General features: G+C 29.9%; 5 protein-coding genes across 19 annotated transcripts in view; 1 reads left to right on the top strand and 4 right to left on the bottom strand.

Moving 5' to 3' along the window:
• Window positions 1-14093: 14093 nt before the first annotated feature.
• LOC102664546 (polygalacturonate 4-alpha-galacturonosyltransferase) lies at window positions 14094-21839 on the bottom strand. The gene is made up of 11 exons (XM_006576328.4): window positions 21429-21839; window positions 21187-21333; window positions 17451-17485; window positions 17288-17347; window positions 17072-17191; window positions 16881-16944; window positions 16756-16802; window positions 16102-16436; window positions 15644-16001; window positions 14867-15454; window positions 14094-14759 (listed from the first exon to the last, which is right to left on the bottom strand). The coding sequence occupies exons 2-11, from the start codon at window positions 21302-21304 to the stop codon at window positions 14484-14486; spliced, it is 2001 nt and encodes a 666-aa protein (XP_006576391.1). The 5' UTR covers window positions 21305-21333; window positions 21429-21839; the 3' UTR covers window positions 14094-14483.
• A 1006-nt stretch (window positions 21840-22845) lies between these two features.
• Window positions 22846-24858, bottom strand: LOC100526922 (uncharacterized). The gene is given in 5 exon segments (NM_001249104.1): window positions 22846-23100; window positions 23186-23257; window positions 24226-24321; window positions 24426-24569; window positions 24725-24858. Coding segments are annotated over 5 exon segments (456 nt in total). The 5' UTR covers window positions 24836-24858; the 3' UTR covers window positions 22846-23067.
• A 1461-nt stretch (window positions 24859-26319) lies between these two features.
• Window positions 26320-32537, bottom strand: LOC100813775 (uncharacterized). 2 transcript variants are annotated; one of them, XM_006576327.4, is made up of 7 exons: window positions 31482-32532; window positions 28425-28480; window positions 28104-28334; window positions 27552-27843; window positions 27037-27233; window positions 26805-26942; window positions 26320-26564 (listed from the first exon to the last, which is right to left on the bottom strand). In XM_006576327.4, coding segments are annotated over exons 1-7 (1875 nt in total). In that variant the 5' UTR covers window positions 32442-32532; the 3' UTR covers window positions 26320-26563. The 2 variants fall into 2 exon arrangements, with proteins under 2 accessions (XP_006576390.1, XP_003521443.1); XM_003521395.4 differs by having other exon boundaries at window positions 26320-26942; window positions 31482-32537.
• Window positions 32538-47521: 14984 nt separating this feature from the next.
• On the top strand, window positions 47522-54849 carry LOC100810549 (agamous-like MADS-box protein MADS3). Its single transcript, XM_003521389.4, has 8 exons — window positions 47522-47943; window positions 51158-51233; window positions 51708-51769; window positions 51977-52076; window positions 53594-53635; window positions 53811-53852; window positions 53989-54134; window positions 54547-54849. The coding sequence occupies exons 1-8, from the start codon at window positions 47762-47764 to the stop codon at window positions 54632-54634; spliced, it is 738 nt and encodes a 245-aa protein (XP_003521437.1). The 5' UTR covers window positions 47522-47761; the 3' UTR covers window positions 54635-54849.
• A 2538-nt stretch (window positions 54850-57387) lies between these two features.
• LOC100816440 (MADS-box protein SOC1) overlaps window positions 57388-67196 on the bottom strand; it is a 22483-nt gene continuing 12674 nt past the window's right edge. For 6 of the 14 annotated variants that reach the window (XM_014773440.3, XM_014773436.3, XM_041014332.1 and 3 more), the window contains 5 exons: window positions 64771-64832; window positions 64556-64655; window positions 64202-64243; window positions 62833-62973; window positions 57394-58215 (listed from right to left, as the gene is read on the bottom strand). In XM_014773440.3, the coding sequence (XP_014628926.2) occupies window positions 58114-58215; window positions 62833-62973; window positions 64202-64243; window positions 64556-64655; window positions 64771-64832 (447 nt within the window). In that variant the 3' untranslated portion in view covers window positions 57394-58113. Of the gene's footprint in view, window positions 58216-62419; window positions 62974-63509; window positions 63569-64194; window positions 64244-64555; window positions 64656-64770; window positions 64833-67196 lie in introns of those variants that run through there. The other 8 variants (XM_014773442.3, XM_014773435.3, XM_041014334.1 and 5 more) reach the window with 7 other exon arrangements.

The raw sequence follows: 67196 nt of genomic DNA, 5'->3' as shown, positions 1-67196 counted from the left end.
AGAACTGATACAGAAAGTAATTTCTACATTGATTTTTAGTATAATTAATTGATTTAGAAATATGATCATAAATTAAATCTTAATAACATGCTTATATTTTTGTCCTCACTCCAATTTTCAAACTCTAGTTCTCTAGTTTCAAAATGCCTAGAGAAATGAATAATAACGGATCTCGATCTTCCTCTTATATAAATATGACTTTAGTCTATATTTTCTCTATATACATATCTCATTTTTGTAATAGGAAAAACGTAGACACATTTTCAATTTAGTCATAATAGGAAAGAAAAATACGCTTTTAGTTTGACATACCAAATGATTCATATAACAATAAGGAAATAAAAAAAAAAAAAACTTGTCTTGTTTGGTTCTTGGTTATTGAAATATTTTTATCAAGAATGCAAGGGAGTTGTAATGTTTAAAAAATATATATATATTCCATAACCAATATAGAAAGTAATTCTTCTACATTAGCTTTGAAACCAATCTAGAAAGTATCAATTTTTCTATATCGGTTGGTTTTACACTTGCTTGCAAAACCAATATAAATTTATTTTTAATTAACATTTAAATATAAAAAATAATAAAATATAGAAGTGTGGAATAAATCATTGGGTTGAAACATTTTAAAAATAATTGAGTTGAAATGAAATTAAATTAACCATTTTTTTTTTAAAGCCGAAATAATAAGAATATTGTAACATTATATTACCAGGAAAATTATATAAAATTACTTTAAATTGCCCTAACGCCCACAGAACTTCCTTGCTAGGTCGCTAGAATACCAAGATATATAGCCAGTGCTTCATCACTTCCCTCTTCGAGTTATATTAGGGTTTTTAGGTATGCAGCTCCACGCCTCACTAATATAGAATATGTTTAGTTCAGTTTATGCAAGGAAAATGATTTTCGATTTTTTTTTAGTTTTTTACTGGACCCTTATAAAAATGTAAGTATTTATTTTTTCTGAAAAATCAAGTACCAAACATGAGTCATAATCACCAAGGTGCCTAACTACCCTTTATATATTGTGGTACAAGTACAACCCATCCCCCCTATAAATATTCGAACTCTCTAGAAGCCTCAATTATGCTTAGCTTAACTCTGTTGCCATTACAGCATTATTAGTTAATAATCTAGGAATTTTTGTTCAATTTTTTTTTCATGCTTTGTTCTTATCTTATACATGTGTATTCATCAATAATTTTAAATGATTATTCTATTGGACTTCTAGATAAATAGTCTATAATATGTTAGATTATTTATATAAATCACAATTGAGAGACCACTACTGTCATCTAAGGTGACTTTCTTGTTGTTACATTAAATAATTAGATAAGAAATTGTTTATATGCATAAGGTAGATGTATAAAAATAAATCACATCATCGTGTGTGTCAATTATTAAGTTACAACTTGTATATATATATATATATATATATATATATATATATATATATATATATATGTTTTTTTTTTTTACTGAAGCTTATATATACCTGTTAAATAATACTATTACTTAACATTAATTAGTTTTAAGATAAAATTTAAAATTATATCCTAAACTTATAATTTTCTTTTTACAATAACAATAATAAGATAATTTGAACTTAGAATTTTGTTCAAGCTACCCTTTCCACTTAGGCCGACCCTAGTGAATTTCAAAACTTATAGCTCATTTCTATATACTGTCTATTATAATAGACATTCCTGTTTTACCACACAACATTTAATCCTAATTCTCTTATTCCATGAACGAGCACACTATAATTAATACATGACTTTGAGAAAGAGATTATGAGTTTAAATTTTCTTTACTAACAAGAATTAATCATTAATATTTATCAATCAAAAGAAGAAATAAAAAAAATTGAACCTCAAAATCTTCATTGTAAAAAAAAATATATTTACATCAATTATAAGAATCCTAATTTTGGACACAAATCCTATGTATTAACTGTAATACTAGTTTGAGCAATAATTATATAATTGGATTAAAAAAAATTAGACTTTTACTTTATGTATGTTCTTGCATCAAGGTATATCCTTCCAACGCCGCACAATGCATTGCTGGCATGGCTTTCAAAAGCCTTTGCATGATTTTTTTTTTTGGGTGTGAAAAGCCTTTGCATGATTACCATTGCCTTTCGCAATTATTTTGATTGAACATGTCATGGATCAATTCCACCACTATTGAATTCATAATTCTCTAATACCAAAGTAAAATTCTTCACGAGTTGGAATTGGTCATGTCAATGGGCACTTTGGTTTAGGTACTATGTCCTTTTTACGGAAACAATAAATAAAAACATTAAAAAGACATTGGATGTACGTGAATTTGCAAGAGACCTCTGGCATTGAATTATTTAAATTTGGATTTTAGTTCTGGAGAATTAAACATATCAATTATTGATTTCCATTCTTAATTTTGATCGAAAAAAATTATGATAAAATATTATATGATTCAATTAAAAATTATATTATAAAAAGTTTTGTCAATCATTACAATTGTTTAATTAAGTTCAGAAAACAAATATGTGGGTTGATTGAAGTGAAATTGATCTTGATCTTATTAAATAAGATCTTAAACTCCATCCTAAAAAAATATAATTGAGATAAAAGAAAATATTATTAAAGATAATTAGTTAATTTTTTATAAAAATTAATTATTAATAAGATTAATAAATATTCTACAACAATATTATGATGAGAAAAAAATACGTTGAGCAACTGTGATTTATATAAACATTACTTAATTGATTTTAAATGATAAAAAATATATTTTCTAAACCCGTAATCATTTAATGGAACGATTACGTGGGACTCTTTTAAGCAATTCATTTAGTGTTTACCATTATTAGAGAAAAATAATAATAAAAACTCTCAAGTCTGTTAGATATTTCGGTACTCCAAAAATATTGACTCATTGGTTTTAGTTCTCTAAAAACAATTTCATTGCATATATGGAATTTTCAAATTTTGAAGTTCTTTATTTAACTCCATTAATTTTTCTATTAGATATTGGTTACTCCCATCTGTTGTAGACAATGTGGTTTAGACTCAAACTCTTGTTGTCAATGCACTTGTTGATATTTGTTCCAGAGGCAAATTTCACCACCAACAAATGTAATAGATATAAGATAAATTAGATTAAAAAAACGGGAAAAAAAAAGTTATGAGTTACTTCTGCTAACAAAAACTAAACATTCTATCAAATAAGCATTTGCCTTTAAAAAAAACCACCAACAAAGATAAAATTTGAGTTTAATTGTATTACTTTTGGGAATAGCAGAGTTGTAATCTGACTTTTTTCCCCCTATTGCTGGCCACATTAAATGTTAATGCTGAAAATGTTAATGTTGTAAACTTTTAGTAGTAAAACTTAGCAAAATTAAATACAGAACTTAAAAGAATTTTTTTGAAAATCTAAAGGGATCAAATCCAATGAAATTATTTTTGGAGGACTAAAATTATAACTTTCACACTCATATTTTTAATAATTATTAAAAATATAAGTTAATTATTTAATAGTTAAAATATGTTTTTGGTTCTTTTAAATCACTAAAAATATATTTTATCCAAATAATTAGCTTATATTTTTAATGATTATTCAATGAAATATGAGTGTGAAACATATTTAAATTATTAAAAACATATTTTAACTATTAAATAATTAGCTTGCATTTTTAATAATTAAATTGCATTGATATCCAAATAATTAACTTACACAATTATTAAAAATGTAAGTTAATTATTTAATAGTTAAAATATGTTTTAATAATTTAAATAATAATAATAAAATTGAATAAAATATGTTTTTGATCATTGAGAATTTGGTCAAACTTAGTATTTGTCCTGCATTTTTAAAAAAACATGGTTCAATCCTTGATTTTTTTTATAAATAAAATAAAAGATGAAATCAGTCCCATGTGGCATTCGTTAGCCACCTCAATAAATTAAAATGTTAACGAAGTTAGGATGAGAAACTAATTTCAACTTTTTTCAAAAATGTGAAGACTTAAACCGTTAAAAAAACCAAATTTGATATAAACAAAAAGGACAAAACCATATTAAACCCTAAAAATGTCAGTTTTACTATGCCTGATCATTATCAAATTACCATCCATGTAGAATATTCAGAATAAAGAATAATTTGAAAATTTATAGACTGCATATCAAATAATGAACTTAATATTGTGTGTCATGTTATTCTTTTTTTCTCTCATGCATTTTTATAGAAATAATATTCTACCAGAGACTCTGAAATATTAAATATAGACACAACTTTGAATTAGGATTCAAAACTTTGGTTCCTCACTTTTTGTGCTGTTATTCCTATTAATCGAAGAAGTAATAATAATACAGTTGTTTACTTTCATTCTAAACAGTATTTTTATTTCTTTTGATTCGTTAAGCTTCTTTTAATTAGATGTGATTAAAGAGGGAATAATTAATTATATGTGCATGGCGCGAGTGGATTACCTCGCTCATCTTATTCTCTTGAGGTCGATCAAACAATTGCTCACTAATTGAATGAGGATTTAACTTTTGAAAAGCAGAAATGCTTTATGTACTCTCTCTTTTTTCTCATTTTCGAAAATTATTTTCTATTTTTACAAATAAAAAACATGTTTGATTAAAAAAGTTTTTAAAATAAAAAAATAGGCTATTTTAATTTCTTGTGTCATTCAATTTTCTATTATCCATGTTCTTTTTTAACTACTTTAACTTCTCTCACTTATTTTCTTCCACTCCTTTTTTGAAAATTACCTTTTATAATTTATTTTATAAAAAAATTAAAAACAAAAACACAAAAAAATATCGATACTTCAAATGCTCAAATTTTAATTTTAATCACTCTTAAAAAAATTCTCATATAAATCTCAAATTTTAGTGACACCAAATCTCTTAGGGTTCTCATTCAATTAAGAGAAGAATTTATTTTCTCTGCTTTTGACTAATTAAAGAGAATTTACTTCTAACCATTGGTTTAAAATTATTCTTCTTTAATGGAAAAAAGAACAACAAGCCGCACCAAAAGTCACCGTCTGTGTTGTTACTGTTTGTCTTTATATAGTGGTTTGGTTTATGTTTTGACTCCATGTTTGGCACTTCGATTATCTACGTCCAAAAACTTTAATTGTTACGTTAACATAAATAAAATAAAATCATATTTAAAATGAAAAGCTTGTAGGGGGTGAATTTAACAACAACAAAAAAAGTCCTCGTGTACGTATATATGTTGAACAAGTAGATTAAATGCCAATTCTCTGAATAAAAAAAGTGGCAATTCTATTAATTAAATTATCTTTCATTTTCCTTCTACCATCTTCTGTTTCATACGTTGGGAGTGAAAAGTAACTCTCTCAAAATGATTTTGTTTATTTTTCACTAGAAGAAAATTCTTAGTTAGCCTCGGCTAAAAATCAATGTTAACTTATAACAAAAATCAATGCAAAATGCAACTTTAACATTAGCGTTGGGAATTTGGTTAAAGTTAATTATAATTTATAGGTATCAGTTTCTCGGCAACCAACCCTAAGTAGTGTCGATTTGGCCAATACAAATATAGAAGCAAAGGAAAAAAAAAAAAGGTTGACGATGAAATTAGCATCCAGTGGCAGATTTAGGTACTTAAGTCGGGCATAATTTATTTAAAAGATATAAATTAATAATTATCATTATGAAAGGAGAAGAAAATTAGGGATAGGAGGTTTAAATATGTAAAATTAGGGAGATAATTAAATTATACACATTTAAGATATTTATGTGTTATTTTTTAAAAGTAAAAATGCATGTGTACTCCTCAAGTAAGTAAGTGTGGATTCGCCACTGTTAGCATTCACATGGTTGCTGCAAAAATTAATTGACAAAACAAACACTATAAGAAGATGCAAAACCGCCACTAAAGCTTCGATATGGAGGTGTTGGTGATGGGCATCAAAAGGTTGTAAGACCACTTCTATGTCTATTTTTTATTCTTTCTCTAGAATGGTTGTAAGACCCTTTGATTTACGTCTTTAAAAGGCTTGGCAGGGTAATCCTTTCCCCTTATTTATTTGTTCAAAAGGTTAATTAAAGAGAATTATATCTGTGGAGGTTAATGAACAAACATGATTGCCTATTCAAATATCTAGAATTGGATTGTACATCTCTCACCACTTCTTTATGGATGATGTGTTACTCTTTGCCTAAGCAAAATCTTCCCAAGTTTGTCTCATTTCTTGAGTTCTGTCTAATTTCAGTTCTTTGTCAAGATTGAAAAATAATGTTCAAAAGTCCAAGGTGTTTGGCTCTATAGGGTTCTCCACAGAAAGGTTAATTAATCTTAAGGGCATCTCTAATATTATATTTTTACTTCAAGCTTAGTAAACTATTTTATGGTTTAAAAAAATTCATGGTTAGCCTTCAAGGGAGGATTACTTCGATGTTCTAAATCATGTATCCTCCAAACTTGCCTTATGAAATTAAAATTAAAATTAATAAATTCTTATGGAGAATTAACAATATTTTAAGAAAGATTAGTTTTATTGACTTTATTATTGATTAACAATATTAAATTAAATTGAATTGATTATGATAGTTTTTTTATATAATGAGGACAATTGAGAATCAAATTTAAGTTCTTGTGTATACTATCCAAATTCCTTACCGACCAATCTTAATGGACTTCAATATTACAATACTTTAATAAGGTAGCTAGTTTATGTACCTACCTGGATACTCAAAATTAATTAAATTTCAAATAAAATCATCATTAGTTTAATAAATTTTTTGTATTAACTTAAAAATGTCTAATATTAAAAAAGTTGTTTAAATTTATATGAAAGTCAGACTTATACTACATAGAAATGATTAGTGGATCCATTGGTAAAAGACTATATAACTTATAGTTTAATTTGTCACAAATAGTTGCCGATTATATATATATATATATATATATATATATATATATATATATATATATAAAGAACGGAGCCAAATGCCCAAAAGGAGAACATTAGCAGATGATTGTAGGGTGGGAAACACGTCAAGTCCTGCCTGAGAAGTTGAATAAGGGAAAGAGGCTCGATACAAATGATGAATATTAAAAGAGCTAGTGTACCAAAATTGGCCAAATTAAATGATTAGCACATTTATATGTCTCATGATACGAGTGCAAAAGGATAATGATCCAATCCCGTCAAAAAAAGATAACAATGGCAATTACTACGTTTGGCCCTATATCTAATTCAAAAATTATTTCATAATTAAGAAAATAGGGAAAAATAAATTTGATAAGTTAACTGATAAAATTAAGTATTGGGTATCAATTGAATCATACATATAAAATTATATGTTTATGTATGAATTTTTATACAAGAAATAATTTAAAATTAAATATATTTATATATAAAATATTACTATTATTATTACTAAGTAATGTACATTTCATAAAAAAATTAAAATGACTAAAAACACCCAATAATCTATTGTAAATAAGAGCATTAATTAGGAAAAGGTAATGCTTTTATTTTGGAAATTAATGGTAACAAAATGGGAGAAAAAATTCATGCATCTCATAACTCATAAGCAAGGGTGTCTAGGATTGAATTGATTTTGAAGGAAAAAATTATATAATTGATTAAATTTTGTTTATTTATTATCTAATTGATTTAATTTTAAATTTTAATCTGATCTAATTTTAAGTGATTTGGATTGTATAACTAATAATAGTATATATATCCATTTTAATTCAAATAAGTAGTTAAAAAAATCTTTAACTAAATGTATTTTTCATAAGTAGGTATAAGTTATATGATAATTTTAGGAAATAAAAATAAAAAAATGAGTGATATTAAAAATTTATAAATAAAAATACATACATGTGTATATGTTTGATTTGGATTGAATTGAATCAGTTTTTAAATTCAAATCCAAAATTTGATCCAATCCAATAAAAAAAAGATTTAGTTTTTCAAATTTTTTATCCTTCGATTTTTGGTTTTTTTGTTTATTGATTTTTTTGATCGATTTTTTAAGTCTACGTTGGATTTGATGGATTTACGAATCCCCCTACTCATAAGTTATAAAGTGTTGTTGGCAAGCAATTAAGGTAGTTTTAAAAATATTGGACAAACTTAAAAGCTTAAGTTTTTATAAATAAATTTATTTTATTAACTTATAATTTTCTTATAAATTATAAAATGAATTGTAAGATAAATAATAAATATAATAAAATATAAAAATCATTTCATCTATAAGTCATCATATAACTAATAATAGTATAACTCTTTAAATATATTAATAAAAATAAATTTACATAACTTTATAATTATATTTATATATTTTTTTCTAAATAAGTTTGTCTACTTTTACAACAACTACCTTGAAATTATATAAACGATAATTTGTGATTAAATGACAATATAAACCTATATTCATGAGTTTATAAGTAGTTTTGTGTAGTGAAGATATAATGATGATAGTGTTAGTAGTAACTACGGTTAGAGATGTCAATGATGATGATATCAATGATATGACATAAGTGATGGTGATGATGATAGAGATTGTGACATTAATGAATAGTGATGATGGTGTTTAAGATCGTAGAAATTAAAAAATAACATTATCAAATATAAGAAGGGTATGTATTTTTAAACATGTATTAGAAAATAATAGTATAAAAAATTACGATACCAATATACATGTATTACAATTAAACTCTTCTATTACATTAAACAAATCCGGAATAACTTTTAGTTTAAAAGGTAATCATCTATTATCAATCTTTTCAAAGAGACGCTTTTAATATGTGGTCTACAAAAAGAAGATTCTAGTATCACCACGTGAAGCGGTTGTTTGTTTTAAAATTGCACTAAAATTAATTTTAAACAATAATAAACATACTCAAATCAATAATATGATTTATAAATTTTAGTAAAAAAAAAAAAAAGAAAGAAGAAGAAGAAATATAATTGTTGTAATTTGTTGTACGGACAGAAATTCCCCGTTGACGTTGAGATGGTAGCAAAACATTATTATTTGCTACGAACTCATTTGAGATTTTCTTTCCTCAGTCTCTCATTCAACCGACCAACTGCAGATTTTTTTTCTGACTACGAAGGACAAATCATTGAACTCTTTTGTATCAATTAAGAATGCATGTGCCTCTCTTCCTAGTTCCTACAATTATTATGTCCGTACAATCATTGTACTACTTTTTTTTCTTCTTTTATACAATAATGCTTTTCGTACCTGTTACGTTTTGAAATGGCGTATCACCTCACTCTTTCTTTTCTGTTTCATCATATATTTTTATGAGGTTATAATCTGATTTTTTTGGCATAAAATAACTGTTTTACTATTTGAATTTTACAAATCTCATTTTGTTTCAAAAGTTTGTTTGCAACAATCAAACAAACATACACTCGGTTTTTTTGCTTTAGAAAGTGTAATTTTTTAGTTGAACATGGATGCTTTTTTTTTTTTAGGAAGAATCTTAGGTTCTAGACTATATTAAAAAATGTTGTTGAGAATAGATATCTAATTATAGGATTAAATAGGTTTTCTAACAAAGAATAAGTTTTACTAAAATTGATAGATATTTTGCATTTAGATTAGTGTTGACAACATATTATTTTACACATTTTTTTATTTGTTGAAATTTTTTGAATAAAAAAAATGTATATCTCATAACTTATTTAATTATTCTCTTTTATGAATTTGTAATTTCAAATATATTTCAACTAAGGATAAAATTTATTGAAAACAGTGTGTCAAAAAATGTATTATTAACATTTGTTTTTTACCACTATAACATGATTATTATTCTGGTACACCAAAAAAGTTTCACACCATGTAGAAAACAAGGTAAAAAAAAAAAATACTGAATAGCACTCCCCTTCCTGAATTCATTGGGGGCACCGATGCGAGTCAAATTGCAACGGACAATACATTTGAGGTCAGAATATCTTCTTTGTGGTTGAGAAAGAAAAAAAAAGACTTAAAACATACTAATTATAAAATCACTAACAAACACATAATATAGTAATAAAACTATAGTAGATTAATATTGACACAAATTTTTACTATAAAAATGTTATTTATTGACGAAAAGATATTAAACGTTAAGGTTATTTATATTATTATAACTTTTATTAACAAAAATTAAATTTAGTACAAATATTATGGATTTAAATTAATAGAACCATGTATTACACTAATATTTCATAAATTGAAAGTATACATTAATCTTTTATAACAACAAAATTGTCTGTTAACACGGTATATCTTAGTATTAATATAGATTCACAATATTTATACTAATAACTCATTTTTAAAAATAAAAGACATACCAAAAAATTTTAATTTAACATCTAATCATTAGTAACATATTTTGTAATATATAGAAGATTCAAAATTTTAGGTTAAAAATATAATTTGGTTTGCTTCAAAAAAAAATATCATTTGTTCCTTTAATTAAAAATTACTATATGTTATATATTAGTAAAAACTAATTTAGAATAATAATAATAATAATGTTCTTATTTTTTTCTATATATTTTACTATTAAAAAATTATTTATACTTACATCACTAATACAGGGCTAGCTTGTTAAAAGTTTCCGGAGATCTTGAATAATTTTATTACAAGTTATTTATGTTATATGCAGATAATTTTACTTAAAATTTAACTTGAAAGTATAATGACGATTGAGTTATAGAAATATATTTTTATTGCATTGGGTGCTCTAGTCCACGATATAGAGGGGGACAAACGATTCTTATTTGATATTGAATTGCAAAGAGATATAAAGTTACTCAACATCAACAAACAAAAAAAGAATGAAATAAAAAATTTAGTCAATTCAAGCACAATGGGATAAGAATCAATCCCAAAACTCATCGTATCATTGGTTATTATAGTTAAGAAAAAAATTTACAAAGAGGGGAATCATAACATGTATATTATACTTTATTTTATATAAAAAGAAGGTGTATTATTTTTATTTAATTAAAAGTGTGATTAAGTTTAGCTTATTAATTTGAAAATAATTCCTTTCCTTTTTTGAGGAAATAAATAAATAAATCATTTCCTACGTAGTCACTTTAAAACATACTTGCTTTAAAAGAATTTTTATCACTAATTAAGTTACTGATGATTAGGTGACCTCCTCCGCGTTGTCGACAACCTATCCTCATTCATAAAATGTTTTTAAAAAATATTGCTAGAGAACTAAATTAAAATGTAAAGATAGTGTAATATTTTTTACACATCATCCAATTATAGTCATAATATTAAAAATGATTGAATTTTGTTTTAAATATTTTAAAAATTATTTCTAACTTATATTTTTTAAATTAGTTGATTGTATATATTTTTAGGGGTTGTGTTGTTTGGTGTGATTTTAACTTAAAATTAATCCAAATCAAATGAGAAAATTAGGTGTGATTCAATTTAGTTTGATTCAAATTATTTATAAAATATGAACCAAATTAAATAAATCTTTTATGGTGTTTGCCGTTTAAAAATTCTGTTAGTAAGTGTTAAAAAAATATATAAAAAGTTTTTTATTAATTGGACAAAATATGAATAATAATTCAACAATCAACATTTAAATGAAAAACAATTGAATTTAAAGTAAAATAGTAATTGTTTTCAAGTTAAATAATATTTGAATAATAATTATTCAACTTAAATAATAAATCATTCAATTTAAAAGTAAAAAAAATATAATACTTGCTTCTAAGTTCCAACAAATAAACTTAAAATAAAAAAGTAAAACAACATTCATAATGCATGTTTTCAACCATGAAAATTTAAAAAGTAGATATCCAACAAAGCACAAAACACTAATTGTAACAATAGTTTATAGGGATGTTTATGGTGTAATTTAGTTTAGTTTAATTTTCAAGTGTTAAACCGCGAATCAAACTGAATTGCACGGTTTGAGAAATACAAAAACTCATGATCATTGATTTTTATGTGATTTTCAATTATTTAGATCATTTTTTAATTTTAGATTTGATTTGATTTTGAACACTCTTACATTTTTTACATCAACCACTTACCAAGAAAACATCAATGATGTATCAAAATTGAACTCATTTATAAAATAATTCTAAAATTTAAATTTTTTCATATTTCTCAAGTTACAACTATTGAAAATTTAATAATATTTATACTTTTAAATTACGAATTACTTTATTTTTAAAAATATTGAAAAGTATAATTTTTTTAAGATTATTGTAATGACAACTAACTTAATATGCCATTTTATAAAAAAAGATTTAATTTAATTGGTTGAAAAATGTGTAAATTGTTATAAACTCTTTCATATTTAAATTCATTTTGAAAGGAACATAGAAAATGCAAAGTTTAATCATTAAGAAACCATTTGTTTGTAGAGAAATAGAATAGAAAATGAAAAAAAAAAGTAAAATAAATAATAAAATATAATGAAACTCACATTTTTATACTTTATTTTAATTTAAAATTTTGATTTCAATCCATTCTAATTTCATTTATTTTCACTCAACGGAATGAGCCCTAATAGAATCAAAGATCAGGAAAATAAGTTTAGGGGGAAAACAAATCTACTAATGGAATCTAATAATAGCTCGCATTCGAACGGCGGAGAATTCAGAAACAAAAAGAATAACGGTGGAGAATTCCGCTAAAAATGAAATTCTTGGTTTCAAGTCATAATACCAAAAATACCTTCTCTAAAAAAATACCAAAGGCATATTTTCTCTCTCTTGAAAAGTTATAGATTATTTAATGAAGTGACTCAAAACACTACACACAAAGTAATATAGCTTTCTCCTGTTCAATGACTCATAAAATTTACTTATATTAAAAATAAGAATATTTTTTAAAAATTTTTAATTTGGCATTTTCATGTTCTCTCTGTATTCTTTTATGTGCATTTTACACACTACCTCTATAACTAACCCAAAAAAACTTCTCTCTTAACTATTTAAATTTCTCAAACTATCCTCTAATTTTCATTTATAAGCTGGATCTTTTATCTCTTTCAATCTATCCCTTTTTTATTTCAATCTTTAAACTAAATTTTAATAGTTTCTTAAAAAAATATTTGCATTTAAAAAAATTTTACATCACAATTTAAATCATTGATTATAAATTTAAAATATAATTTATATATTTAAAGATAGAGGATTTACAAATTATTGAAACTGATGGTTGTAAACTATCCATCTTGAGTAATGAGATATGTGACGAGAAAGGGGAAAACAAATAAAAATTTAAGGAATCAAATTGTAAAAGCTATTATTAATATATATTTTGTATGTTTTTCTATTAGAGGAGATATTATATATAAATATTTGTGTGCTCATTCTTATTGAATATGAAAAACAATTGAGAAAAAGAATGAATAATAATTTTGAAAAATTAATATAAATTATTGACAAATTTGACATGATTAGTTAAATTATTTTTTTTAAAAGAATGTGAATTTATTGAAAGGTCTTACATATAAGAACGTAAATAATATTTATTATTAAGGCAAAAAAGAAATTTGCATAAAATAAATGGGGCAAAATTAAGTGTTTGACATCCATAGCCAGTACTCATTCCATTTTATTACAACGAAATTCTATTAAATGTGTACTAAGTTTCAATAAATAATAAATACACGAAACAATGATGATTTTACTCAACTAAAAACCACCATTAACTTCCATGAATCACAATACAATTTTCAAAAAAAAGAAGAAGGAAGAAATAGAAAATAACTGGATATTCTTAAAAAGTTCATGTTTTGAGAGATAAACATATAATTTTTTCCCTCTAATTTATTATTTTAATTGGATATGATCCTTTATTTTTTTAAGTTCAATTTAATCTTTTAATTTTTAAAAAGAATTCAATCTGTGTTCACGTGACAAAGGGTTAATGAGGTGACTCTCTTATACAATGATCACATGAACTCTAAACTTAACAACGGCAAATACCAAATTGAATCCTTTTATTTTAAAAAATTAGAAAATCAAATTGAACAAAAAAAAAATTAAAGAATCAAATCAAACCTCTAATAAATTAGAGAAAAAAAAACACTAATTTAACCAAACATCAACGCATGCAAATAACGCATAAGCTCTCAGAAAGTGAATAAATAACTTATCAAAGAATACAGAAATATGATATTTAATTTCTAGTTCTGTCCGAGTATCAGATCAGAGTATTGTACAATGAGGAGATTTTATGGTACTAAACAAGGTACACTACTTTTGTACCTTGTTTCAAATGGGTGAGTGGTGTAGTGAACAAATTAAATGAATTGAAAGCAAAAATCGAGGTGGGAAAGAGATGATGTTGGAGACAAATATAGAACACGCCCTTACCCTATCCCTTCTAAGCTTTAAGACAATGATCATCATTCTAGCAAAGACGCTGTGGTTGAAATAACCAAAAGCCAGAAAGGTGATAGAAAATATCAGAGAATTCTTCTCTGTACTTGGGACCAAATTATCGGTACTATTCATTTAGCTTACAGTTTTGAAGATAGGGATGATTGTACTTGACATACTTGGTCCAGTAAGACCGATACTTTGTCATGGCAATTTCTAACCATGGCTTCATATTACCATTGTAGTGTACAACTGCTGCATTCTCAATCTCTGATCGATCCAAACTTGGATTATAACCCAAACCAAGTACATGCCATGATTTATCTAGTGGATGTGTCAACCCATAGAACGTTATTAGCCCCGGAGGTAACGTCCCCAGCTTCCACAGCACCCTGTCTTCATTCTAGAATCAAACATAACAAACAAGTCAGTGAAAAATCTCCATACCTGCATTCTATTTGTGTGAGAATAGACAATTGATGTAAACCAATGCTTCGTTCCTTTGCTTACCATATTCTGCCACTTGTGATATATGCCGGTGATATCCTTCTTTTTCCACACCTTCAGATCAAACATGTTCATCCCGTATGCCCAACCACAAGCATTTGGATCAAAATTTCTTGCGATGTGAGGATTTGAAAAGTTAAGGTACTTGTCAAATCGGTGAAAGCTTTGACCACAAGTTTCAACAGCACCATTTACTTTCCCATTAAGATCCACAGCCCATAATCCAGTCAAATCCTTCTGAACAACAATGTCATCATCAAGAAATAAGATTTTATCCAATTTTGGATAAACCTGTGGAAGATAGAATCTCAGATGGTTGAGCATTGAGAGATATTTCGGATTTCTATACTTCAGATTGGAAGCCCCGGAAGAAAGTGAGTTTGGATGGCCTGCCTTGAAATAAAACTCTTTCAATGTAGCAGATTCAAGCTGCCGCAAGACAGGGCAGTAGGATGAGTTCAACCACTTATAATCATCAACGTTTTCAACATGGATTGTAGCTTTTCCAGGAGGGTTTAAAAGAAACCACATGCTCATGGCTCCAAAATTTAGTTTATCAGTAACAAGGTGAAAAACATTCTTCGATGGATCCTGCAACATTGAAGACAGAAACTAAGTTATGAGGCCTGGTTTTAATAATATAATTTACTAAATCATAGATACACTTTCACATGCACGATATGTTGACCATGGTCAAGGCACCCTTATTTGCAATCTATAAAAGGAAACAATGAACTTGCACACAAATACTGGTATGGTTAAAAAGACAGCCCAAGTCACCTTAGCATTCATAATAGTTGAGTTGACAACAACAGATGCAGCCAAGACATTATCTGAGAACAGTGCGTAGTGATAAAGACTGGGATTCTCCAAATTCTCACTCCCAGGGAACTTTCTCTTTTCAGGAGGAAGGAGATAGTAATCTATGGTAAGGCGCATAGATAAACAATGAATTCCATTTGGTATGGTCTTGGCAGCCAACTGACTGAGGAATGTGCTCTGTTTCTTCAAACTCCTAACTTGATCATCAGCTGTCTGTAGCATTGCTCTTAGTTTTCCAGTGACCAATTTGCAGTCATACAATTGCTCTCTTGCTTTTGATAGAACTTGACCCATAGCCTTTATTTTCCCATGTGTACTAGAGATAATTAGACACTCAACCAATTAAGTCAGCAAATTCAAAGGGATTAAAGTGAAGATAAATATACTCCATAAAAAAATTACACATGGCTTCAGACCTGTGATGTAGATCCGCATCAGAAACTGCATCACCTAAAGCACGTTGACTCTCTTTGAGCCGGGAAATTAGTTCTTCATGCAGTTCAACCTTGTTCTTCAACTTTGCAATGCTTATATATACCCTAGCCATAATGATCTGGTCTCGCATCAACCGAACAGTAGAATCGCCATTTTCATTCTCAAATTCTTTCCTCCAAATGTTGTATTTACCTATAATGGCTGACTCAACAGATTTTGAGCGTTCAATAGCTGTATTTTCGACTCTTACAGCTACTTCATTATCCTTTTTTACCAACTCAGCAGCACGCTTTTCCCGCCTTTTCTCTATTAAATGCTGCAAAAATTAATTATAAAGAACATGAAACAAGTTTTATGTCATCTTTTATCCCAAAATATTTATAATGTGAGTACAAAATTATAAAATTCCAAGTTCCAACATTTGTTATTGTGATCTTAATAAATTGTTATTTCTTGCTAAACAAATTTTAAGCCATTCAAGCTGGAAAAATCACATTTTCCTTGCAAATAAATAAAAACAAGGGGAAAATCAGGTAGAGTACATATCCACTGTGCAAACTAACATTAACCTAAGGTGTATCCAAGTAAAGTGCACGTGAGTTCAAAGAAGAAAAATATCAAAGAATGATGCTCACCCTTCGGGTTTGCTGTGCGGAACTATCAGTCCACTGAGAAGGATTATCTGCATAAAGAAAAAAAATAATTAGAGATTAAATTAAGTACCAGCATAGGCATATTAAATGATAGGGTATGATACCACCTGAAGATCTACCTTCCTTCACCTCTGGCTTTTCTTGTCTAACATGTGTTGTTTGTTGGTTTAGCTTTAACAAAAAAAATTAAAACATTGATAACATTTAGCATCTACATAACAAAATATGTCTTCAATTTTTTAAAATTACCAATTAAAAGTTCCATGCAGAATTGCAGAAGCACATAATTCTTCCAAACCTCATGTTCAGCGTTTGAATTTCCTAATCCAACTCTCCATGAAGCAGACAAATTTTTTCTGAAATTGTCAAGACTGAAAGGCCCCAAATCATTTGTGCTGGATACAATAACATCAAGAACCTAGAGTATAATATTTATCAGAAAACCAATAAGTGACACTGAAATAGAAGTGATAAACATGGAAGAAAAGACCAAACTTTATAAGCATTTGCTTGCCTCTTCTGAAAAAAGTGATTTAAGGTCCTGCAAAGCCTGCCACTCTCTCCATTTGCGAACCTGTAGCAGCCAAACAATTTATTTTAAGGCAGACAAGAAAAAGCTAGAAGCTTTATCAAGTATTTGTCATATAACAGTAACAATAATGCAAAAAACAGGCTACCTGTTTACTTGGAACAGCTGAAATATAATCTTGATCTGCACAACCCATTGAAAGTAGTAAGACTAACTTGAACTGATGAAGATGACCATTTAAAGAAATTCGTAGAGATGTTATTAAGAACTTAATCTCTTCCTATCATTCTATGTATTAAAGTGAATCAGCAAAATGAAGCTAAAAAAATTTGCATTTCTTATCCACAAACAATCAATATAGATACAAGTATAATATATGATCAGATACAGCCATATGGGACAAGACAATTTTTGAAAGTCTAAGAAATGAGTAGGACCAAGTAATAAAAATCAGATATTACATAATAATCATATATTTATGAATTGTTAAAGTTAAAAAGATTGAGTGTTGAATTTCACACAAACCCAATGTGAGGAGTGAAGACTTAGTATGGGAGTATAGTCAAAAAAGGTCCATACATTTTTGACACAACAACCCAACTTATATACCCTTTTCTTTTCTTCATCCCATTCAATATGGGACTTTATCTTCCAACAGAGAGAAAGGAGAGAAGATAAACCAGTATAAATTTACAAGAACCTGTATTATTCAGGCCATGTTTGCTAGGGAGGAGAGAAATAGAGAAGAGATGAGGAGAGAGAAAGAGAGACAAGTGGAAATAGGTGAGAAATAGTACAGTGGGTCCCAACATTTTAAAAGTTATTTCCACCTTATTTCTCCTCCTCCAAACATCACAAATTAATTCTATCTTCTCCTCCTCCAAACATCACAAATTAATTCTATCTTCTCCTCCTATTTCCCTCCAACCAAACAAGGGGTCAGTGTTTTGGGTTACAACATGTTTACCCACTATCCATTATATAAGCTATCTAAATCTTATCTAAAAGATAAAAACAAACTAATATTATCTAAAAAATAAACAACATATCTAATAAAAACCAACACACATATCCAGCTTGTTACACATGTAAGTTATCCTAGGAAGTATTACTCCTTTCTTGGTTTTCAGGGACAACTCCTTAAAGTTTTCTTTAGCATTTCCTAAATTTTCCAACCACTCCATCCCCAACACCACATCTTCACCTTCTAAGGGAAACACAAAATTCCTCTTCAATCAGTTGTTGAAACTGCAACTCCAGTCTAGTCTCCCTACAAACTCCACTTGATTTTATCCTCTGCCCTCCTCCTACCTTAACCTAAAAGGATATAGTAGACTCTGTTTGCAGCCATAACAGTTTCCTAGAAATTAAATTATGGGAAGCTACACTGTCAATTAGTACCAAAACCATCCTCTTTGCCATTTCACCCCTCACCGTGAAGGACTTTTTGAGGTCAAAGCTGCCATACTAAGCAAAGTTAACTTCTTCAGTTGTCCTTCCCAAATAATTTCCTCTTCCTCATCTACCGACTACCATTTCCCATGGCTTCACAGGCTCAACTTCCTCCAACATCAAGATCTTTGAGGTTCTTGTTTTTAAACACATAGGAGACAACTTTTCATCATATGCAAAACACAATCCTTTCATCCTTTTCTTCTGAATCTCTTCTAGTGAGTAGTGACTATTGTTTGAAACAGGTATTTTGTTGCTTGGCCTGGTCCTTGATGTTGCCATCTCTATTGGATCCCACATTTCCTTCCATGGTGCCCCAATACCCTTCTTCAAGCATCCAACTTTGAAAACCTCCTATGCCCTGATTATTGGGAAGAGCCCTATTTTTATTTTCCCCCATCCTTCTTGATAGAAATCTTGATTCTTTCATCTATCAGGCATTCAGGCATAAGCAAAGAAAAATCCATTATGTCTTTCAATGTCCTTAATCAAAGACCCTCACGTCTGCCCATAATTTCAACCCTCAACACACTGAAGAAAATTCCACCTAGGTATTTCAACTCTCCCCATGTCAAATTTTCAATGTAAGACTCCCACCACTGCAACCAGGATAGAGCTTTTCTCTCCACTACCCTTAACATTGCTTCCAACTTCTTGTCTTCATCCATGCCTTTCACCTTAAAATAGTGTTTCATTGTTCCCACCCAAACAAGGTGTGTCCTCCCCAAATAAAATCAGTAGCTTCACCCTTTATTGTCTCTCATCGTCAACCAAGACTAGGCCTTTACATGAAGGTTCCACTACTTTTGCCATTGGGGTTGTCTTCATAACAGCCCAATAACTCAACCATTAGTAAACTACTTGCAGTGATTCATTGGTGTGCTGCAAGCCATTTTCAGCCACCTCAATTCATGACTCCGTTCTCTTAAACCATGAAATCTTGCCTTGGATCAGAACGTGCTTTAATGCCAATTGATATACTCAACTACCTCAATTCATGACTCCATTCTCTTAACCATGAAATCTTGCCTTGGATCAGAACGTGCAATGATGCCAATTGATATACTCAACTGGGATTTGGAGAAGAAACAAGAAAAAGTTGCAAGAAGGACAAAAACAAGACACAACTTCAAAGAACCTTCCAACCAGAGTCTAAACACTGACATTGACACCGTACGCACTAGTAAAGTTCACTACTCCGAGAAAACTAGGTGCCTTCCACTGCCATATGAAACAAAAATCTAGAAACCCAAAAGCAACAAAAACGGAAACCCATTCAAAACATGTTTGGTAATACATTTAATTGCATGTTTGGTGTGGTTTTCTGCATCTAGACAAATTTTTAACAAACTTAGCATGGTTTCCTGCATTACAGATGTGTGTCCAATCACACACTACACTTTCAGAAATCCCATTCAAACGCATGTCCAACCAATAACATTCACAACATATCTGTATTTAATTGCATGTTCGGCATGATTTCCCGCATCCAGACAAAAGCTTTCAGTTGTAGCTTCCATATTTTAACAAATTTAGCGCAGTTTTCTGCGTTACAGACGTGTATCCAACAAATTCCATTCTCAGCATGTCTGGTTAAGCATTTAATTGCATGTTTGACGTGGCTTTCTGCGTCTAGACAAAAGCTATCAGTTGTAGCATCCATACATTTTAAAATTTAACTAAATTTTCTGCATTACTGACGTGTGTCCATCAAATTTGATTCACAACATATCTTGTTAAGCATTTGACTGCATGTTTGACGCAGCTTTCTACATCTAGACAAAAGCTATCAGCTGTAGCATCTACACATTTAACAAATTTAACTAAATTTTCTGTGTTTCAGATGCGAGTCAAAACACATGCTAACACTCTACCCTACAAGGTTACAACTATGGGAAACACTTCACACTCTCACAAATCCCTCACCGGCTACACTTTCAGATATCAAATTCAAACGTGTGTCCAACCAATTCCATTCACAGCACGTCTGGTTAAGCAATTAATAGCACGTTCGGCAAGGTTTTCTGAATCTAGACAAAAAGCTATATCAGTTGTAGCATCTACACATTTCACAAATTCAACGTAATTTTCTGCGTTGTTACAGATATGCGTGTCCAAACACACTCACACTCACATTCTCACAAATCCCTCTCCCTCTCCCTTTCACCTTGCCCCTTCCAATTTAAGTTAACACTTCACCTCCACTACAACTACGGAAAACAAACACTTCACATCCCAACTAAAACCCGAATTAAACCAAAAACATAATAATAAATGAATAAACAGACTCTTAACAACCAAAAACCGTTCACGAACACTAAACTAACCACCGATACTCTATCACCAGCGAGATCTTCAAATTCAAAATGCACGAAGCGAAAATCAACAACAACAACAAAAAAAAAGCAGAAACAGTGCGAGAGAAAACTAACCCGGGGCGGCGTAGAGCCTCCGGGAGAGGAAGAAAAAAAACGGCGCGAGAACGCAGAGGAGGACGAAACCGAGAAGAGGAAAACACGAAGCCTTGCCTCTGTTCTTCCTCTGCGTCATTGCGGATCGGAGAATCAACACAAACAAACCTGCAAAAATAAATAATAAAAAAAAAAAAACCGAAGTAAGAAAGAGTGAAAAATAAACATTCGGAGAGAGAGAGAGAGAGAGAGTGAAATCGAACTTGGATCTGATTGGAGAGTGAGCTAGCGAGGGTTCACGGCGCAATGCATCAGCACAAGCAACAGACTGAGTGGTGAAGTTCGTTCGGACGCTACTGAACCGACACAAAAAGCAATGTGTGTGTGAGAGTGAGAGAGAGAAAATCAACGTGTGATATCGAGGAGAGTGAATGCTGGTGAATTGGTGATGGTAACTTTCTTCTCTTTCTCTTTCTCTTTCTCTTTATTTTCTTTTTCTTCTTTCTGTTTTTTCTATCGCTTTCTTTCGTGTTTTCTTGGCTATGGGACCATTATTTATAATATATAATTTTTTGAATTTCTTTTTCTTTTTTCTCTGTTGTTGGGGGTTAGCGTTCAGATAACGGCGCCGATGGTGGAAACGACGTCGTTGTCGGTGCCAGGTAATAAAACAGATTATAAAATTCAGATCAAATCACTTCAATTTAGTTTATTTGACGAGGTGGAAGGGTTGTTGATGTTCAAAACAGATATTTAAAAATTCTGATAAGCTATCATCTAACATTCAACAATAACATCTTTAAAAAAAAAAGTTAACATTTTCCCTCTCAATTTATCATTTTTAATATTTTGATATTTTTTTAAAGAAAATTATTAATAATAAAAAATAACATTATATCAAAATATAAATCATTTATTATAAATTTAAGACATTATTTATATATTCAAAATACTTAGTTGACAAATTTTAATTATAATATAATTCATTACTTATGAATTTTAGTTGCGTAAAACGAATATTTATTTTGTGCAATTCACAAGGTAAAATACTAATTTTAACATATAAATTATATTTATGTTACATAACTTATATTATTGTTTTTTTTAATTATCATCCAAACCAAATAAAAAATAACAATTAATCATTTATTTTAAAAGATATTAAAATTTAATTTAAAACTAAAGATATTGAAAACGGTGGATTGAAAAAGATAAGTGGTTGAGAAAAAGATTCTAAAATTACTTTAGTTGAAGAGAAATGTCTAATGATGAGATTGATACGTGTGAATTGTGATAAATTTAGTTAAAGTTGAAACAAGTAAGGCTTATTTTTCAGTTTTTGAAAGTAATGTTTGTTTAATATCTATAAAAAATTTAGATGATATAACCTTATCAAGTTAAGATTTTAAAAGTGAAAGATAATAAGGAGAAAAAAGATAATGAAAGAGATTCCAAGTCCTTTTCACAGTCACCGTAAACGAAAGAAAACTATGCTCAATAGTGTGCATCTAACCCTCGCTAATTAGTCAAATTAGGGGGTAGATGGAAAAACCTACATTTCATCTAGTTTAGGTAATTATGCTAAATATACTAAAAACTCGATACCACTTTGCTTATTAGATTTATTACCATTGAATCACGAAACCAATGATTCTCACCCATAAACATCATCCTTTCCTTTTATCTTGAGGTGAACAAAAGAACCAGGAAGGGACCGTGATAAAAAATATAGGCATTACAATCTTCAATCTATCATTTTTGCAACCAGAGAAACTGGACCTCTTTTTAGTTCATGTAAACATTAACAGCTAAACATTTCCACGATTACAGTCTTCTTAACTCTAAAATAAGTGTTTCAAGGCCTTCAAACATAACCAGCCACATGCAAGTATCCATAATAAACTACAGAATAGCCACATCCAAGTAGTCACCGATCTGCACATTTACGAACTGGGTCAGCAACAGAATTTGTGAAAAGATCAAGCATAAATTCGAGAAAAGAAGAAAAAAAATCTTTTACTTCAAAACCAAGTTCGGCTAAAGCCTTGCCATCATCTAATCTTCCATTTCCATAAGATAATGTCTTGCCCACCTTCATGAACAAAAGTAGAAAATACAAAATATGAGATTGATAATTGATTCAATATGAAGGCCATTACTCATAATAACAACAGTCAGTTAAAACTTAAAACTATTAGTGCTTGTTTGGCAACGGGGATTGAGCAAGGAATTGACCCAATTATATTCATACATCCACAACAAGCTCAAAGAATTATAAGGTAGCTAAAGTAATTTCCAATTAACACCACCCTAAAAAGAGAATGCCTTAAGATTTGGAAAAGAAAACAGTAAAACATTTTAAATTTTGCATAGTTATTCTTTTAACATTCTAACTATTTTATCCCTTCAACATTCATAGTTAGCAAGTTGGATAGCTGCTGGACATTTAGAGAATTTTTCACATCACATGTGCAAAAGCCATGGGTTGCCTGAACCACAATGGCATTCCTACAGCACCTTTGAAAACACACAAACAAGCAACAAGTCCTAAGACAATTGAGTCTACACATATATTACAATTTGCTTGCATTGAAATACTAATATATTAACCTAGACACCACATTTGACCTGTGCCCTATTCCACTGGGAGGATAAAAAAAAGACTAGTCAAGTTCAGAATTCCACTTCATAACATATCAGGAATTCAGGTTTCATCAAGGTTTTAAAAAACAGTCCACAACTGCAATTGCAGCCACGATTATCAGGGTTTTTTGGTCTCTCCACAACTACACTGCAATATCAAAGATTGCAACAAAACTGCAACAGCGACCGTGAATGCAATTTAAAAAACTTGAGCTTTATGTGTCCACACTCATGGGTAGCAACTGTAGTAGTTACTTCACAATCAAAGCAATAGGCATCATCCTCAAACTTGGATACATAATCATAGTATATTATTATTGTTATTATTATTATTATTATTATGCATACAAAGCCAGGGAAAAAAAAACAAAAAAAGTGATGGCAACAAACCCTAAGCAGAGAGAGAAGATCGATTACCTCTTGAACTTTGAAACGGCCGTTTTTGTCGGGGAATACAAAGGCGAAGGAGAGTTTGGCGTTTCTTCTCCTTGCAGCCGGAGCAACTTCTTTGACCTTCGCAAAACACAGTGAGTGAGTGAACCATAAGCATAAAGGGCAATAAAGGAAGGAAAAAAATGGAGTGAAGAACGAAACATTAGGTCAAATTGAGAAATTACAAGATCGGTGAGTTCTCGGAGAGTAGCGTCCTTCCAGGTGTAAATCTGAACCTCGTCTTTGGGCTCTTTGCCTCTGACGGCAAAGTCTTCCATGGAATGGTGACTCCCAATCTTAGTGAACACTCGCAGCAGTAACGGACATGTCTGAAAGAAACAAAAGGAAGGAAGACTTTTTATTTATTTTTATCCAAAAATATTAGTTTGTTAGGTTTTCTTAGCAGAAAAATCGAACCTTTTTCCTCTTCGCATCTCTCTCCTGAAGAAGAAGAAGAAGAAGAAGAAGAAGGAAGAGTGAGTACCTTTTCGCGATCGACGGGTTCGAGGCGAGGGCGAGAGGGGGGAGGAGGCGGAGGGCCTCTTGGCGGCGGCGGCAACGCTCTTCCACCTTGTCGTTTTCCTCCGTCGCTCATCTTTTTTCTCTTCTTCTTTTTCCGACACAGTGAATGGTTTGTGCCGCAACTCAAATACTCTCAAATGAAATCATATTACTATCTTTCTTTCTTCCCTTTTGGGCCTCCTCTCTCTCTCTAGCCCCTATTGTGGGTTGCTATTGGCACCCCCCATGGCATTCGTGTTATTTTGTTTGACACAAATGTCTATCACCGGAAATTTACTTATTTTCGTTGTGTAGTAGGGTGTACATATACTATGAAAACATGTTTCGGTTATGTATTATGATTTCACACCTCTTTTTTACATTATGAAAACTTATTTTCACTGTATAATTGGACAAAATTTGAATTGTGAAATTTTGTATTTACTTTGTTTTAGGCTAAATTGAAATTTTAATTCCCTTCAACTCTTAGGCTTCCATTTTATTTTCTAAATTTTGAAAAATTCATAATTTTGATCTAGTTCTTAATTTTGTGTATCCTTAATTTGTACAAATCTTTGTAAACAAGTTTGTAATTAAAAATTGAAATAAAAAAATAAAAAAGAAAAGTAAGCATTTCCTTAATTTGTCCCCACAAAAGAAAATTAAATTTAGTAACTCAACGGATCCAACCCATTTTACCACCCAAAATTATATTCACTAATTAGATAAATTGTAACACTTTTGTGAGTATTATTACTCATCTTCTTTTACAATTTCAATTCTATATTGTGTTTTAAATATTGTATATATTTTAATTTTAAATTAATTTTACATATCGTATTATAATCAGGTTATATTCTACCAACAAATCTTAGTCTAAGTGAATCTTAGTTTGATCTCCTTAAGCAAAATTTTAAATTCATGGGTAAAACTAATGCAGCTGGGGAGAGAAAATCTCACCTAAGATTACTAATTAGGATTTTTTAAGGAAGATTAATCATCAACATAATTAGTAGATATTTCACACTTTTGCAACAATGTCCTAATAACAAAAAAATAATCATGTTATATTCTATAATTTTAGAATTTGTCATTTTTCTATGAATGTCAATGGTATCATATCACATCAATATATCAACATTGATTGACATCACTAGTAATGACTTACGTTTCTTAGTCAAATGATCCAAAATTTGAATCCTAATACGGAATCAATAATGCTGGAAGAGAAATACTCATTTTGTATACCCTAACAATCTCCAACAAATATTAGTTACTATTTCCAACGTTGAATACTTTATTCTATTTGTACTAATATCATGATCAATTAAAAAATCATTTCAATATTATTTTTTATCAACAAATATGAGTTGTTATCATATTAATTTTTGTTAATGAAAGAGATTTTAACCCCGGCCCCTCCTACTCTTCTCTTTTTCAAACATGAAATCAATCTTATAACTCCCATCACGTCAATGTCTTATGTTGTATTCTTACTCTCTATGAGAATGATATGCAATTACTTGGAAAAAAAGAAAGTAAGAAGAGAATGATATGCAACTTAATACAAACAAGTTCTCCTAATAAACTTTCTCATGACATAATTAACATCAACAACCTTCACGACACCATACAAGTTCAGTGATATTTACAGGGGAAAAGCTCCAGACTTTATGAATTTAAACACCAGACGAAGAAACAAGTCCAGGACTTCATTCTACAACTCCAAAGCGCTTTTACAGCGTCATCATATAGCCAACTCTCTATAAAATCAGTTCCTACCTAAGAATTTGTATTTATCAATGCCCACGATCTTTTTTTTTCTGAAAAAAAAAGAAAAGAAAAACCTCAATTCAAACTATGTATGATCTAGAGTTTCTACATATAACTTAAATGGTCTGCACATGTGGTGTGCAAAAATGATATCACATCTACAATAATCTGTTTCGGTATCAAATCACTTAAATTCTCTCTCCTTTTGGATGGAATAAGATAAGATGCCACAATCTGGTAAAAGTGTAATAATCAGTAGCTGAATCAAAACTAATCAAGAATTTATTGACCAATCATAATTCTGGTAAGAGATGTGAACTGGTCCACTATCTCCCATGAGATGTGTCACAAGACCGGCTTTATTTGGATCCAAGTAATTAATTATCCACAACAATATTTCTTTCTCTTGTCCAAAATCCCCACTGAACCTGCCAAGGTGAAAAAAAGAATCATATGAAGAGAGCTAAAAACTTAATTCAAGTCTGAATCAATACTCCAGAAATGTTCGAACTGCTTAATTACCACTTGAAAATCCGAGTTAGATAAACCGTTCTCTTCTCCAGGTCCACTTCAATTCCATGGTTCTCAAAGAACTCTCTTGCAGCACCTCTTAATTCATCTACAACTCTATGTGGTGTGAAGAACCTAACGTTTGGGCTAGACTTTGTACCATTACAAAGTCCAAAGTGTAATAGCGGATTCAACTTGATAAGAGCAACCTGCAATTTGTCAGGATCAAGTTAATCTATCTTGGTAATCATAGTGAATCTTAGTATATAAATGGTAAGCAGTAATTGTTAACATGGGAGATAACAATTTAAGGTTAGGATAAAACAATTAATGAAAAACTAGGACAGAAAAGTTAAGACTTCAATTCTGTGAAGAAGAAAAAAAATTGAAAAATAAAACATGTTTTTAAAATTCCATGATAAGCATAATACATAACACTGAACCGGTTTTAATCTTATATAGGGTCTGAGGGCTAACACCATGTATGTTATATATGTCTCAAAAACTGAAAACAGAAAGTTATTTACCTCTAACCGCTTGTCTCCTGTGCTAAAGGGCTTTACTAAGGAATATGGTGACCTCCGATTGCATCTGAGGATACCATTTTTAATCATATTAAGAGAATAAGGGTGCCCTCCAACCAGATACTGGAAATCACTGAAGAAGGATCTCCTATCAATTGCACCTTCTGGACACCCTACGCTAATAACAGCATGGATGACCATAGCATTATATAAATTTAAGAAGAATGCAAGCTTCTCGTTTTCTGATAATTCCAAGAGATTCACTCGCTGCAGATCCTGAGTCAAATTTACGTACCTGCAGTTAGAAGAAAAATTAGTAAGATAATAACTCTAGACAATAATCAGATGTTAATTATAAATAGAGAAAAAAACTGGAAAACTAGAGATGGAGCCACCGTAAAACTGTGAACAGTAGGCATTGCAGATTTCACAGTTGACTCAATCACAAAATTATAATCGATTAATAGGTGAACATATTTGAAAAGCATTTGCATTCACATTATGCAACAAAAGAAACAATAAAAAACTAAGAACATTACATTAGTGCTACCATACCTACGAAATTCTTCGCTTCTGCTAATGGCCTCATAATCAACATGTTGCCTATCATCAGAGGCATAAGACTCAAGAATGGCAGACATAATCTTGGTAAGCCTCACGAATATTGAATCTGCAGGCTTTGGTTCACTATCATTTGTGGTACCATGAAAATTAAAGCATCTGGGGATAAAGGGTTCATGCTCGAGGAAACGGTATAAGTGATTTCCCTCCTCGAAGTCATTTTCCCTGCAGAAGAAAGTTACCAATGCCGGTAAGACAATAACCAAAAGACTGCGATTCACATTGAAATATTAGGCTTAAAAGCTCTTTTCTTACCCGAAAACATGATGGATGAAGTGCTTCTTGGATAATTGTTTCCCGATCTCAACGGCCTATATGTTAGTTTGGAATACAAACACTTTAGTTTCAGGGTGTTGAAGAAAAACCACAAACAGCAGGGATAAAAATGGGAAGACTTTGTAGTGTAATAGAGAATACAATGAAAATACAAGGATTTTAGGTGGTTTCATATATACTTCTTAAGAGTGTTAGCCTTAACAATACACTTTCTAATGCACTCCTTCCAGCTTACTCTCTATTCTCTACTATTGGTCAAATTTTATAAAAAAAAAAAAACAAAACTATAAAATCACAAGTAAAACACTAAAACTGATTGAATGAGAAGTGGGAACCACAAATTTCATGATTTCCATTAAATTTGAACAAATATAAAAGAGTGTTCAAGAGAATGTGTTATTAATATTTTTTTATGTTATCATAGTTAAAGTTTACATGCTTTATAGTATAGACAAATTTGAAAAACTTTTTTCAACAGGGTATCATAAGAGATTATCACTCTACAATCCTAATTAGTTCTTGAGCTACTAGGAATAATAACATTTTTTGTTCATAAGAGAATGTCTCATGTCTCTAAGACTCATATATCTCTGCTTAGGTACATGGCCTCTTTTATTTTAGGTGCCTCTTTTCTTTGCAAGTACCTTTATTTATCGTGGTGGTGAATTAGTTCTAAATTACTTTTATAAATAAAAATCAACTACTTTTTCCATTTCTAAAAGTCACTTAATTTAAAAATTATCACCACACACATACCAACAATCACCACTCTTCCCATTTAATTTATTATAAAAAAACTCAAAATATTAGATTTTCTAATATTTTTAATATATTTTATTTAAAATTTACAATTAACCTTCCTAAGACGGCAGATCATCACTGAAACATAAGTTCTACTATTTGAAAGTGGGACATAAAATATCATATTCAGAGAGTAAAATTCATACACTAATTAACAATTATGGCGTGCCAATCCTCAACCACCAAATATTAACGGCAGCCATAATGTCTCTCATTTGTGGTTGAATTTTGCTAAATGTTGCGCACGTAGTTTGCCTTTCGACTAGGATAAATCACGATATGATACTCTATTTTCCCCACTACCACCTTGTGTTATCATTAGTTTAAATGCACCACTCCCAAATTGAATTAAAAGCCATTGAATTAAAAGCTGTTGAATTTTTTTAATTTATAGTGGAAAAAGTCCATGAGATTTTAGCTATTGACGAAACCCAAGTGGCTGATTACCAAAATGCCGTGCCGAACGAGCCAAGCATGACTTTGTAAGAAACTCATAATTAATTTTTTGTTTTATTTACAAATGAAGCGGGTTAATATTTTATTTTATGATAAAACATCCCGTGACATACCGCAAAGTAGCTGCGGAAAAAATAATTTTTTTTTAAAAAAAAATTGAAGATAGGATTGAAAATTTTTGGCTCATGCTCATAGCTTCGATTCTTGACTCATGTACATGTTAAAAAAATATGAATCCTTTAAATGAATTTCATTACTTCAAGTGAAGAGTCCCTGAGCAAGGAATACCCAATCCACTAAAGAAAAAAAAAGTCAAAATATGAAAATGTGAGTTTGACTGTTCCATTGGATGTGAGTGGCACATGGCAGCCAACAAAATTTCCCATTTGAGCCTGGGACCCCTGTTGTGTAACTAGGTTGACTTTACAAATTGTAGAAGCTCATGGAATGGGAAACTTAATGAATAATATTATATACTATCATATTACCAAATTTAATGGAAATATTTAAATGTAACCACCTTCAAATTTAAGAGGAAAAAAAAAAGGATGTCATTATAAAATGAATAATATTAAAGATACATTTTTTTTACTAATTAACAGTATAACTTTTTTAAATCAAAACCAATGAAATATATTTTCAAACATTCTATTTATACCATCTTATTAGGCTACTTTTAAACAAACCCCTTCCCAGCTTCCCTTTTCCTCCCCTCTCCCCTTTAGCATAAAAAACAAAAAATTGTTGTAGAGCCGTTTTGAACCTACTTATCTCGATAAAATATTATACATTTATACTTAGGCCTCATCATTTTGGAAACCAAATCATAACCCTCCAAGACACGAGCATTGTTATGATCGTATGCCCCATGTGTGTCATTATTACAGCTTATGTTTCTTTGCCATATCCAAAAGCTTCTGCCCATAAAACAATCAAAAGCCTCATTCTTTGCCATATCTCACTTCCTTATCTCCCCATAGCCCACTCATTACAAATTTCAACTATTATACGCTCTTTTTGATAGTCTACTTTCTCAATGTCCCACTTTTTTCAGTTTTTTTACAAATTTAATCTCATTATTTTAATTATATAATTTTAATTGACATTAATTTAACATCTAATATCAAAAAAACTAATATGATGATATAATAAAATATTACGTTAACAGGAAAAAATTGACATCATTGTATAGTGTGCATAGAATTTTATGTCAATATTTCTATCAAATATTATATACTAACTTAACGTATGAATTAAAATATTAAGAGTTAAATTTTTTAAAATTGAGAAAATAACATAATAGAGCAATTAAGTCATTATCTAAAACTAACGAACCTTTTAACAATGGCGGGACACTAGAAACCTTCTTTTTTAAGACACGTTTTATTATTATTTAAAATTTATTGAAAATTACAAATATAAACTTATAAATAAGAAATGGACTCTACTAATTTTTATAATAAATTCGAATCAATTATAAAAAAATTGCATTCAAAAGAATTGTATAAAAAATGGACTCTACTAATTTTTATGATAAATTCGAATCAATTTATTGGAATAAAATTCACTATTCTCTCCTAAATAAACGGTGATATTACTATAATTTAACAGTGCAATTAAGTATAACACTGGCATTTTTCTTTAACAGTGATATTATCGTGGCCGTTAAAATTAAAATTAATCAGATACTCATACGATGACAATACTATCAATAAAAAAATGAAAATAACAATAAAAATACGTAGGCATACGGTGGGTATACGAAGGAAGCGTACGTACCTCGTTACGCGCGCAGTGGAAGTTCTGAAGCAGCGCCTCCACCAACTCGTTCCCTTGGAAGCAGTTCTTCACCATCTTCATCCTCCTCAACCGATCCTGAATCGGCAATCTCAGCCTCAAAACCCTAACCACCCCAACCATCTCGTCAGCGCGCTCTTCCTCCACATAATCAAACCCATACACCGGCGGCGCCGGCGAATCGCCGCCGGCGACCTTCCCGGCGACAATCTCCGCCACTCTCCGGTCGAACTCTCCGCTGTTCCGCAGCGAGTTCAGCGCCACCAAACCTCCGATCAGCTTCTCGTTGAAGAAAATTTGCGGCACGGAACCGCTCCCGGTTCGCTCACGAAGCTCGCGTTCTCTCTCGCCGAAAACGTCGACGTTTATCTCGACGTATCTTATTCCTTTCTCTTTGAAGAATCTTCTCACCGCGGTGCAGTCTCTGCAATTAGATTTCGAGAAGAAGCTGATGCGTCCTTTAAACGAGGTTTCCTTTTCCTCTTCCGGCTTCGGCGTCACCGTGACCTTGACGCCGGAAAGGCTGAACTCCGTGACTTCGAGATTCTCTTCCTCGTCGTCGTTGGTTTTTTCTTCCATGGATTGGCGGAGAGAGGAGACGCGCTTCACGATCGCGGCGGAGAGGTGGCTGCTGCGCTGGCGGAGGAAGCTTCCGACGGAGAAGTTCGAGTCGTTCGACGAAACGGCATCGTTTTCGTTGGATTTGAAACTCTGCGGTGGCACGGGCATGGGGAGAAGGGAATGAGGGTGGACTACTAGAGTTACATGCCTGTCACTCTCGGCGTCGTCACCGCCATAATGGGAAGTGATTTCAATTTGGTTGTTGGAGGTGTTAGCGTGGATTTCGGGTGAAGCAATATTATTAGGATTACTATGTTGTTGTGTTTGTGTGTGTGTTGGATTCTGAATTTGAATTTCCGTGCCGTTCTCTTCGGAACCCATTATGGAGAAAGAATCTTAGGAGGAAAAAAGAAAAGAGAAGGGGTTTTTATGGAGTGGAGGATTTGGAAATGATAATGGATTCAAAATTCAATGAGTGCCTTAAGAATATAAATTAAGGAATTAGTATATAACAATAGAAATAAAAAAAAATATTAATTTTAGACTTTAGAGCCATAAAAAAAACAACCTTTTACAAAGACTAAAGTCAAATTTACTCATTTTACATGTATAAATAATATTTAACCCAACATATGTTTTTATTGGATGAATTAAATGGTGATATTAAAACTGAAATTTTAGAAATTAAATATTATTTAATTATGTAAAGGGTCGTAATTAAAGAACTATAGATATTATTCTGCCGAACTATAAAAAAAATATATTTAACCGAAAATATTTTATAAAAAATACTTAACTCAATATATGTTTTTATTGAATGTACGAAGAGGGTCGTAATTCGTAAAGATATTGTTCTAACATGCGCACACACAAAAAATATAGATATTATTGTAATGGTAAGTTGGACGGCTGCAAAATCACCTGTTATATTTTGTTATATGAAAAAACAAAGATTTTTTAATAAATTTACTTTTATAATGTTATTTAAGCACACAAAATAATTTTAAAAAGTTAATTTGATGAATGTCACTGTTAATCGAAATAAATGGTTACTCATTTTCAAACAAAACCGTGTGAAATAAAAAGAAGGAAAATTAAGTATGTATTTGACGTCAGTCTCAGCAAGTGTATGGAGTCCCTTCATTCCAAAATTCCAACACGCAAGTGTAGATGAGATGTGCAGAGAAAGAGTCTCCTCAGGAGAGAGACCGATGAAGCACAACGGAAGCAGCTATTGGTGCCGGCAGCGACCAATGGAGAAGATATTTTATTGACCAAGATGCCCTTTTGTATGTTTCATGCCACATTGTATTATAAAATGGGAAATCATTTGTAGATACTTGTTCCTCTAGCTAGATTGGGACAATGAGATTGAACATCTAATCTAAAAGCATTTAAGTGGGAAAGTATAATATTTCTAGTATCTAGTGCTAGATTATATATCTACAATCACATTCAATTAGATTGTGATATTTTAGGAATGATTACTATTATTCAATTTGAGATCGTAGTGTGTATCTTAGACAATTACACCAATAACATTGACCTGACTTTGAGATAAGGTCAAAGTGTTTTTGATTCTTGCTCCCTTGATGAGATTGATCGACATGTGGACAATGACTTGATCAAGTGGGGAAGTATAATATGTCTGATATCTAGGTCAAGTGGGAAAGTATAATATGTTTGGTATCTAACTAGATTGGGAGTAAGAGATTGAACATCTAATCTAAAAGCATTTAAGTGGGAAAGTATAATATGTTTGGTATCTAGGTCAAGTGTTAGATTATACACCTACAATCGCATTCAATTAGATTGTGATATTTTAGGAATGATTTTTTGTAATCAATGTAACAGTTATTCAATTTGAGATCGTAGTGTGTATCTTAGGCAATTATACCAATAACATTGACGTGACTTTGGGATAAGACCAAAGTGTTTTTGATTCTTGCTACCTTGATGAGGTCGGTTGACATGTGGACAATGACTCGGTCAACGACCTAACATTCATGATTAAGCCACAACTTTGCCCGCATATGATTGAAAAGTTACACAACCCCTCAATTTCAAGTATGATAGTGTATAGAGGCTAAAAGAAGACAAAAAAATCATGTTAGTCAATATATGACTGTGAGGGATACACAACCCCTTGGCCTCTAGTGTGATAGAGTGTAAAGGCTAAAAGAACATCATAACTCAATCAACATATGATTGGATACACAATCTCTTAGTCTTAAGCGCGATAATACATAGAGGCTAAAAGAAGACCATAACTTGATCGGTATATGATAAAAAGAAATTTCAATACTTAAGCTCTAATTGATACCTAGATTAATATAATATGATTAAAAAATAAGAAGAAATAATAAATAATATTATCAAGTATTTGGATCAATTTATATAATTATTATTTCGGTTTAATAAGTAGTTTTGAATTTTTTCATACAGTAATAGTTTTGACTTAGTTTGAAATCTGAAAATACCATTTAATTTCTATGATATTCAAATAAAATATTTGATATATATAAGATTGTTTATGTAAGGAATAAAACTCATAAATTTTAATAAATTTCAACGAAATATACACGAGTGTGTTAAAAAAATGTGTTGCTGGCATATATATTGTTTATATATAATTACTCTTGTAAAATATAACATGCCAAAAGGGTGCATTAGAAAAAAAAAATTAGGGTATGCTTGTGCTTCTTGTAAAAAGGAAAGTTGCCTCCTAAATTATATATTGGTTGACTAGGTTTGTAAAATTGTGTTGCGTTGACAAGATCAAGAGTCAAATTGTCTCTCCAACAAGTGGAATCAGCATTGTGTTTCTATCTTTATCCACTGTTTGACTCGGACACAATCAAAGATGAACAACACAATACAAGGTTTGGCAATTGCAGAACCAAACCGTCTTAACCTCCCCCAACTAACTAATAAACTACACTAAAAATTATGCATGTATATAAAGAACATTAATTTTATGAGACTTGAGCTGAACCTCAAGATTCACGACTTTTGGTGTTAACTTCGCCACATTTGGCATATTCGCCAATGGGATTCATTTGGTTTTATTTATTTATCCCTTTGTGTGATTGAAAAGTGATGTTGTCATCTTTTGGTGCAAAGATTAATTTGAGCCATGCATTTCACCAAGTCCACGCTTTCCACGAGTTGTACTCCACATAATAATATCCCATGTAGAAATTATATGAAAAAAAATGGAATATAGTTTTTTATTTGCCTAAACCAACCAAAAAAAATTGTTGAAAAAATTGTTTTTTTTTAACACAAATTTGAAACAATAAAAAGTTGCCTCTTTAATTTAGTTTTAAGGTTCATTAAATATGATACGAACTTAATAAATTTTGTAATATTTAATAAATTTCAACCAATAATTTTTTTTCCAAATAAATGTATCTTCTTTACATTTCTCACTGTTTAAAGAGATTTATCCATTCTCACTGTGAGTGCTTAGTTTTGTTTTTGAGCCGTCCTTGTGAGCGCATGTTGCTAAACTTTTAGGATGTTTGTTTAAAGTTATAAAATTATTTTTTTGGAAATTATATTTCTAGAAATGTTATGCTGGAAACATTATTTTCAAGAACATGTTTGGTTGTCATTATAATTAGGAATTTTAGAAAAAAATAAAACTTATTTAATTAAAAATTAAAAGTAAAATAATAAACGTGAAGAAAAAAAAGGGAATGAATAGTTATTGTAGAGAATAATTTTTATTCTCAAGGAATTACAAGATACACACAATTTAGCATGAGAATGAGAAGTAATAAAACCATAAATATTTCATATTATTGGAAATCAAATATTTCTGAGAATATTTTTATCAAAACTTATAACAAAGAATGTGATATTTTTAAGTCCATAATGTGGGCGCCCTTAAAACCTATGTTTTTAAGAACATAACATAGGCCGTGCGCTGTTTGTTCTTCATTTCATTACCCCATTTCAGTTAGGCTTTTGCGTCCTGCACCATTTTTGCTAATTACACCCACAACATTTTAATATTCCCAAATTACCCTTCTGTATTATAACTTGGTCTCTCACTTTCGGAAAATCCCCAAAATTTTAAAATATTTGTATTATCTGGTGTATGACAGGTCTACACCTGTGATAGTTTATGCTTGTCACGAAAATTAGTTAGCATGGTAACATATAAGCTTAATTCCTAGTTTTTAACTCTCATCTCTCAATAGTATCAAACAGAAAACTTAATTCTAATTAAGTAAACAGTTCTTTAAATGATCATTATTATATCTCTGAAATGTTTGAGTTCACAGCTGTCTCTTAATTATGCTTTATTGGAACTGACATTGTCAAATACCTTTCACTAATGTTACAATTACTGTTGTTCTTATATAACCTTATGCATCATTAAGGTATTGATAAGAAGAGCTCAAGTTCCTGATGAGCTTACAGGTGGTTACAAAGTCAATGCTGATCAAGAATATTGTGATTTCTGTATACAATATACATGGTTCTTCTGAGGTATTACTTAATGTTTTCAAATGAGAAAAAAGAGAGGCTTTCTTTTGTGGGTCAAAATGTCAAATGCACTTCTCTCTATAGCCAAATCTGCTCTTATTTATAATATATATAATCAACAGATTTTTTTATTGATTTCATTTTATCTATCTTGTATATTAATTATTTTTTTTTACTAAAACATACTGAATTATCTTTTTCTCTCTCTCTCTCTCCTATTGGAGATTATAAATGATTAGTAGGTTTCCGATAAAGTTAAGGAAAATTTTAAAAAAAAAATTATAATTAAACAAATTTAATGCTAATAACTCAATAAATTAATTTTCTTAATAAACCTAAACTAATCAATCATGTTTTATATTTAGAGATGGAGGGAGTAATTTGTAATGAAATTAATAAAGTAAGGAAAAATTTGAAAAAAACATTATAGTTATAGATAAATTTAATACATAATTAAATTAACTAACTTTTTAATAAGCCTAAATTAATGAATTATGTCTTATATTTAGGGACAAGAGAGTAATTTGGAATGAAATTTTAAATCACAGTAATTAGTCTTGTCTAGTAGTCAGCAGAGAAGATCCCTTATTTTATAAGCTGCCTAAAAATTTAATTTACAATGCCTATTGTGTGATAAACCTCTTAAATAAATGTCTCCCTACTCTTCTGCTTTTGTTCACCTTGAAGTAGCTGAATAGTGCCATACTGCCATGGTCTACCATTTCCATCTGTTTTGTTACAGTAACCACATCTTAAGGCTATTTGCAATCAGGGTCATGAAACCTGTGAAGACAACATAGAGCCTTTAATTTTTTTTTAATTAATTTAAAATGGTTAGAACCTGTTCTATTCCTTTTCAAAAAGAAGCTTTCATTTCAAAATGGGAATAATCAGACTATTCTAAAATGTAACTTTAGATTTCGGAATTGACATTCAGGAAGCTTAAAAAGGCAAAGGAGGCAACATTGAAAGTGCAGAAAGCAATTGTCTGAACTTTTCAACCTATTATTTTTATTTATAATTTATATATGTAAAAAAATTAATTATTAGATAAAAATTAATTATCATAAAATTTATTATGTAAATTTACATGTGCATTAAATATACATTAGAAATTTTAGTATTATATATAACGATATTAATTATTTTATAACATAATTGGCCTATTAATTCAGTTTGTTAGAGCGTTGGACTAATAATACGAAAGTCACTGCTTGGACCATTAATTAATCGGTGTATGAGATACAGATTGTCTATCTGTATTAAGCTTATGAAAGAACAAAATCGATATTTCGTATGTTATGTTGGGTGTATTAGTAAAATTGCTGGGTGCCCCTAGCACTTCTCATAGATAGAGTGGGCTTTAAGGATATAATAAGACCAAACTCGTGAAAATTTTCAGCTGGTGGTGAGATTGATTTAAAAATACAAGTATATGTTCTTTTTATCGTATGTGCATGCTGTATGCTATATGCTAAGTGATGTCTGGTACAAAACACGTGTTAGAATTTTTTAATAATTTATCTGAGATACAATTAATTATGATTTTTTCTATGAAAAAAAACTAATAATTCATTAAAAAAAATATTCTAAACCAATTTAGTAGTCCGTTTGCAATATAGATGCCTAATAATTAATGTAGTTTAACAAATTTGGTATAGGTCTTAACAGATTTTTTGTATGTTTTTTTACCAGACAAAGAAATTAGATTAAAGAGTTAAGGGAATATTTCAATCAATATGTTTTAAAAACTAACCCTTACAAGATTATCTCATACTACAACAAGAATAATCTTATCACGTTAAGTGAAATAAGCAAATCAGCAAAAAAAAAAAAAAAAAACATACATTAGTAGGCTCACATAATCTATGTGAACCTACATGATTTCTAACGAATTTATTAACAAACAATTAGTAACATGTTAAATCAATCCTCTTTGTCAAACATGATTTGTAACAATAGAATCATTTTTATCTTCTAACAAGTTAAACAATCAACCATACAACATTTCATGCATGTTTAGTTGAGCATCATCAATCCATGTTTATCTAAGAATCACATCATATTTAACATAAAAGCAATTATAAATGCGTGTTTGATTTAAATTATCGGATGTAAAAATCCATGTCAAATGAGAAACAACTCTCAATCGCTTCTGCATATATAGTGAATTTGTCGTGAAAAAAATGATGGTACGCACATAAACAATGCAAATTTAAACGCACTATAAGTTATTTTATAGGTTCAATAAAACTGTTTTGAACGAAATAATTAATTTGCTAGCTGAATCTGTCATGTAAGTAAAATTAATGCATCTATATACGGAGTGAAAAGCCCTTGGGCAAGGGTCATTTTATTTGAAAAAATATTTTCAATTTATTTATTTATACTTTTTTTTTTGTTTTTTTGTTTACTTTGTTTTATGTTTTTGTTTTCTTATACAAATCTTGAAAAACAAAACTTAAATAAATATAATGTAACATTTATTTATTAAAAAAAAATTCAAATCAAAAGAGATATTTTGCTAGTAATACTATTCAGTTATTTGCCAGTTCATGGTCCAAAATTAGGAGGAAAAAAACCCCAAGTCTCTTTGACTGTCGATTTTAAAGAAATCGGCGTCATGGTGTATGATTGATCAGGCTGGTTTCAGGCTTTCAGCTAGCTTTGACATTTGTGATTTGTGTAGAGCATTGGGAAATTCACAACAAGCATCATGATTGGGGTTTAGTTTGTATAAGTGACTATAGATTTTTGGGTACAATAATTGACAAGAAAGGGAAGACACCCTCAAATTCACTTGCATGTTTGCAAAGCCAAAAGTAGTCAAATTCAAAGGATTATTGTAAGTTTAAATTGCAAGTAATTTTATCCAATTATAACTCCTAAACTCAAGTAGTTATTGGATGGCCAAGGAACTGGATCCCTTGAGAGGAATGCCTACAAAGTGAGATTTTTGATGGTTTAAGGGAGATTTAAAATTGGTACTTGTAAATTATTCTTTGCTCTTTGCTTTTGACCAAACTTACACTAACCTTTCCTAAGGTTGGTGGTAAAATACACAAAAGTCATTCTAGCAATTACACACGTCTCCTCTGCATTATTGAGATATTACATGCACCTATAAACGCCTTTTGCTGACAACAAAATACAAATGATGTCATTTTGCGTTACTATGAGTTGTAAAATAACCCCATAAACCCTTTTCCCACCATCTTCCTCTTCTCTGGAATCCTAGCTCGAACCCTCTCTTTTCAAATTCTCATTTCTTCATATGTGCCGTGAATGTGTAAAAGTCTTCCTCTAGCTAGCTCCAAAATACAATCCCATTTTTTATTCACAACTTTTAACATAACCCTACTGGGGTGGATTTGATTTAGGTTTTACTAAGGTGGGTATATATATAAACAATGAATTGGTGGTTTTGCGGGGATGAGGGTGGTGGCATGGTGGGTTGTTAAGGGTGGACTAATTTAGTGAGACTTGGGTTAGATGTGATCAATGGAAGATCGAAAGGGGTTGGAGGCGATTCAATGATGGCTAAAGTAAGGTTGCTAGAATGAATGGAGTTGGTTGTGAAGCTTGATCATGTTGTTGTAGTGGATGGGTGAGAAAAATGTTAAAAACATGCTAATTATTAAGGGTTTTTTAGTAAATTAAAACACATTTTAGTTTCTAAATTATTCTTAAAAATAAAAAGTCATGTGTTTGACATGTGTTTGTTAAATGATTATCATTTCCTTAATGTGGGTGTAAAAATAGCATATCATAATGATTCCGAGAAGTTGTGTATAATTTTCAAATAAAAGAAGATTTAGGTATATAAAGTTAGTTTAATTTTCTCTAAAATAGTTTTGCATGTTATTTCGGATAAAATATAACTTTGATAATCACTTTATTTGTTAAATGTGTAATTTTGGTTCAATTTTCATTTTTTCTATATTTTATTCTTTTATTTCTTATAATTTAATTAAATTATTTTTTATGATACCTATTTAATCCTATCATATATGATTAAAGGATATTTCAATATCACTTTTATTACTTATATATATGCACACAAAAATATATTTTTATTTTGAAATTTCTTTTATATAGTTTTAAGTTAATTTTCATTAACAAACATAAGATATTGTTGATTTGAGTAAAATTAAATTCAAATTTCTTAAATAAAATCTTAAATTTAAATTTTGTAGATGAAAAAAAATAATTAAGAGAATAAATTTCACTAAAAAATGATTAATTATAGGACTTTTTAATCATTGACTTTGTTGATGGATATATATATATACTTCAAACCAATGACATAGTATAGTAAGTAAACAAAAGTTAATTTAATTAAAAAAGAAAAAAAGACATAAATTGGTACGTACTTAAAAAGGCAAAAATTAATTAAAATTTGAAGATTATTTCATTTACAAATATGAGTAGGACACAATCAAGTTACCACAAATTCCAAATGCAAGAGGGAAGGGGATAGAAAAACATGGAAAGGGTAGCTAGCCCCACGGTGCACATGAGGTGCAGTGCTATGGAACTGGCCTCTTTTAAAGTTCAACGCTCGATGCTGGCAACAAGGTGTAGTGTCATGTCTCTCAACTATTATCATCTTCATGCATATTTTTTCCCACCTAATATATCCACAACCACTCAGGTTTCAAAGTTAGGGAAAAATCAAATGAAGTGAATTAAATTTTCCAAGTAAGAGACAAACTACAATTCCAAAAAATCTGCGCACTCTTTGTTCCCTATTCACTGCAAGGGCAAGCAATGCAATGCCAGCAAGCACGCTCAGTAGTGGTGATCAGATGAAAGCTCAACTGGCTGATGGCAAAAGTGAGAGGGGTCTACACCCCCAAAAATGGAAACTGGCATTAATGTCCCTTTCCACACCCATGAAAGCTTTCTCCTACTAGAAACCCTAAACTACCCCACCCTAAAAGCCTAAGGGGATAATAACTAATAAGCTTATATTGGTGGTGTTGTGTGTGGAATCATTGGACCCCACATGTGGAGGAAAATTATTAATGTCATGTGACTTCAATTATCATCACTTTGTTTCATTCACTTCTTTCAATTCACCCCCTTTTATCTTTTTTCAACTCTTTCTTCCTATTCTCACACCCTTTGTGGTAAATCCTTCTTCTTGGAGCTTGTTAGTTTATGGTGTTCTCGTGGATTGTAAATGATAATGTTTATGAATTATAGTCGTCATGCCAATTTTGAAAGGCACAGAAAATGTGTCCAACCATGTGACGCCCTATAAAGAAGTAGTGTGTGTTGAACTAGGACTAAGTGACTAACCTTTGGGTGGCTACAAATCCATAATAATTGAAACGTAAAAGAATGACCCGAAGAGAGAAAGAGTTTTGTTTCGTCCTTTTATGTTAACATTTATATGTAGTCTGTAAAATTTGGCCCTCAAATTTTACATATATGTTAAAAAAGAAAAAAAGGAAACAGAAAAAGAATAGCAATAATTTTTTGGAAGGCAAAAAGAATAGCAATAGTGGTCCCTATGATATAAACTATTTAAAACACCCAACTGGCTACAATGCAATAAACTACTAAATGAAGCCATGGTTATGTATCTGATAATTTTGAGATCTTATGCAACATGTATTCACTGAATTATTTTATATCAAAATTTCTTAATCAAACCATCATTACTTATTCTGATGTCTTAGTCGTTTAGAAAAAAAATACTTGCAACTTATAGACTTTGTCTACTTGTAAATAATGGGTGCGTAAGTTTAAAAATTTTGAAGACTAAAAAATTTAAAATTAACAAGTACTCAAGGAATGTTGGGATTTTTTCATGAAACTAACTATTTCAACTTAAAAAATGACTTATAATTTTTTAAAACTTCTTTCAATAAATTTATTAGTGAAATTTATTAAAATAATTTCTTTTAAGCTTATTTTAATAAGTTTAATAATAAAATTTATTATATAAACTCTCATAACGTAAGAATTTATGTAAGCATTTATTTGCACTTCCTCAAATGCATATTATTACCACGAATATCTTTTGGTAAAATTAGTTTATAAGCTAGTTGAAAGTTTATAAGTTACAAGTTAAGATTGAAAAATTAAAAGTTAATTGATTTAATTAAAAATGTTTTATAAGACTAACTTATAAGTTCATTGATAAATATCAAATGACATAAAAAATACATATTCAATTGTACCAATGATTTAATTAACAAAAGGAGAATTTTTGTATTTAAGTATTGAATCGATAAAATAAAAATTATGCAAGGAATGATGTAATAATGATAATTGATGAATCCATTATTATATGTGTGTAAGAATGTAAAATTAGATATGAGAGTTTGTTTTAGACGTGAATAAAAAAGATAAGATGATTTTTAAATTGAATAAAAGGATAAAATAAAATTTTAAATAAAATAAAGGATAAAATTGAGAAGAAGAAAAATTAATAACTTATAAAAGTTTATTTTTCATAAGTTATTTTAAGTACTTATCAAAATAAGTTACAACAATAAACTCTTATACCAAACAAACTTAATCAAAGGAGTTATAAGTTAGTCAAATTTTTTACAAGTTTATCAAAGATCTTTTCAAACATAGCCATGCACAGAATTTTCAATTAAATTTCAAAAAAACACAAAAAATAAATTTAAAATAATATATATATATATATATATATATATATATATATATATATATATATATATATATATATATATATATATATATATAATGGGTCAAAAGTTATTACTAACATCACGGGAAATTGGTGGTCAAGAATCTTACAAAAGGCTGCGAGATGGCTACAAAATGGGTGGAGTACATTGTGATAGTTTAAAGCAAAGCTAAAATATTGATTCTTGAATTATGATTTGGTTTTAAATGTAGCCCTTTGTAAATTTTTCAAGACGTTGTTATGGAATATGGGACACTTGTTAGTTAAGTTCCTAATACACTGTTGAAAATTTGAGGGTCCTTAACCTTTTATGGAAAACTCCAACAGGAACGCAATCTCTAGCAAATCTGAAAATTACTGGTTCACTTTATATGATAATAGAAGATGTCCTATAAAAACTTAGGCTAACGGGGAGGAAATTTTCAATTATTAATTTGCTTTTAATTGATTGAAGTTGAATATCATGCTCCCAAAATCAAGACTTTTTTTTATCAGCACATTAGTTTCATTAGAAAGGTACAATGCCTTTCCCAGGTACAAAATATATAGTTTGATCATTCCAACAGAAACTTGATCAACCTTCTGATGACAGAAAACCCAAACGTTATTATATACAGAAAATCCAATACCCCTGCCAAAAAGCACATCATATCCGCCTCACTAAATTACCCAATAACAAAAAAAGTATTTTCAACTAAGAAATACATTCATTTTTGTGTGTTATTTTGAATGCTTTTCTCAATTACAATATATATTTTCGGTAGGTCGTCTTACAAAACACACATATTAAAAAATCATAATTATGTAACTTTATTAAAAAAAATAGAATTAAAAATATACTTAGCAAGTTTTCAATGTTCCTTTTAATTATTGTTTCTTTGTAGTCAATTTTTTTTTAAAAATGGTTTTGGTTCATATGTACATTTAATTAAACGTACTACTAAAAATACACGTTTTTACGACGCAAGGTTAACTATGGTCGTCAAAAAATTATCAACATTTGGATAGCAGTGACAATTTTATAATTATTATCAACATTTTAAAGACAGTTTCATAGAACCGTCTTTGAATTAAGGTTCTCTCCCCTAGAGAACTTCGTCACCTTCCTCACCTCTTCCCCGGCCAACTTATTCATTTCTCTCTCTCTCACCACTCTCCTTTTCTTCTCATCCCTCTTCATCACTCTTTGCGATAAAGCTCCCCTCAAAATGACAACAAAAAAACAATAACAACGATGATGGAGATCTCAGCTTCCTTGAGGAACCTGATGACGCCGCCACTTCTCACCACGACCATTTTCCAGATCCCAACCCGTTCAACGAGGACGTCGAGGATGATGAGGATGACTTTAGAGACTTCGTCGGCTTCGACCACTCGTCAGAGGAGGCATTCAAGGAGCTCGAGGTGGACTATAAGGACGTCATCATTTTGAAGGTGCACAACTTCACCATTGTCATCGAGAACAACCGTTTTGTCATGGTCAAGATCTACACGCCCTAGTACAGCCACTGCCAGGCCCTCGTGTTGGAGTGAGAAAGAGATTTTTTTTATCATTGTAATTAGGGTTTTAGGTTCCTAATTGGTACTCAAAGTATTTTTTCTACAAACTCAACATGTATGTATTGTCAACTAAACTGTCTCTATTGGGTAAAAAGAAATTAATTGAATTTATAGAAGTAAATGACAGTTTATAAGTTTTTTTTATGTTTATTTCATTATAAAAATAATTAATTAATATTCCATTAATTGCTCTAGTAGTGTACCCATTAGGTGAATATTATTAAGGGGTCAGATGTGCACGACAACAAGGTTATTCTAAAGGATAGGGGCAGAAGGAAGTGATCTTAAATATATAGGGTTCATTGTACATGAGATTCCTGAAAAGCCACTCACACACATATGATACATATTATGAATGCAAAGGTGTTGTCAGTTCACGAATATAGGGCTATGTACGTATGAGTAGCGTGTGATGCTTTCGAAGCCAATTTAACATCTTTCAAATTGCTTTCAATGCCCTTGATGTAAGGGTTTGGTGGGGTTGAAGTGATTACCATCAACGATGCCAACAAATTCCCTTGTCAATGTCTGAAAGAGACCTCATGGCTACTCTCGTATGACACGTTTTTATTTGTTTGATCTGTATGTGTTGACGTTGAGTAACATTATTTCAGTTGCAATCTTAGCCGAAATATAAATGTTACTTAATGTAATTTCCGGGAGGGTCATATGCTTAACACTAGAATTTGATTTTGCTGGCTATTATGCTAGAAACAGTTTCATTTGTACACAAATATCTACGCGTTTTTCTATTTTTGTTGTTGAAGTTTAGGATGTGTTTTTAGCTTTTTTGTTTATCAATATGCCTTTTTTATTTTTTTTGTTAATGTATTGTCGAACATTTCAAATTCTCTCGAATTTCATCTAAGGGAAGGGTTATCTCTTTAAAAAAAAAGAGAAAGAATTCTAAGACAAAAATATTAAATAGTATTTTATTTCAATGTATCGAAAATTCTTATAAGAGAAAGAAATCTAAGACAAAAATATTAAGTAGCTAGTATTAGTGTATCATATTCAATTATAACTAGGTTTGGTCTAAGTCTCTGGATATTAAAAAAGTAACATTAGACTACGAGTAATTTGAGTATTGTGAGGTGACCACATGCATTTCAAATAGTGTTGTAATCTATTGATTCTCTAGTGACCACTATTATATATTGGTCTAAGGTAGATGGTCATGTCCGAGTATCCTAAAGTGTAGAAGACAAGTTTTTGGAACATGAATTTTGGGTTCAATTTTAGCTTAATTATTTTACTCTGAGGAAAACGTGAAAAAAATTATTGGTAATAGAATCTGTGTTCTAGCTAGAACATATATGTACAATGGCATCGATCAACATCATGGCTCTTTATCATATGGATAAAGTACAAAGTTTTTGTCTTCCTCAACTTTTTCAAAAGCTTTTAAATATTTGTTCCAAGAACAGTTTTTATCTGATTAATTAAATATGCACCAACAACATCAAACTCAAAATCACACTGTCATAAGAAAAAAAATGCTAATCTCTTTCAATAGAAGACCTTCTTAAGTTGAAAAACTTGATGGCTCAGATTAATTAGTAATTTCTGATATTTGAGAAACAATATAGTAGTAATTAAGCTATAATTAAATACATCAACAGGAATATGTGCCTAATTATCATTTAATGACAATTGACTCATAGCAGCTACAATCATCCTAAGCAAAATAATATTTAATGATGACAGTAACGTGGCTTCAAAGTTATACCCTGTGCTCTCTTTTTTTTTTTTTTTTTACCTCTGTTCAAAATACAAAACTAATTTACACAATCATATTTGTTTTCTTTGGTGAATTTTAATTTAGAATAAATTACATAAATAGTCCCTAATGTTTCATACAATTACACATAATTCCATCCTTTTTCATCCTTTCAATTTTTGTCATCATTTTTTTAACATTTTAAATAGTACTTTAAACACTAAAAAAGATGACATTTGAAGTATCTCTTTCTATCTTAACTCTCTGGTTCATTAAAAAAAAATTTAATTAATTCAGAATTCAATAAATAAGTAAAATCTAATCAATGATTTATATTATTTTCGTCAAGGATTAAATTTAGAAAATAACCCAATGATTCAATCTTTATTTTAATATATTAATCACTTATGTTTAATAATTTAATTATTATTTAAATTATTTTAAGAATTTAATTATTATTTAAATTACTTTAAAGATAAAAAATAAAATCAACATATTTTATAAGAATTAAAATAAAAATTTTACAATGAAAAATTATTAAATTACTGAAAAAAGAATATTTAAGTCTTTATTATATGATGATGGTGTAAAAGTCGATGACGAGGACTATTATAATATCTCACTGATATAATTGCATAAGTTATTGGTCAACCTGCAAAGGGTTTCATGATGATATCACAATAATGGTAACCAGTTTTGGGGTAAACAGAGTTAGCAGCCAGTGGTTAGTGCATTTCCACAAATACTGGTATCAGTTGTAAAGTGTACGTGAGAAGCCCTTCACATGGGGGGGTGCGTGAGAGTGGAACTTTCCTTTCACTTGCCCTAAACTGCAGCAAAAAAAATTAATTAAAAACAATGCAGCAAAGAGAGAAGGGACCATAACATTTACCAAAATTAAATTGGGAAAAGAGAATGAGATAAAAATAAGAATAATTGGGGTTTCCATTTTTTTGTAAAAGAAGATCAAGTGTGTCCCTTTTCTGTGTTCATTGTCTATTTCTATATAGCACACTAACTTCCACTTCTCTGAAACACTCACACACACACACACCATTATCTCATCACAACTACTACTACTATAGGTACTTACTACTTTGCCTAGCTCCTCTTTCTCTCTCTTCCCTTTTGCACTGAACTTCACTCTCTCTTCTATATCAAGGGTTGATCACATAACCTCAATATATTTCTAATAATAATTGATATAGTTTGAGTTATTGTTTCGAGACACACAGAAAAAGAGAGAGAGAGAGAATGGGTAGAGGGAGAGTTGAGTTGAAGAGGATAGAGAACAAAATCAACCGCCAAGTAACTTTCTCAAAAAGAAGGAACGGTTTGCTCAAGAAAGCTTATGAACTCTCAGTTCTCTGTGATGCTGAGGTTGCCCTCATCATTTTCTCAAGCCGTGGAAAGCTCTATGAATTTGGAAGTGTTGGGTATTATTTCTCTCTCTCTCTCTCTCTGAACTGCAAAAATCTAACCCTACCCTTATTTGCAGTTATTTAATTTGTGCACTTATTTTTTTTTTGAAAGTTTTGAGTCCATTTTTGTGAGGAGCAAATCCCAATAGGTATTAAAATTTTAGATTTTGAGTTTTTTTTTCTCTCTGTGTGTGTGGTGGTGCTGAGATAGATAGATAGAGAGATAGATACCTTCTTCTCTTCTCTGAGCAAACACACTTTCTTCTTGCACATCAGCTTCTTTCACCAAAATGGTCACTGGTTTCTGCTTCAGGCTTCCTTTATTTTGCCACGACTGAATTTGATGTTTTTAAGATTCAACCAACACACCCTCTTTCATCACTCACTTTCCACCCTTTATTTTTTTTATTTATATATTTTTTAATCAATTTTCTTTTTTCCCTTGTGTTCTTCTTCTTTCTATCAGTCACCGTTCTTTGTTTTTGCTTCTTTCTCTAATCAACACATGCACCTGATACCTTCCTAGTCTCTCTCTCTCTCTCTCTCATAGGTTCTCCTTTTCTGGATCACTGGATCTTGTGCCCTCGATGATATATATTTTTCGTTTTTTTTTCCTTCTTCTTCTTCTTCTTCTTCTTCTTCTTATGGCAAGGGTTATTAGAGAGGAAAAAAAAATCATGAGTTTTGCATCATTCCAATCACAGGTCGACCCGTTTCATCGTCCTTCCACCTGATACCTCCCTATTGTCAGTTAAAGGTTTCAGCTTTGCGCACTGATCTAGCTACTGATGGAACAGTACATATCTATTTTCCTTCTTTCTCAGAAGGAAAAAGAAGAAACAAGAAAAAACTGAAAAGGAACAAAGCAATTATATATACCCAGTTTTGTAACATAGTGTAATTAAAATGGACGCGTTGATAACTCTCTTGTACCGTTGTGCAAGATCTAGGGCTTTCACAACATATTTCTGTATATGGGAACAATATAATATAATATTTTTTTGTTATAGCTTGAAAGCCTTGAACTTTTTAACCATCAAGAATCTGGTTCTTAACCTTTGTTCTTTGATCTTTCGGTTCTATCATTGTATCTTCTCAGAGATTGTTCTATCTTATGTGTGTCCCGAAAACAATTGCTGTGTCTCTATTTCTTGAGGGGATTGACCATCATATGGGGTGCTTTTGCTGAGTTTGGACTTTGCAATCACAGATAGGTTCTGCTTCTCTTTTTTGTCTTTTACTCTTAGGTCTTTTTAGATGATCAATTGATTCTCTCTCTTTTTCTTTCTCTCTCTTCCAGGGAATCTCCTTAATTAGTTAACCTGCAATGTTGTGTGCATTCTTTTCGTGTTTATGGAGGAGTAATGGCTTATCCTGCACTGCAGCTAGTTTAATTAAGTTTTGTATTTTGATCTTGTATGATGATAATAAATGGTTATGTTTTATCAATTGGTCAAATTTTTTTAAATAAAACTTGAATAGTTTCTTTTTCTTCCTTTGCTTGCTAGCCCTAATAGGTATTATTTGAGTCTGGTCAAGGTATGAATGGCTGAAAATATGAAAAAGGAAAAAATATAAGAAAAAGACTAAATATGTTTCTGTATGTCTTGTTTTTAGATTTAACCTAAAATTAAAATTTCTGACATTTTAACATAATTTTGTGAATACGAGGACATCTGTGGCAAAAATTTCGCATGTGCGGGTGAAATGTTTAAATTTATATGGTGATAGTTAGGGATTCAAAAAGAGAAATGTCCTTTTTTTCTTTTTTACTGTTTTTTGGATCGTGAGTTACCTTCTCTCTTATTCCAGCATTTAATTTTCTCAACAATTATTTAGGTGTTCTTACATATGTCCGTGTAAGAAAATCCCTCAGAAATGATGCTCACGTTCAGATTTTTCTTTTTCGGTCAGCTTAATTTGGTTGTTTACCTCTCTACCTTTGTCTTGATGGAGTAGAAAATAACGTAATGATATATATATATATATATATATTATTTTATTTAATTTTTGTTTGCAAAGAGAAAGTCTTTTTGAATCTAATAGGGGAGTCATTAATTTCAAATTTTGTAGACCATTTCGTAATCTTAACTTTGATTTGTCATGGAAATAGATTTATTCCTTCCGGGTATATATCGAATTGTTCATGCATTGTGGGAAGGCATACTCATACTTGATTTGAAACACTAATTGCTATAATTTCTCCATTTTTTTCTTTTCAAAATACAAGAATTTTGTCTTCTATATTCGTTGCATTTATAAACCTATACATTATACGTTGTTAATAACCAAATGGATGAAAAAGGATTTTGAAAAAGCAACTTAGCTAAATTTCGCAAAATAATTCAGAAAAATTATTTTATTCTTGGACATTGTCTTTGTATGGATATTTGGTTTGATATAGAACATGTCTGCAGGCTATGAGCATATTTGGGTAATTTGTCTGCTATCAGTTTTGAGTACCATGTATAATTAAACACTCTGTGAATTAATAGTAAGGTCGTTTAATCACTTTTTATTTTCGTTTTTGTTTATATCTTACATAAAAGTGATCGAATATATAATAATAAGTTGTTTAATTAGTTGTGTGAAATAACCTAAAAACAATATAGTTGTATTTTGTGCACATATACATTTTTTAATGAGGAAAAATAACTAGTTGGTAAATTATATTAAAAACTAATTTACATAATAACTTTCAAAAAACTTTTAAATTTTTTTTCGAAACATCAATTTAATTAGCCTCAAAATTATTTTTTGAGTCATAATATGTTGTCCCTGTTAAAATTTATATTTAGAATTTGAACTTTAGAATCCACGTATATCTTTAATTACTAACTAGTTCACCTATTGGAATCCTTCAAGTTTAAATCTAAACATATAAAAAATAATTGAAGTCCTTAACTTCGAAATATATATATATATATATATATATATATATATATATATATATATATATATATATATATATATATATATATATATCACAAAACTGAGGCGAAACTACTTGGAATTGCATACATAGGTATTAAGATCAAAATATTAATTGGAGTTTCAAAACACGTGTAGTTTTGTTTAAATAGTATAATTTTCAATGATTCAGAATTTTTAAAATTTTTCCTCATTTTAATCTCCTATATAAAACATCAACTGCCAACGTTTACACAACTATACGTAATTTAATTTGCTTTGTACTAATATTGACCAATCAGTTACCTTTGATTCGCAGGACTACCAATACTATTGAGCGATACCAACGTAGCTCTTTTACTCCTCAAGACGAACACGTTGAATGTGAAACTCAGGTATGCATGTGTTCATTAACCCAAGCTCAATTAAACATTATTTTTTAAATTATTTGTCTTCTATGGTTTCGAAATTTTAAAATTTCTACATGAGATTCTTTTTACTGGTACGTGTTAATTTGATCTCTTGTCCTTTTTTAAACAAAAATAACAAGGGTGACAAAGGACAATAGTCTATATTAATTGGTACAAAACTTTTTTTTTCAGCATGCTTGGGAAAATAATTAACCTAGTATATAAGATAAGGCTTTGTTGTTGGTGTTGCAATGTTGCATGTTAATTGTGAAATTAAGCACACTTCCTTCCATCCATTAGTTGTGAAATATTTTCCTTTTGAAAGAATGCAAAAAGATAGCCCCGTCTATAGTATATATTAATCTAAAGTCTTAATGATATGATACATCTCTATATATAACAGCACATAATTATATCTTGTTAGTGAATCAATTATGAATTTTTTGTTTTGGCAATTAGAGCTGGTACCAAGAAGTTTCAAAGCTAAAGGCAAAGTATGAGTCTCTTCAAAGGACCCAGAGGTAATCACTATGCCCCTTCTAAAGTATAGAGTTTAATTTATTTTAACATATACCTTCTGATTAATATATTGTCATGTTTTCAACAGTCACATGCAAATTAAATGTATGTTAATCACAAACAAAAGGAGTTAATTAATATAGTAACAAAGGTTAGAAAATCATAACCACCCATATAAAAATTAACTTTCCAATCTATTGTTGTTTTAGGCATTTGCTTGGGGAAGATCTTGGACCATTGAACATAAAGGAGCTGCAGAATATTGAGAAACAGCTTGAAGGGGCTTTAGCACAAGCAAGACAAAGGAAGGTGCGAACACATATCTAGAGTTTCTCTTTATTGCTCTATGGATTTCTTGTTGGTACTTTACCTTAATTAGGTTGTAAAGCATGCAACAATCTTTCCAGTAGTTTCACTAGAAGTACTATACATCATACTCTTTGTGATGTATATATGTACACAAGATTATCAAGCTTGAGAGTCTACGTAAACTTGTGAGAATTTCATAGATTCGACTCGTGAACTCAACTTATAGACTCATAAGAGTCTACTTCATATAAAATTAATAATAAAATATTTATAAATGATATATCAATTAAATATTTCAACAATATAATAAAGTAAAATAGTAAATCATAAATTTCATAATACTTAAATAATCAAATCTAGTAATGTATCACTACTAAATAATAACTTGCATATGTTAGTGGTAAATCATTCCCATTGATGATTTGATGTTATTAGAGAACAAGAGTTTTATTTTATTAAAGGTAGAATTTTTTTTATTTGAGAACAACACACTAAATGAATATATGTTGATCACTAAATAGACAGAAAATAACTCAAAATGACTTATATTTCGGTTTAATTTTTTTAACTTATTGACTCGTCGACTCGGTGATAAATTCGAGAGACTATCGAGTTTACTTAGAGTTTATAGAGTCTACTAAAAAAAGAATTTGCATAGAGGTCAACTCACAAAAGATAAGTAGACTCGTAAACTCGTAAGAGTTAACGAGTTAACTCGATAATTTGATAACCATGTGTGTACATATAATAAACATTACCATATGATATATATAAGAGGGAGGTAAGGAAAAAAAAGAGAGAGATGGAGGAGTTTACTTTCCAATACATATGTAAAGTTAACTAGTTTTTTTTTTTATTTTCTTATCAAAGCCCTAATTTGTACTTCTATAAAGAGTTAATGTCAAAACATTCAAGGGAAGAAAATTAAATTTATGAAAATAAAACAAAGCATGTATATCCTTCAAAGTATTTTTCTCCTAATTAAGGATTCTTATAGATTCATTTCATTATAAATTTCAGTCGTCTCACTTTTTACTAAAATCCCAACTTCAAGATATATAGAGGAAATCTTGATACAAGTTATAAACATGTGTAAATCCTCTCTTTTTTACATAATATATATCATTTTGCCTTAAAAAAAAAAGAAGAGGAAATCTTGCTATTAATTAATGCCTAATATGGCCTTTAGGCACTTCCCAGAATAAAATAAATAAATTAATGCCTAAAAATATTCAGTAAAATATACTTTGATTTAGATGTCCAAATTAAACAGCCAATTGAGACTCTAGAGACAGATAGCATTAACTAAATGGGAAGCAATCTTGGTAATGACCAAGTTTCTAAACAAGCTTTAATTTGTTTGAAGCTTTAAATGAAAAATCTCAACAGGTTTTTTGTGTATTTCATACGAAGAGCTAGTTTCAATCTGTTTTACACACCATAAGTTGTATTGCCAGTTGAGACGCTAGAAAGAAAGAATTTTGGAAGACATTACTTAAATTTTATTTCAATTGCAGACACAAATCATGATTGAACAAATGGAAGAGCTTCGCAGAAGGGTGAGCCATGCTACTTGCACACCTATTTTGGCCTTATAATTTTCCTATCTATAGTCAAATTAATTTTTAAAGTCAATTACTGTCCAAATATGTTTTACAATTGAAATCTTAATATACATTATGGATCAGTATTCATTAATTTACTCAATTTTGATATTTTTCAACCATCTTGCAGGAGCGCCATCTTGGAGACATGAATAAGCAACTTAGACTCAAGGTTTTACAATGTAGCACCTAACAATTTAGGTGTAGATGTGCACCATTTTAGTGCAGGATAATGTCTTGCCATATTTTTTCTCAATTAATTAACACGTATATTCTAATTTCTTTATAAATTGAATCTTAATTTTCAGCTTGAAGCAGAGGGATTTAATCTTAAAGCTACGGAAAGCTTGTTGAGCTTTACTTCAGCTGCTGGAAACAGTGGCTTTCACTTTCAGCAGCCTCCTCAAACCAATCCTATTGATTACCAGCAGCCAGAACCCTTTTTGCAAATAGGGTAATTAATGAAAATTTCTTTTAAGCATATGATCGATAGTTAATTACACCAAAAGTTAAATAGACAAACATACTAGCTAGTGTTAATAAATTTTTAGCAAAGGTAATGTGAAATAAAATTAAAATTTCAAGAACAGGCGTGGTTATTTGTCCAACAACTAACTTGATCACACTTCAAACCCTTAAACAAACTCTTGCAATTAAAACCTTGATTAAATGAAATATGAAGATGTAAACAAGTTTAGAAATGTATAAGATACCTTTATTTCATGATAAGTTTTGGGTCAACTTTATGCCATATGTCAAATTTCAATTTGTTGTATGTGATATGTTGGTATCCGAAAACAGAAATACAAATGATAGACTTTCAATGGTCAGAAATTTTAATTTAATTAACCTCTTACTTTGAATAGGTACCATCAATATGTTCAATCTGAGGCATCTAATGTTCCAAAGAGCATGGCTTGTGAGACTAACTTCATGCAGGGATGGATCCTTTGATCAATCTTATTAATTGAATTAAGTATATGATGATTTACCTTATTGTCTATATCCTTTTTAGATTTTTTGTGTTTTGGCTGTTGTTAAATGTACCTTTGTCACCAGAAAAGTTGCAAACTTGTTTAGCTCTTTCTGTAATTGGATACAAGTACTACAGACAATGGTTTTACTATATGTTAAAGCAATGCTATTGTTTTTAACTTTGATGCTTTGAACCTATATCCGCATATGTGTGTATCTCTTCCTTACCTCGCCATGAAAAGCATTCTCTATATATGGGAAAAAAAAGTGGAAAATAAAAAAAGAAAAAAGAAAAAAGGAGAGGCAAAGCAAGAGAATGAGTTGCTTGCTAATAGAGTTTCATAAATTCTTTGTTAATAGGATGTTTGATATCTTTTAGCATTCTCAAAATTTGAAGAAAAAAACATATATTTAATAAAAAAAAAAAGTAGGATTTTGAGGATTATGTATGACGATGACTCCTTTTCTTCATGCACCCTGTTTTATTAAATTACTAGTAACTTTAAGAACAAGAAAATTTTACTTAAAACCTTTCTTTCCCTTTTTTATTTTCATGTCTTTTAGTTTTAGCTACTCTATATCCAAATGTTTCGCTATATAACAGAAGCGGGAGACTGTTATATATAATCTAACTAATTAATGATTTCTGGGTGATTTTAAGTTTTCAATTTTTCTTAACTTCATTTTGAAAACATAATAAACATGATTAAATTGGTACTTAAGTCAATTTTCAAATTATTTTAACTCGTTTTAAAAAAAAATGTTTTATGTTTCTCAACACTCTCTCTCACTTAGCTTGCACCCCTCTTGCCAAAATCAAATATTCCTTCCCTTGCTTTTCCCTTTTATTTTTGTCACCACATACAATGAATGACGGACCTACATGTGAGTGAGGGTGTACACTTATATCCCCTTATTTCTTAAAATTCATCAAATTTATAAATAAAATCTTATATTTTTATATTTTATTTTGTTTATATTTATATAATTAAATCCATTAATTTTATTTTTTTATAATTTATACTTATTGACTTAGAGTCTTGGATCCGTTACTGCATGCAACGCAACTCTCATAACTGTTTTGTGATTCCTCCGCTAGCTGATGATACATCTCCAGCAATAGTTCCTCCATCCACACTAATTAATTACCCCAACGCCTCTCTTTATATATCTATATATATCTTTTAAAACAATCCTACAGAGAAAAAAATCTTATAAACAATCACTCCTAGCTACATATCTTCATCATATAGACCATTATACAACTTTTTAGGTACAAAAATTATCTATCATGACGACCACCAAAAATCAAATCATTATTATAAAACTTCTTACCCCATTGTCCAGAGGCTCTTCGCTATGCGAAGGTATGGGGGAGGGATGTTGTACGCAACCTTACCCTTGCATATGCAAAGAGGCTGTTTCCGGATTCGAACGCATGACCAACAAGTCACCAAGGCACAACTTTACCGCTGCACCAGGGCTATTATACCAAAATATATTATTATTGATGGCATAATTTTTTGGTTGATAAAAATAAAAAAAAGTATATGATTTGTGAAATAATTGTTGGTGTCAACAACTTTTAAAAGAAATTTTTTGACACTGAAAATAACTTTTTAAAACTATAAAAACAAGAAAAACTAAAACTAAAAATCGATTCTGATTTTTTTTATAGTACAATTGATTGTGATTTTAAAAAACTTAAAGTCCAGCTTAACATTTTTAAATGTTCGAGATAATTTGAAAGCTTTTTTTTGGATTTGCAAAAATCATTTATACGCAACTGAAAGTTATACACATTAAATAAAGTTATACGCAAAAAGCATTTATAATAATTTTTTTAAAGCTTATTTGAAAGCTTATTTAAAAGTACTCTTCTTTCGAGTAAGAACCATTAAATAAAATTATACGCCACCAAACATACATCTAAATAAGTTAACTGACTTTAAATTTCCCCCCAAAAAAACTGACTTTAAATTTATATAGAGAATAATAAGTTTACACCTTTAAATAAATTACTAAGTATAAAATCTAAAAGTATCGGTCTGATTTGTTTAAGTTTATTTTTTTAAAATAAGTGTTTTTCTAAATAAAATTAGTAATTTTATAGTTTTTAAATATATTTGTTTAAATTATTTTTATTTAAAATAAATAATTTTATGTTTTTCTTAATGATCAAATCTTATTCATTTCTTTTAAAAAAAATCAATTTTTTTAATTTTAAACAAATTTTCAATTATATGCTATTGACACTTTTTTTAATATTTTTTTTTGTAACTTTCTATGATTGTTGAAATTTATTGAAAATTATTAATTTTGGTGAGAAATAAAACTCTAAAAAAATGATAATTTTCAATTTATTTCAACCCATTATAAAGAAAATATTAGAAAAATGCTCTCAAAAAAAGTGAGATCAACATTTCTCATTAATGTTTTGTTTGGTAAGAAAAATAAAAAGGAGGGAATAAGAAATAATGTGAGTCTCATATGAGTTTCACACTTCATGTGTTATACTTTAATTCGTTACCAAACATAACATGAGTAAATTGATAAAATATCAAGATATAGAATTCATTCCTAATATGTTACTATTTGATAGATAACATAAGTAAATTCATAAAATATCAAGAACAAATATAGCATTCATTGTTACTAAGAGAAAAAATATGATAGATAAAAATCAAAAGAGAGAGTAAAAAATAAGTATAAAATGAAGTGAAAAAAAAATTTTTATTAAAGAAAAATAAAAAGAGATAAGAAAATAAGAGAAGGGTCAAAATAAGTAAAAATAGTATAGTGGATTTAACTAATTTCAAAATTAACTCTCTCCTTAATCTAAACAAACGCATCTTCTGTCTGCACAAATTTATTTCCCTCCGAAAAAAACAAACACAACTCAAAGTATCTTAAAAGAAGGAAAAAAAACAAACCCCAAATATCCATGCACTTCTGACACATGAAAACTTTAGCGTACTTGGTTTTCTTCTTTGCTTCTCAAACCTCTCTGTCACAACTCACAACTCACAACTCACAAGGCAGAAGCAGAACTCTGCTTCAACTCAGATACGGTGCTCCATTTAATAGTCGGTTTGTACAATTGGTTTCATTTTCTTCCCTTTGAAATTCATCTCATCACCAACAATTCACTCCAATAAAACATCATATCACAACCCTTCATTATTCCATCTAACAAACCCACCTAACATTTCTCCCTCTTGTTACTGTGCCACAGCTTGTACATTAACTTGCCATTTTCCAGCATAATAATGTTGAGGCAAAAAATGAACTTCCAAAAAGTGTGTTTTGTGAAGTTACTCATATTTGTCACTGATATATGATGGTAGCAATGTATTGTATACTGTAGCTCCTACAGACTGAGAAATTAAGCTAAAGTTTCAAGGATTTGAGTTTCCGACATTGTGGCCTTCTGCAAAATCTACATGGTGCTGCTCATTTTAGTGTGACTCTTCATGCTGCTGGTTGCAAAGTTCCTCTTTTGGAACGCCTGGTTGCTCTTTTCTTTGATTTGGTTCAAGCCCATTTTGGTGCTGTGGTAGCTGTGTCAGTGTCAACCATGAATATCTTGAGTTTTGATTCCTAAGCAAACTTACATGGAACAGAATGAGGTAACTTACAAAAGGAAAATGAAACCAATGAGGTTTTGTTCTGTATTTGGTATGGATCTTTAGTTATGACTGGTTCTCCTCTGTTTCTAAGGTCACCACTATTCTTCACTTCAAGTTTTTTTTTTTACACAAACTCAAATATATTTTAGGTCCCTATAAATGATCAATTTTTCTTTACGTTCTTAATAATTTTTTTCATTATATTAGATCAAGATATAATTTTTTTTAATCTCTGTCATCAATTAAGAAATGATATAACATTATCTGAAGTGTTAAGTATATTGAAAAGATCTATTATAAGACATGTTGTGATTCAAAATAAAAATTTTGATTTATCAGAAATTTAATACAATAATTTTTTTTTTATTAAGGATCTAAAACAAAAATCAGATATTTATCAAAGACTTGAAATATATTTTAATCTTTTTTTTTTCCAAAATCAAGCTGTCATTTTTCAAAAAATGTGTTCAAGTATTTGCTTGTTGAGTTCCAGTTACAATTCTCAGTCTGGTATAGCTCTTCATGAACTGTTTCCTGTGTCTGTCAATTTTTACTTTCTAGCAAACAATCTGAACCGAGGGGGGTTTCTCCCTTCAAGATCCCATGTTGTTTTTGGTAAAACATCTCTTTTCTTTGTTAATTAACTTTATTCTTCCTCTTGGTTGTCCTGAGACTTTTGACAATATTCTTGGAATTGGGAAGGTATAAGTCAATTTTCAGTGAGAAGAATCATGGATTTCTGACAACTTATAAAGGTAATACCTTTATGTGGATCCAAACTCGTCTAACCCGATATGTGTAATTTTTATGGGCACTTCATTAGGCCTAAGTTCAATTGTCATTCCTACATCTCTAATGTCTTAGTCCATTTCTCATGTTCTGCATGCAACTTCTCATTTTAATTTTTAACACTGCAAAAAATGTATATGAATTATACATAACCATATTAGTTTCTAAACTAAAGAAAATGCAACAATCTATAGGAATTCCATTCCAGACTAAATTGCTAAAAATCTATATGAATGACTAATTTAATTTAGTAAGTTTTATATTTTTATTACCGTTTTAATTTTTCATGGGTTTTGGTTGTTATCCCTCGTGCATATTATCTCTTTTCCTTTTTGCTGATTTATATAATCTTGTGGTGCCTCAGAGTTTAGGTAGGGATAGGGGTGGCATTGTTGTTGGGATGTCTGCCCCTATCTTTCACCTTTGCACACCCTTTTTAATTTTTTTTTCTTTCAATTAATCAGTAAAGAAGTTGAGAATTTTCTTTTTGCATTGCAAATGCAGGTCCAAAGTAGGGTAAGACACGAAACATGGAGGAAAATCCAACTATGAAATTATCATCATCATACCTATACCTCAAAATAGTTTGTGTATTTGGATGAGTGTTTCCAAACACGATTGATAACTTTTCATTTTTTATTAAAAGTAATTTTGAAATGAAGTGATTTATATTTAAAAAAATTATCTTAAAGTTTATAATAAATAAAAAAATATAAATACTTCATCACTTTTCTCCCGTTTACTGTTTTGCTTTGAAACAATCAAATATCTTTCCAACAATCACATTTTCTTTTCACAACGTGATTTTGAAGTCGTCCATTGTTTTTCCAAAACAAGCTCTTAGAACGCGATATCAATTGAATTACAAACAGAATGATGACATGAATAGCGGTTCTTACTTTTTTAATTTTGTTATTTTTCCCACTTTGGATTTCATTATTTTGGCTTCATTTTAATGTAGTGATAACGGACATTAGTAATTATGTATTACTAGGATACGTTGAAAACTAACTGTCATGTTGACAATTTAGGTCAGAAAGTTAGGACATTTACATATTAAATTTGTGAAATAAGGGATACATGTGTATTGTTATCTGGTGATTTGTACAAAGAACTCTTCTATATTGGAGTATATGACTCTAGGATAGCGAATTCTGTTGTATTTTGTGTTTTTTGATATTTAATGTTACTCTTCACTGGTCATAGGATTCCCTCTTTTGAATTTGGCTAGTCAGACCAAAATGATAGAACACTAACTTAAGGAGGCGAGGAGTATCCCCCACTTAATACTTATTCCATTTTGATCATTTTCCTAGTTGATATTTGCAGGACTGACATATGCAAGTGGTACTATAATAGGTGATTATTGCAGCTTAATAATAATCTCTAGGATAAATTTTGAATTATTATAAGATTTTGGTTTTGATCTAACTCAATCCAAAAGCTAATTTAGAATATGAGAGTTGTCTCCATCGAAATATTTTTGTTTGGGATTCAATTTTTTCACAGACAATGTATTCTACCACAACTTCTTCACAGCCAATAGAAGAACCTGTAATGTTATGAATTCGAATCTCACATATTTCATCCTGAAAAGTGCTTTACTAATTGCATATGAATGTTGGTCAATTGTTAAGAATAGACACGTATTCCATAAGAATATTAGTTGAATTATATTGCTGAGGTTATTAATAGGTAATTTGTCACTACTATTCTAAATGCTCTTAGTCATGAAATATTTTATGGTTCAGTGAGCCTTTGAGATCCAATCCAGCTAAATTTTTTTGGATAATAAAAAGGGCTTTACTTAACTACCCCCAACCTCAACGTTAATCTCATAACTTTACCGGTGTGATCATTTTAAAAGGGCATTACTTAACTACCTAGAATTCCAGTTAGAGACAAAAAAATGCTTAGGATTTAAGTACTACAGTCTCAAATGACAAATTAAGCTGCTAAACACTGATGATCCTTACATGGAAAAATCTGGTGATAAAGAAACTTCACAACTGAAATCCCAATAAATTGAAAAAAAATGGGGGCAGAGGGGTGTGAACAATTTTATTTATTTATTATTTTTCTTTTTGTGAATGAGGGCTGTAAATACTAGTGAAAGGTTTCCTGCATGAATAAAAACCTACAGTGTTACTTTTCTCTTCTAACTTCACGGTGTCCTACTGATAAACTATTGGTAAGCGAATATGGTAGTATAATATTGTCTTTGATATATATATATATAGAATGGACTATGGGGGGCTAACAGATTGTTTTCTTTAATTTCCCTCCTTGCCTATCCAAAATGTGTTGGTTTTGGCAAATCCTTTACATAGTAGAACTTCCTAAGAAATTTAAAATTAAACTAGGGTTTCCAATGGAGGTGGAAGCAGATAGTACAACTGGAGTACTAGTAGAGGATTCCTTTGTGGGTGGAATCTTGGGAGGCTGCACACAGTGATAATTATAAACTAGAAGTTATTACTTTCATTTTCAGTTAGGGTTGGATATAGTGTTGCACATATTTACCAACCAAATGTGGGGAGTACTAGTAGAGGATTCCTTTGATTTTTTATTTTCAGACTCAGACAAGTTGCACATATTTACCAAGTTTTTAAAATTTGAAGATTTCTTAATATGAGTGAAACCTTGAGTTTGAACTCAAGAAGAAATTCAAAATTAATGTTTTAGAAATAATAAGAATATAAACCTATTAATATCAACAAATCATGGTATGAGGATACTAGACTCGATTCCCTTAAACAAGATTTTAGGTTTAAATCCCTATTAAAGGTAGTCAATCAAATTCTGTAACAAAAAATAATCATCAGTAAAATTGATAAATATTATATACTAATAACATAGTAACCAAAAAAATGTAAGACATGAAAGTTTAATGTGAGTACATTGAAATTGTATTGGTAATTCATGAGTGTAGTATTGAGGTTCATATAACTCATTGTCCAAGAGGTTATACACTGTTGTATTTAGAATTTGGGGAAAAAAAGTGAAATTAATCAACAATCAACTTAATATTCAATTTCTCAATAAATATAGCTTGGCAACACATATTGACCTTGTGAAAGGAAACTCATGCTCCATTTTCACAAAACATAATTTTTGAGAGGAGGATCAAGAAATTTTAAGTGAGTAAATCCTAAACCAAGAATTAATCTTGTAATTTATCTAGATGATCAAAGCTTGTGATGATATTTTAGGTTTCATAAAAAAGTCAAAAATCCTAATTGTAATAATTATCAAAAGAAAAAGAAACTTAATATTAAATTATATTTGTCCTAATATGTCTACTCTTATTAATTTTACTAGTCACTTACCATAACTAAGAAAGTTCAAGACTCAAGGAAAGTCATGCATTTATTAAACCCCAGGAGGGCAACTATACAACTGCTGAGTCTAAAGTATAAGTATCAATACAACGGGTCATTAGACCATAGGTTTTGAGGATATTATCAAGCAAAACAAATCATTCCCATAATTACCACTACCATTTATAATAATATATCCTCCTATAACATGCATCCTCCCAATACTCTTCTTAATACTTCATAAAGAAAGTATTAAAGGAAATTGTAAAAACATTTTAACACTTTGGAAACAGAGAAAAAAATTAATACCTTCTTCATTTTATTAATAATTAGAAGGATTATCAGGAAGATATTGTAAGAGGATTTGGAATTATTCTATCATTATTTTTACCCTTATTTTATTTTCCATAGCCAGGGAATAAATAATCTTCTACTAGACCTGATGAACGATGCGCCTTGTTCTTGTATCCGGAAGTCCAATGATCAATTCGGTCTCCACATCTGAACTTGGACTACCTGCATTGTATTGGGGTTGATTCACATTCTGATTCTTTGTTTCTGTTTGTAGATTGATTCCATGCTGCAGAGAATTTCCTTTTTAAGTTTTCATTCTAACGTAAAGATTTGTAAAGCAATTAACCAAGAAAGATATGCCAACTAAGGGGGGCACGCTTCATGTTTTTGATACCAAAAGTTTAAGTTTAGTATTTCTATCAGGAAGGAGAGCATATATATATATATATATATATATATATATATATTGGTATACAACAATCACACTGAAATTTGAACATACAAATGACCTTTTGCATATTAGTACATTTTACCCTTAATCGCCCCACCCAAGTGAGTGAGAATATTTGATTTGATAAAATATTTTATCTTTTCATTGATAATAACAAAAAATGTCATCTTATTCTATTTTAATTTTAGTTTTCAAAGATTTGTTTCTAACATTTTCTTATACAAATTTTTAGTAAAAAACAATGTAGTATTTTGTAATTAATTTAAAAATAGAAAAAATAAAAACATTTTCTCAAATTAATCTAGCTTTAAAATACTATCCAAATGAACTATAGGCCACACAAAATTAATTCCAAATAGCAGTAACTTCACCTTCTCAGCGAGCCTGCCATTTTCAGTGAGCTTGGCATTTTCATCAAGTAGGACTTTTTCTTGAATTAAATTACAAACACAATAGTCAGAATCTTTTATATGTAATCCTTATAGAAAACTTTTCAACTTTCAGAACTGATAGAAAAGGAATTGAACCTTGAAGCATTTTTTTCATGGCATCATAAACTCAGAATTATACAGAAGTATATATTTAGAATTTTTATATTTTCTCCCTCTTATTTTTAGATATTTGAACTTTACTGTCCATAATTTCTCATTCTGTTATCAAGTGTCAAATTTTAATCAAGTTTAAGAAGTAAAAGGAAATGTCTTTAAGTAAAAGATTTTGTAACTAAAGAAACTTTTTTTCAGATGTAACTATATATAGAGATTAAAGGTCTTAAATCTGTTAGTGCCTTAAGCACTAGGAAAAAGTTGTTTTTGAAGAAACCTAAGACCAATGTCAAATTTGAATCATGTTTAACATTCTAAGCACATCAAACTTCTCCAACTTGAATATGACTCCACTCATTTCCAGTAGAATAGACCATAACTTCGCAAATCATAACTAACATCCATAACTTAATCGGTTTTTCCTTTCACTAAGTTGCAATGACAAATATAGTGATCTCTACCCTCCTCACTGACTCAAAACAGGTTATAACCATTTTGATGAAATGTAAACAGCTTACCTTTCCTTTTAGTTGCTCGATTTGTTCCTTGAAAACCTGGATCTGAAGAAATGAAAGTTGAGATACAAATATATATTAACTTCAAAATTTTAATAATAAAATGATGGATTTGGCTCCTCTAAAGTGAAGGTACACTTCAGAAAAAAAAAATACAATAATAACCATTAATTAAAAAATGTGAGATTTGTGATACAATAAAATATACATGTAATAAAATCTAAAATTAATTATAACCATTGATTTTTGAATTTCGAATTAACATTATTATTGTATTTTATCCTCTGAAGTACACTCCCTTCACTTTGAAGAGTCAAATCCTAAAATGATAAATGCATGTTAATTAGTCATTCTAACCTTTCTTGTTCTAACATTACTTAAACTCCTCTCCAACTGTTGTTCTATCCATTGCAGTTCCTCAATGGAGCAAGCCCCCAACCCTTCCCCCAAGAACTTCCTGAGGGAATGAAATTACAAATGCAACCATGTTCTTCCATTGTGAGTGAGTGGAATTAAACATTGAATGTACAAAATTAATTAGTCAACATGAATAGAAATTAAAAAAATTTAACCGTTTTGCAGCTTCAAGAAGGCCAATCTTCTTCATCATGTTTGCTGCCTCTTGCTTCAAATGCTGTAACATAATTAACAATTTATTCAAACTTCAGGACTCAAGTGTCTATGATATGCAAATACAATAAGCAAAAGTAGAAATTAACAAACTCCAATTAGCCAATTCCCCTAACATTAACTTTTAAAATGTGCATATTTACAGGGATTGATAAAGATGAAAACTGCATGGCCACAATATGACATTTAAAGATCAGCTTAAAGTCTGTTACTACTTGCATCATGAATCTATGCAAAATTAATTTAGAAATGCAAGCATGAAGGGCTAGAATTTATGTAATTTACAACATAGGTCAAAAAGTTTTCCCAAAATTCACTGTTTACCGTATTCTAACAAAGAAGCAATGGTGATGTTTCATGTGTGTGAGAGAAAGGGGATTTCAGGTATTATACTATCAGTATTATGATTTCTAAGGATAAATATGTTGGCAAAAACCTTTTTATTAACTAGCTAATTAATCTGCTAATGGTTATCATGATATGTGCTTCATAGTGACTCACCTACCTGTGCATCTGGCAAAAGAATCCATCAAATACAAACAATAAACACAACACAGACTTCTGTATCATTTGTAAGGGCAAAGAAAGTAAGAAACACCCTTGAAAATGAGGTTACTCGGCTTCAACTGACACTATTCTTTTGCATTTTTATACTTGCTAAAACATTTGACATTTGTAACTAGAAATTATATTTATGTAAAAAAAAAACATTATGTATCTAACCAAAACAGGATTCCCTGCAGGTGGCTATATGACTGGATTTTTTTGTTTTTTTTTTTTTTATGAGTGGCTATATGACTGTGTAGGGTCCTGCATTCAACATCTAATGGTTCTGATATTTTTGAGCTTATATTTTATTATTAAATTTTTAATGTACAAAAAAATTAAGGGTAGAGATTTTTTTACTTTCTCTTTTTGACTGTACAGAAAGAGAGAAAGAGTGGGGTGGTTTTGTAATTATATTAAAACAAAATGTTAAAAAATTAGAGAGAAAAAATAACAAGTTTTTTTTTTAAGGAAACCCAGCCACCCCCTCTCATTCTCTCCTCCCTCTGTTGCAAATTCCCCCTTCCTTGTTTTTTGTACTTTCTTGTTGTTCCTTATTTTTCTTCTCGCGGCAACTATTGGTAATCAAGTTTAAGGTAAGTTCTTATTCTTTGATTCATGCTTCCTTTATTCAAATCCCATAATCTCTCAAGCTTTTCTACCTCCAAAATGATTGGTTGGTAAGTGTTTTGGGTGCAAAAAAAATGAGATTTTTAGTAGTGGGTGTTAGTAAATGATAATGAGAAGAGTGAATTTCTTTGTTTTTCTCACTGGTTCCTTACAGATTCTAACCATTATAATTTGGGGATTTTATTTAACTCAATCATTTCTTCTTTTTACTGTTTAGAGTCACTTGTTCGCAGTTGCTTCGATCTCCTACAAAAAGCAGTGAAATTGGTTCTCCATAGTTGTAAGTGAATAATTTAATTAGTGAACTTTTTATTTAATTATTTCTTTTACAGGAAGAACGAACTTTTTAAAAAATATGAATCTCTATTACTCCAAAAGATATTAATGTAGAAAGGATAACTTAATATTAATATGGATAATTATGCTACTATCACTTGTTTATATTTTCTATCGAATTTGGAGTTTTATAGCTTTTATCTATTTTCAATGTGCTGAATAATTTTACCATGAAGAAGGATATTGTGTTTCAAATATTCTATTGGTATGAGTTATACAATTTCTCGGCTGATTTCTATCAGAACTTGTGATAGTTGGATTGTGTTTTTGAACAACATGATTAAGACTTCAGAAATATTTTGAGATCGATGGATTCAACTTGATGGTTGTTTTTTTCCATCTAAAGGTTATGTTTTAAGGTTCATGATGGTTCTATATGTTAGAATAATGTTTGCCATTAGCGAATGATTTAACAGCTTATGTACATAGAGCTTATCTATTTACACTATTGGATGAACAGATCTTTTGGCTTTCTTGCCAAGTACTGAGTAAAAGATTCTATTAGTGTGTTTGGCTACACATTTCGAATGTGATTTTAAGAAGCTAATAGTTATAGCTTCTTCATTCCAAACATGATTCCATACTTCTTAATTGGTTTTCAAAACATGCTATAAGTACATGAATGGACACTGCGGGAGGCATTGCCCCTGGTTTAAGATTTCCTTTAGGGTGAATAAACCTAATATGTTTTGATGAGTTGAGAATACTTTCATGCTTGGACTTGCATAGTTTTTCACGTATAGCCCATTAATTAAATCACAGTTGCAGATCATTTTTGCGAATTATGAACAAGATTTGAAAAATGGAAGATTTTCATTTTATGATATGAATTGTTGTGACTGTGAGTTTAGTTTTT

Source organism: Glycine max, chromosome 3 (assembly GCF_000004515.6).
Source record: "Glycine max cultivar Williams 82 chromosome 3, Glycine_max_v4.0, whole genome shotgun sequence".
Lineage (NCBI taxonomy): Eukaryota > Viridiplantae > Streptophyta > Magnoliopsida > Fabales > Fabaceae > Glycine > Glycine max.
This window is presented reverse-complemented; position numbering and strand designations above follow the sequence as displayed.

Bases quoted from the DNA above. Each gene is read 5' to 3' on its own strand.
- LOC102664546 (XM_006576328.4), bottom strand. From the start codon at position 21,304: ATGACGCAGAGGAAGAACAGAGGCAAGGCTTCGTGTTTTCCTCTTCTC. The intron at 17,348-17,450 runs GTAGCCTGTTTT...TGGCTGCTACAG, and splicing joins CAGCTGTTCCAAGTAAACAG to GTTCGCAAATGGAGAGAGTG. The intron at 15,455-15,643 runs GTGACTTGGGCT...TCAATGTTGCAG, and splicing joins CAACTATTATGAATGCTAAG to GATCCATCGAAGAATGTTTT.
- LOC100813775 (XM_003521395.4), bottom strand. From the start codon at position 32,441: ATGGGTTCCGAAGAGAACGGCACGGAAATTCAAATTCAGAATCCAACA. The intron at 27,234-27,551 runs GTAAATAACTTT...GACAAATTGCAG, and splicing joins CAGGAGACAAGCGGTTAGAG to GTTGCTCTTATCAAGTTGAA. The intron at 26,943-27,036 runs GTAATTAAGCAG...TCACCTTGGCAG, and splicing joins CTAACTCGGATTTTCAAGTG to GTTCAGTGGGGATTTTGGAC.
- LOC100810549 (XM_003521389.4), top strand. From the start codon at position 47,762: ATGGGTAGAGGGAGAGTTGAGTTGAAGAGGATAGAGAACAAAATCAAC. The intron at 47,944-51,157 runs GTATTATTTCTC...TTTGATTCGCAG, and splicing joins TATGAATTTGGAAGTGTTGG to GACTACCAATACTATTGAGC. The intron at 51,770-51,976 runs GTAATCACTATG...TTGTTGTTTTAG, and splicing joins TCTCTTCAAAGGACCCAGAG to GCATTTGCTTGGGGAAGATC.